This window comes from Haemaphysalis longicornis, unplaced genomic scaffold (assembly GCF_048455015.1).
Source record: "Haemaphysalis longicornis isolate Haplotype H1 unplaced genomic scaffold, Haemaphysalis longicornis Haplotype H1 scaffold_5, whole genome shotgun sequence".
Lineage (NCBI taxonomy): Eukaryota > Metazoa > Arthropoda > Arachnida > Ixodida > Ixodidae > Haemaphysalis > Haemaphysalis longicornis.
The window spans coordinates 136,370,722-136,442,810 of NW_027526385.1; the positions used below are offsets into that span (position 1 = coordinate 136,370,722).

At 45.6% G+C, this 72,089-nt stretch overlaps 1 protein-coding gene across 1 annotated transcript; it reads left to right on the plus strand.

Moving 5' to 3' along the window:
* The first annotated feature begins 25,777 nt into the window (after positions 1–25,777).
* LOC144138713 (juvenile hormone acid O-methyltransferase-like) lies at positions 25,778–35,591 on the plus strand. Its single transcript, XM_077671122.1, has 5 exons — positions 25,778–25,950; positions 27,422–27,619; positions 30,709–31,054; positions 32,257–32,416; positions 35,352–35,591. The coding sequence occupies exons 2-5, from the start codon at positions 27,423–27,425 to the stop codon at positions 35,519–35,521; spliced, it is 873 nt and encodes a 290-aa protein (XP_077527248.1). The 5' UTR covers positions 25,778–25,950; position 27,422; the 3' UTR covers positions 35,522–35,591.
* Positions 35,592–72,089: the final 36,498 nt, after the last annotated feature.

Genomic DNA, 72,089 nt, shown 5'->3' on the forward strand with positions numbered 1-72,089 from the left:
TGGCCACGATTGCTTACGTTTTACCCGAAGGATAGGCACCTCAGGAGCTCCCGCATGGTCGCTTTGGTAAAGCAGTACCGCGACAGGAAATGTCCCCCTTTGACGTGCTCGAGGGGATTCAGCACTTCATCGGGAAGCGGAAATCTATTAACCTTCATGAAATGCCTCGCCAATGAGGAGTACAACCCTCAATACTCCGGCGCGTCTTTACCTCTAAGGTTATCGCTCAGACCCATCCTATACAAACCACCGCTCTTCGTACGCAAATGTTGAGCACGGTCCAGATGCCTAAATGTCCTCTCGTTATCCTCACCTTCCTCCTCCCAACTGGAAGGTGTGGATGGTAATAACGGCCCCTATGGAGCAGCTGGCGATGGTTAGTCTGACAGAAGTGTACGAATAAGTCTTCGAATGAGCGCAAATAAACCCCAGTATTCGGAATTTCTTGTGCACTCGAGCCCCCCGCGGAGGAGACCCTAGAAAACACATGTTCGCATGTAAACGCATTGCGGCATCCTCCAGTTATCTGTTTGAAGGCAGCCCGTGGAGTGGAAGACATACTCGAAATACGGCCAATAGATTTTCTAACTCTTTCTGTATGCTCCAGAAACTCGGTGAAAGTAGTTAGTGAGCAGAGCCGGCTCTTACAGAAAAAAGCCTAGGCAGCAATCTTGAAAGTACTACTAAAGGACTGGTTCAAGGTAGCATTTGGAGTGGCTGCTCCAAATCGTCGACTGTCTCCTCCGTTGGAGTAGACCCTGTAGTGCAGCTTTGGTTACTAAAACAAAACTCTGTTTCAAAGGATTCCCCAAATGGAGGCTCGAGTAATGGAAGGATTCAGAATACGGGGTTAACGTCGAAAGTAAGGAGGTTTTAAGTATTGTATACTTTACCTAACTTCCAATATTTTACCTGTACCTTCCACTTTGTAACATTGTAACAACAGTTTTTCCCCTTCTGTTTCATTGACGAAATATCCAAGCTTTTTAGGTCAATATCACAAAGTACATGATAATTTCCCTGAAACTCCCGAACCAGAGCCATAACAAAAGGATGCGCTATTGCGACAAATTTGCAGATGTGAGAGAAACTGTTGTATATTGGCCCTTTCTTCACTTAGTCACTGACAGGTGCGCACGCACTGGAGGTGAGTTTGTAAGAATTACTGCTGCCGAACCCATTGTTGTATGCGGCGGTCAAGCTTCATTTTCTTGAACCATTTTTTGTTTCAATAACATACTAAAGTTCAATAGCTTACAGAGAAGCAGGATTTACAGAAAAGACAACTGCACTAAGAGGCGTCATTTTCCCGACTTTGGAACAACCAATCATATATTAACACGCCCAGCAACAAGTACTCCTGAAACCTATATTAAGACGCACGCTCTGAATCATGTAGATCAAATTAAAAATGCGGTATGGGCCATCAGGAAAGCGCGAATGTTATCGCAGAGAGCATGCCAAACAGTTGTTTTGTAAGATTCCACCATGCGGACCTATACCGGATGATAAAAAACATTTAATTTGAAAAACGTCTACTCAAACCGTTACGTGGCTACAGTTGAGGCGTTTTGACGTATTTCCGACGTTTACTCAGGCTCCAACGCTGAAACGAGGCAGTACTCCCATCTTTTCTGTTCCGGTGTAACCAGTCCCACTTTGATCGTCCGCCTGTATGATGTAACCAAGTGCAGTCCACAAGTTGAATTTATCACAAACACGATGCTAACCCTTCGAATGAATTACACCATTTTTAGGGCGCAGTGTAATTTTGTTGTCACCAATTGAAAGAAAAGAATAAAAATTCAGTGACTCAATTAGGGAAGCGTATTTCACAGCTGACAGGCTAGGCATGTGACATCTGTAGCTAGGCGAACCTTCAAGTAATGACTACACAGACAAGCCGCAGGTAATTGAAATATGTTTCCAAGAATGCTTTGGTCCTTAGAGTTGGCCAAATTGTTCCGCAAGAAATTTGAACATGTAAAAAACAACAAGTATTCCGTAAGTTCGATTACCTTTTCAAATAAAAACATGCCCGTTACATCCACACCTGTCCTACGGCGATACAAATTTGGGTTGCATGAAGACGTTCCTACCTAAATGCCTACGTCTGAGTTTCACGCGAGAGCATGCGTGTCAGCGTATTTATTGCCTTTCCCAAAGGATAGGCTCTCTTTATTTAGGACGATAGCCATTCTTGCGCTACCTGAACGCAGAAATGCTTGTCGGACTGTACGTATTCTATATGTATGTATGTCTGATTGTTCTTCACTCAATTCAATCGGCCAGCCAAAAATTGAACCAATGTTTTACCAAGGTGTGCAGGCAACACCATTCCAAATATGAATAAACCATTCACATGTGTGATACAAGTTGATTTTTTGCAGTGTTCGAGGCAGGATGTCAGTACACAATCGCAAGGAACAACGCTCTTTCAACAGGGTATTCCCGTTGCCTTTGTATTCATGGCGGGAAATACAAAAAAAGCTCATTAAAACAAGGCCAAGTTATAAATCTTTCACGAGATAGCGAGCGAGCAGTAACACTGGAAGGAAGAAGAAATAAATTGAGAAGATTGCCGTTGGTATAGCCACCAAGGAGCGAGAAAAGAAGGAATGCTGCCAGGTTGGCAATAGGGGAAGAGGGAAGCCAAAACGTTGCACATTTGGGACAAAAAATGTAGCACATTTTTGTTTCTCCCTCGTGTGAAGAAAAGGCAGCAAATTCAGCAACGTTTTGTTTTTTTCATCGAACTACCCTGCGTTGTAGTACTAGTAAGCACTATAGTTGGAAAGAACCTGGGCTGCGTTTTTGGTTTGACTGATTAGAAGTGTAACAAACCGGAAACTAATAGCAGTGCTGTCTCATTAAACGTAGCAAGATCGGTTATAACTGAATGAAGTGGGGCTTTTTTAGATGTTGCTTCTGGTGCTATTGCAGTACTGCGACAAAATTGCGGTCGTACGATCCACGAGATATAGGCTTCAAGAGATAAAACAGGATTTAAAGAAAACGCAGTGAGCAGCAAATCGTTTTTGTGGCTTTACGATTTGCCTGTAAAAGAAGAAATGTCGCTTTTCTATTCCCCAGGAAGGGTTTGAAAGCCCTCGTAGTTTGCCAATACCGTTTATAAGAATTATCGGCGTTCCAAAGGGAACTCAATTCTTTATAATAATTTCGAACTAATACAGAAAGCCAAATGCTATAAAGCATCGACGCGGTTTTCTGATATGGCATTGTAAAAAGAAAAGACGAAAGAAGAACGTGAGCTCCGAATTATGTGCTTTTGGCAAGTTGGAGTCGCGACCAGTGAATTTGCACGGCAGAACATTTTTTGCTATTTTTATTTGAAGAAAACTGAATCATTCACAGCTTCTCATTTTTGTTTGTGCGTAATTTTATAGATAATCCCTGGATTCCTGTTCAATGAAGTAGAAAATTTTAATTTCGGTTCCACGTTTATTCGTACCATCCACTTCCAATTGTGGCTCCCCACAATGTTCCGACCTTCGCTTTGATAAAATCCTCCACTTGTTCATGCAGCTTGGCAGAGCTTTTGTGTGACATATAGATGAGCCTGGCACAACAGCTGTGGGATGAGGACGCAGTGCGTACATAGTGCGGGAGACAACAAGCTTGCGGTTTAGGCCAGGGAAGCCACATGTCTGAGCGCCAGCTGTTTTAATGCACATGGAAAGCGCGCTAGTTCAGCACATGCATCCGGTAGTGTTGGCTCGTGCGGCTAACAAGAGCAGTAATAACGGTCATCGGGCGTTCTTGCGGAGTGCTCCTAAAAGCACGACCGAGCTCTACCCATGACTGATAGTTGTTTCTGACCCAGCAATTCAATCTTTAATGTAGATAAGAAAAAGAGTTGGTAAATGGAAATAACTGCTCTACGACATCTCCAGAGGTCTATTCTAATCTAAAAGGAGGACATCTAATCTAAAAGGATGACGTATTTTAATTTATAAAATCCTTGACATAAAATATTGCCACGAACCAAAGACGAGGCAGTTGTCTTCATGGAAAATAATTTTATTGGAACGAACTTGTGCTTCCCTTACAGCTCAGAATACACCGGCGCCGAAGCAGGAGTCAACAAAGTGACGTGGACTGGCGGGCGTCGGCTATTCGAATAACGCGGCGTCTTCTCTACTTGCTTTTGTCTTTCGTTGCGAGTGTTTCTCGAACCGTCGATTAACACCAAGGACATTGTAGGTAAAAGAAGATTATTCCAGGCCAGAGACGTTAGGGCGAAACAATCTCCGTATCCGAATGAGTGAACCTGTGGGGCATAAAAATAAAGAATGGAACATGCGCTTCGCTTGAGACACAATAACACAGCCAGAGAAGTTGGACAGTAAAAACAAACTGTTTTGTCAAGCGAAGCTTGTTTTGCTGTAATTTCACGCACTCATGTTCCGGCTCATTCAGCTTGGAATGAAACAAGTACAAAGGTAAGGGTTACCTTGTTTATATCGAGTTGGAAGCCTACAAAATGCATTTTTTTCAAGGACGTTTGCGCGAGCCAGATTGTCGATTTGTTACAGCCGAATTTTACCACTACTGTTATAACGAATATCGGATATAACGAGCTCATTCGCTGTCCATATACTACTACGTTGTAACGAGGTTCCACTGTATTTCATTGATGATATCAAAAGGTGTACTCGACAGAATCCTTTGCTAAACCCGGCATGTTCGCGGTGTTATTGAGAACCTAGGCTGTCGCTAGCGAAATAATAATTATAGGCAGTAAATAATATTGTTTTAGGAAATGCATGACGAAGAAAAACAATAAGGGAGGCACAAACACAGAGACGAACGGAAGTAGAAAATGACGCGAAATGAACAAACGGGAAGCAACAACGCTGCTTGAAGCACTAACATTGATTCCCCTGTTTTCTCAAAGCGGCAGACTCATCGAAGGTGCCTTTTAAGCAATCAAACGTTTCCTGAAGAAGAGGGGTGATGCCTACTATGCGCTATTGGCATGCAGGATTAGTACGCTGAGAAACAACTTTTTTGCACGAAATGACAGGCACGTGGAGAGAGGATGAGTGTTGCAGCGCAGGCGACTCGAAGAAAAAAGAAAAAGAGATGGCTCTTTAGAGAACACAGCAAGCGTGCTCGCTTCCGTGCGGCTATCGTCGGCTTCATACGCACCGTGTGCAGATTACAGTAGCCTTGCCATTGCTTAGCGTAGCATCTTCTGTACAAGTTGATGGCTTGGGGTACTTCACAGCGGTTACCTTTTTATTGCCAAGATAACGACAAAAAAAGGGCGACTACCCTGCAATTTTATAGAAAAGCATTTTTTCCGTGGACTGGAGACCTTCAGCGCCCAGTCGACCAGCTGCCCTGATGCGAATGTGGGTGCACCCAATACGTCTCGTAACTTCAGAAAACTTGGCCATTCGACAGAAGTCCCCACAGACATCCCAAAGTTCATCCCCCGTGACAGGAAACATCGCGCCATTTCGAAATTCGTGCTCGGGTACAACCTTTGTCACACACCTGACAACACAGCTGACTGTCGGCTGCGACACGTTGACGAGGCCTCCCGTCACAACTTCAAAGGCCCCGGCACCATAAAATCGCAGCGTGACCAGCAGCTGCAACGCAGCGGCCACTGTGTGGCCACGAATGCTGTTGTTTTACCCGAATGGTAGGCACCTCTGCAGCTCCTGCACCATCGCCTTTGTAAAGAGGTACCGCTACAGAAAATGTCCCTCGTTGACATGCTTGAGAGGGTTCAGCCAGGCCCCTTATGCGCTGACATGGCGCTTTCATCCTGGACCGTAAATCCTCTAAACCTTCATGGAATGGCGCGTCAAGGCGCAGTACAACCCTGATTACTCCAGAAAATCTCTACCTCTGCGGTTATCGCTCAGACTCATCCTATCCAAACTACCGCTCTACGCAAGCAAATGTTGAGCACATCCTTCTCTTCGGTCCAGCTGCGCAGATGTCTCCTCGTAATTCTAACCCTCATCCTCCCAACTGGAAGGTGTGGATGGCATCAATGGCCCCTATGGACCAGCTGGCCATGGTTCTTTTGACGGTGGAGTACGAATATGTCTTAGTCGAAGCGTAAATAAACCCCAGTATTCTGAATTTCTTGTGCACTCAAGCCCCCCGCGGAGGAGATCCTAGAAAGCAATTTTCGCGTGTAAACGCATTGCGGCATGCTCCACTCAGCTGTACGAAGGGAGTACATGGAGTGGAGGACATACTCCGAATAAGGCCAAAAGGCTTTCTCGCTCTCTCTGTGACTCCACGAACTCGGCCAAAGAGGTCAGTGAGCAGAGCCAGCTCTAACCGAGCGTAGCTTAGGCAGCCATCTTGGAAGTAGTACTAAAGGGCCGTTCCAAGGTAGCACGGGCAATACCTTGAAGTGGCTCCCCCAACGTGCCGAGTGGCTCTTCGTTTGGAGTATACCCTTGAGTGGAGCTTAGGTTATTAAAACAAAACTGGCTTTCAAAGGTCTGCTCGAATGGAGGCTCGAGAAACGGAGGGATTCAGAAAAGGGTTTAATGTCGAAAATATGGAGGGTTGAAATATAACCTGTGCCTTCCACTCTCTAACCACAGTTTTTCTCTTCTGTTTCATTTTATTTATTTATTTATTTATTTATTTATTTTTATTTATTTATTTATTTATTTATTTATTTATTTATTTATTTATTTATTTATTTATTTATTTATTTATTTATTTATACATACTGCAACCCGTAAGGGCTACGGCAGGAGTGGGGAACAGGCCGGTACAAAACAAACATGGTGTAATACTTTGCGAAGGAAAGTAAAATACAAAGTGGCAAGACATGCCTTCACATGGTGGCATAATGAAGACATGGTGGCAAGGAACAGAACACAGCAAACATACTGTGCAAAACTGTGCATACTGTGCATACTGTGCATACTGTGCACAAAAAAAACTGTCAAAGGGTATTTATGAATAACAAGAATTCGTTTAAGGGCAAAGAACGTATGTCACCGGATAAGTTATTCCAAAGTTCAACAGTTCGTGGAAAGAAGCTAAATTTAAACGTGTTAGTACGGGCGTAGAATGGTGTCATATTCAAAGGATGGTAGTGGCGTGTTGAAGAAGGTCTGGAACATGTTAAGTACAGATCTTTTGAAAGTTTGCACGTCGAAAAAATTATAGAATGTAATAACTTGAGAGACTCAATGTTCCTTCGCGATGAAAGTAGAGATAGGTTGAAAGACGGTAATCCTGACGTAGGTGAAAAAGCAGAGTCATATCGCCTGAAGATGAATCTAATGGCCTTTTTCTGTACCGATGCTATTTGTTTTACTTCGCACTGGTTGTAGGGGTTCCATACAGGTGACGCGTATTCGAGCACTGGGCGGATAAGGGTCTTGTACACAGTTAGTTTTGTATCGCTAGGGGCCGCAGATAGTGTACGCCGGAGGTAACCAAGTTTTTTTTAGGGCTTTAGAAGTAATGTAATCAATATGGAGGGACCAGGACAGGTTAGGAGTAAAAAGCACGCCAAGGTATTTATATTGGTAAACTCTCAGCAGGGACAGTCTATTAAATGAGTAGTTGAAATCTGAAAGAACTAATTTATCAGTAACAACCTATCAACCTATCAACCTATCAACCAATCATTGACAACCTATCCCAGCTTTTTAGGTAAATACCCCTAAGTACACTATATCTTCGCTCAAAACCTCGAGCCGGAACCATAAGACAGGAATGCGCTAGTGTGACAAATTTGCAGATGCAGGAGAAACTGTTGCACATTGCCCCTTTCTTCACTGAACGGCTGGAAGTCAAACATGCACTGGGGATGAGTTTGTAAGAATTACTTCCGCCCAACCCAATTGTATTTGTAGTCAAGCTCCATTTTCTTGAACCATTTTTTGTGTTTCCATAGCTTGCAAAAGTACAAATATTTCAAGAGAAAAAAAGTTACAAAAAATATACCTGCGCCAAGCAGCACTGTTCCTCCGATGTTGAAACGGTAAATTCTATATTAAGATGCACGCTCTGAACCACGTCAATAAAACTAAAAATACAGCATGTGTCCCCAGGAAAGAGCGAATGTTATCGCGGAGAGCATCCCGAACAGTTGTTTTGCAAGATTTCACTTGGCTGAGCTATACCGGATGATAAAAAAACCATTTAATTGAACAAACGTCTACTCAAACCGCTACGTGGTTACAGTTGAGGGGTTTTGACTTATCTCCGACGTTTACTCAGGCTCCAACGCAGAACGAGGCAGCACTCCCATCTCTTCTGTTCCGGTGTAACAAGAGTCCCACTTTAATCGTCCGCCTGTGTGATGTCCCCAAGCGCTGTCCACAAACTGAATTTATCCCAAACATGCTGGTAACCCTTCGAATGAATGACACCATTTTAGGGCACAGAGTAATTTTTTGTCACCAATTGAAAGAAAAGAATAAAAATTCATTGAATATATTAGGGAAGCGTATTTTGCATTTGACAGGTTCAGATGGTGACATCTGTAGCTAGGCGAACCTTCGAGCAATGAGTACACAGAGAAGCCGCAGGCAATTGAAATATGTTTCCAGGAATGTTTTGATCATTAGAGTGGGCCAAATTATTCCGCAAGCAATTTGAACACGTAACAAAACAACCAATATTCCGCAATTTCCATGACCTTTTCAAATAAAAAAATCATGCACTCTGTTTCCACACCTGTTCTACGGCGATACAAATTTGGGTTGCATGAAGACGTTCCTACCTAAATGCCTACGTCTGAGTTTCACGCGAGAGCATGCGTGTCAGCGTATTTATTGCCTTTCCCAAAGGATAGGCTCTCTTTATTTAGGACGATAGCCATTCTTGCGCTACCTGGACGCAGAAATGCTTGTCGGACTGTACGTATTCTATATGTATGTATGTCTGATTGTTCTTCACTCAATTCAATCGGCCAGCCAAAAATTGAACCAATGTTTTACCAAGGTGTGCAGGCAACACCATTCCAAATATGAATAAACCATTCACATGTGTGATACAAGATGATTTTTTGCAGTGTTCGAGGCAGGATGTCAGTACGCAATCGCAAGGAACAACGCTCTTTTAAGAGGGAATTCACGTTGCCTTTGTATTCATGGCGGGAAATACAAAAAAAGCTCATTAAAACAAGGCCAAGTTCTAAATCTTTCACGAGATAGCGAGCGAGCAGTAACACTGGAAGGAAGAAGAAATAAATTGAGAAGATTGCCGTTGGTATAGCCATCAAGGAGCGAGAAAAGAAGGAATGCTGCCACTGTGGCAATAGGGGAAGAGGGAAGCCAAAACGTTGCACATTTGGGACAAAAAATGTAGCACATTTTTGTTTCTCCCTCGTGTGAAGAAAAGGCAGCAAATTCAGCAACGTTTTGTTTTTTTCATCGAACTACCCTGCGTTGTAGTACTAGTAAGCACTATAGTTGGAAAGAACCTGGGCTGCGTTTTTGGTTTGACTGATTAGAAGTGTAACAAACCGGAAACTAATAGCAGTGCTGTCTCATTAAACGTAGCAAGATCGGTTATAACTGAATGAAGTGGGGCTTTTTTAGATGTTGCTTCTGGTGCTATTGCAGTACTGCGACAAAATTGCGGTCGTACGATCCACGAGATATAGGCTTCAAGAGTTAAAACAGGATTTAAAGAAAACGCAGTGAACAGCAAATCGTTTTTGTGGCTTTACGATTTGCCTGTAAAAGAAGAAATGTCGCTTTTCTATTCCCCAGGAAGGGTTTGAAAGCCCTCGTAGTTTGCCAATACCGTTTATAAGAATTACCGGCGTTCCAAAGGGAACTCAATTCTTTATAATAATTTCGAACTAATACAGAAAGCCAAATGCTATAAAGCATCGACGCGGTTTTCTGATATGGCATTGTAAAAAGAAAAGACGAAAGAAGAACGTGAGCTCCGAATTATGTGCTTTTGGCAAGTTGGAGTCGCGACCAGTGAATTTGCACGGCAGAACATTTTTTGCTATTTTTATTTGAAGAAAACTGAATCATTCACAGCTTCTCATTTTTGTTTGTGCGTAATTTTATAGATAATCCCTGGATTCCTGTTCAATGAAGTAGAAAATTTTAATTTCGGTTCCACGTTTATTCGTACCATCCACTTCCATTTGTGGCTCCCCACAATGTTCCGACCTTCGCTTTGATAAAATCCTCCACTTGTTCATGCAGCTTGGCAGAGCTTTTGTGTGACATATAGATGAGCCTGGCACAACAGCTGTGGGATGAGGACGCAGTGCGTACATAGTGCGGGAGACAACAAGCTTGCGGTTTAGGCCAGGGAAGCCACATGTCTGAGCGCCAGCTGTTTTAATGCACATGGAAAGCGCGCTAGTTCAGCACATGCATCCGGTAGTGTTGGCTCGTGCGGCTAACAAGAGCAGTAATAACGGTCATCGGGCGTTCTTGCGGAGTGCTCCTAAAAGCACGACCGAGCTCTACCCATGACTGATAGTTGTTTCTGACCCAGCAATTCAATCTTTAATGTAGATAAGAAAAAGAGTTGGTAAACGGAAATAACTGCTCTACGACATCTCCAGAGGTCTATTCTAATCTAAAAGGAGGACATCTAATCTAAAAGGATGACGTATTTTAATTTATAAAATCCTTGACATAAAATATTGCCACGAACCAAAGACGAGGCAGTTGTCTTCATGGAAAATAATTTTATTGGAGCGAACTTGTGCTTCCCTTACAGCTCAGAATACACCGGCGCCGAAGCAGGAGTCAACAAAGTGACGTGGACTGGCGGGCGTCGGCTATTCGAATAACGCGGCGTCTTCTCTACATGCTTTTGTCTTTCGTTGCGAGTGTTTCTCGAACCGTCGATTAACACCAAGGACATTGTAGGTAAAAGAAGATTATTCCAGGCCAGAGACGTTAGGGCGAAACAATCTCCTTATCCGAAGGAGTGAACCTGTGGGGCATAAAAATAACGCTGTGTCTAAAGGTACGTCGGACGTACCCGCAAAATTTCTTAAAGATACGTCGGACGTACAGGGCCCAGAGTGGCTCGAAAGCGGCGTTGCTCGAAACTAGCGTGGTTATCTCGAACCATCGACGGCAAAACCATCACGCATTTGATGTATATAAGCCAAGAATCTAAATGCCTAACCTGACGCAGAATGTATTTTTTCTCTCGTGTTCTGTAGTTGGACCAAGGGGCGGTTAGAGCCTTCGCTGAGATCAGAGATCGAATGCGGACCACTACGGGTTCTCGCAAGAGGGAAACAAAATCATGTGCGACACGAGTATCTTTCCTTTTTTCCCCCTCATATGTTTCTGTTTAAAGCAATAACCACATTGACGCGAAATCACGCGTTGCGCGAGCGTCGGCGTCGTTCGGCGTCAACGCGCGGGCCCGCAGGAGACCGGCGAAGTCGCGCGCCCGTCGCTACGTCGGCGGGCGTTGCTGGATACGTATGCCATCCTCTTGAAGTCGTTTATGAGCAGTTATTGTCGCTTCTTGAACTGCAATTATCAAGACTTTAGCTTTAGCAAAAAAAAATCACTTGGCTATGTATGTTGGCGGGCAAATATTGAAATGCTGCGAAATGTATCTCGAGCCATCACGGTCAAATCAGAACAAAATAAGATAGAATGATAAACGAAGACACACCTCGCACAACTGCTTTAGTTGCTACTTGATTTAACCTTCATGTTGCGTACCGACTGCACGTTCATGAATTCAAATTGTAAGCAAAACAAATTTCAGCGCTGCCTTGATACTGAGGTTACCGTCGACGGTCATTTGTAGGTTGAAAAGCAGGGTACTCTGGCACCCTGTCTGCGCCTTGTAAAAAAAAACTGATCAAACCCTCGCGGAAAAAAAATACCGTCTTTGCTAGGATTCGAACCACGGACTTCCAAAATAGAAGCCCGGCTCTCAACCGCTCGACCACGCGAGGAGACGAGGAGCCGTAAAGAATTCGGTGTACCAACTGAGGCTGCCCGCTAATAGTGTCGGGTGTGCTTTCTTTTGGTTGTATTTGAGAGATTTGAGCAATGGTAACGCTTGCTTCTTGCGCACCGATCTTGGAGCCGAGGACAATAATGCTAGTGCTACAAGCGATGTAACCACAGCTCCCTTATTTGAGTCAAAAAAAGCTATCGCACATCCCCGGTCTCCCCTGCGCAAGCCACGGGAGCTACAAATGGAATGGAATGCGCCAGAATTCTGGCGTTGATAACGCTTGCTCGTCACGCACCGATCTTGCTGACAAACCACATTATGCTAATACTGGATGCGATGTAACCAGAGCTCGCTCATTTAACTCACACAAAGCGATCGCAGATCCCCGATCTCCCCGATGAAAGCCGAACAAGCCACAAATGGATGAGCGATTGCGAACAGAAATAGCTTGCAATTTGTCGCAAGGCAACCGATTACCGTAAGTTGAAAAGAAATTGATTGTTTTCTGCTGAAAGGAACGACCCCAAACCACGCGAAGACGGACGCTGCCGCTCGCTTTCCGATGCTCTCTCGCGCTGCGTCGACGCCGATATCTGGCGAGCATAGACATCGGCGTCGCTCGAGTTTCAGCCAACGTTTCAGCTCGCGTCGCCATGCATTTCTGGCGAGGCAACGTCGACGCGAGAAAACGCTGAACGTACGCTGCATGTTTGGGAAGAGTGAAACCGAATACACCGACGTACTTAAAAAAGTTTCGCAAATACGTCCGAAGTATCTTTAAAAAATCTTGCGGGTACGTCCGACGTATCTTTAAGAAATTTTGCGGGTACGTCCGACGTATCTTTAAGAAATGCTGTGGGTACGTCCGACGTACCTTTAGACACAGCGTAAAAATAAAGAATGGAACATGCGCTTCGCTTGGGACACAATAACACAGCCGGAGAAGTTGGACAGTAAAAACAAACTATAAATAAACAAACCCAACATTTATAAAAACCTTCTGGCAATATTTATAAAAACCTTCTCATAAAAACCTTGACAATTTCAATTTGCCATTTCCTTTGAATTAGAAGACGCATTTTTTTGAGTAATTTTTCACTTCCGGATGTGTCAAGTGAAATAAAAATTTTATTTCAAAATCTAAAACCTTATCCGATGTGGTTCCTACATTTTTCAGAGTTTTAATTCTGTAATTCGTTTCTTTCAAAGATCACGTATAATATTCTCCTGCGAAGCAAGTCGTGTTACCTTATGATCTCTCGCAGAGAAGCGCAATTCGAGTCGGTGCGTTTAGTTCACTCAACGTGTGTAATGGTTCAGCTGAAGTTAGCCGCATGCTTCTTCTCACAGTATTGCCTCAATGTGGTTTAACTGACCCCGCGAATTCGCAGCGAATGTGTACAAGCCCGCAGCTAAGCATACCATCTTTCTTTCTACTGCTCGGTGCTGTAGGAGATTTTGGAACGGATACCAGACGTATTGCATGCCTATTTCACTGAAATGTGTAAAACCAGGAGTGAGTGAGTGAGTGATTGATTGAGTGCTTTAGTGATATAGAAAGTGGAAGGGAAGTGGACTGGGGATATTTCGAACTCATTTGGGAGTTCACCAGCATACAACCCAGTTCGGTGGATGGGGAGAAGGGGAATGAAAGGGGATAAGTGAGAAAAAATTGGGAGACAGAAAGAGGGAAAGAGAGAAAGAAAGTGATAAGGAGTGCTTATGGCTGGCCGGCGGGCATTAGGCTACAGCCGTTGTATGAGGTTGGTATCATCGAGGAAGGCCAGGAGATTAGCATGGGTCACGCACATTTGTGAGAAAATATCTAGGCATCAGAATAGGGGCTTACCGCTCTTTTCAAGGCTTCTATTTATGGTGTGCATTTTGTGGTTGAACTGGCGGTTGCGGTTCGGCCCCAATCTATAAACGGATCGGAGCCTAGCGATGCACAAACCTTATAGAAAGGCAAAAAAGATGTTTCTCTTTCTCTCTATCTCTACGCCATAGCGATCAGGCCGGGGGTCTTCTTTCTAGTCGCAAGGACACGCACTGATGATGGCTGTTGCAAGTCCGCTGCGGAGTACGCACGCGTGGATTGGGTGATGGTTGTTCAATTCCCGTTGTGTAAATTAATGATTTATTGCACCTACCCACGGACCAAGTGTACAGTCATTCGTTATGGAGTCATTTTAGTTATAATATACATAATAAACGTATGTCATAAAGGCCAGATCTTGCAAGCTGCGAACACTAGATTTGTGTTATACTCCTGAATTACCCATTTATGTATCTTGTATCAATTTTACCATCCTCAGCTTTTTCAACACGAAACTGTTTCCAGTGTACTACACATAGCAAGAACAGCGTTTTGCGTTTTTACGAACGCACAATTTGACTTGTTATTCTCAGCAAAAAGCAGGGAACAAATTAACGTTATATATTCCAAATTGAGACACCTTTGCCGTTTCGATGCCAACATTTAGACTCACGACACTATTAATTATTTTGCAAAAACATTCACGGAATGCCTCAACAACTATTCTTTTATAATATTACCTGCAGCTTCATGTAAAGGTTCACATCGTCACTAGTTTGACCAAATACAAAACAAATGTCCAGTGTTCCCAGTAGCGAACACGAGTCATTTAATTTCCTTCCAGTAACGTAAGCTGTATCTTATGTCTCTCTATCGCCCTCCTTTTACGCCTAGCGTAGATTCAAGAGCTTTTAATTCATGGTTTAAACCCTACTGCCTAGTGCGCCCAGTTATACGCCTTATACGATGCAGTCACAACTAAAATCAGCCTGCCCAGGGCACGAACTGCGTTGTATTCAACATAATTTAAATTAATTTCGCTTGTGATGTGCCTAATCTTGCAGGACACCGAAACCGCTACTTTAGCCGTTTTCTTCCTTCGCCGCACGGATTATTAGTACTGACAGGCTTCACGGTGATAACAACTACCAACACAAGACAATCTTCATCGGAAGCTAATGTAACCAGTCATCCGTCTTACTCTTTCGATTCCGTAATAACATGCAGTTTGTACCCCAAAATCACCTATAACGGTCATGCCTGCATTTAGAGCGTGTAATAACAAAAAAGTTTTTAAATGAATTATAATTAAACACTAAAAAAGCTAGTTGGTAAATATTTAGCAGCATTTGCACACTGAAAACTCATTTAGACTGCCGTAGGCTCTGTTAAAGTGAAATGCTGCGACGTTTACTAAAGCTTTTGGTTATAGATATTTCCCAGTTATGTGAATTGATTTACCCTTTCGAGAGAATACGTTATCAGGGCTCGATTTCTCTGTGATGGACATTTCGCCTAGGATGGTATGACGAACGAATATCAAGATAGCTGAATAGCCTTCGGCAAACGTTCCGATTTTAGTTCTCAGACATGAAGCAACTATGGCAATTTACAGTTCGGGAGGCACTTCCACGCATGATGATCATGGTTCAAATATATCAGACACAAGCCGAGACTAAGCGACAGCTGAATTGTATCTTATTCAAGCTCTATTGTAAAAGGACATGAAGAGATTCAGAATGGTTGATCAATATTCAGCTACTGGTTAGTTCTGCAAGCTTGCCGGATGGAAGCAAATTCTGGCGTACACATTACAGATCCAATAAAAAGAAACAACCGCAAAAACTGCGGAAGGGATGTCTCTGAGCTAAATCAGTCTTTCATTATCATTACGTTATCCTTTTAAATTAGAATAGACCTCTGGAGATGTGGCAGATCAGTTTTTTCCGTGTAACAACGCTTTTTTTCTATTTATCTACGTAAAAGACTGAATTGCCGGATCAGAAACAACTTTAAATCATGGGTAGAGCTGGCTCGTGCTTTTAGTAGCACTCCACAAAAACGCCCGATGGCCGCTATAACGGCTGTTAAACGCACGATCCAGCCCTAACGGATTTATCTGCTGAACTAGGGAGCTTTCCAGGTGCATCAAAACAGATGGCGCTCGGATATGTGGCTTCACTATCCAAAACCACTAGCTAATCAGCAGCTCTATGCACGCAGTGCGCCCTCATAACACAGCTGTAATGTCAGGCTCATATATATTTAACGCGAAAGCTCTGCCAAGCTGAGATAACCACTGGAGGATTTTATCCAGGCGAAGTTTGGAACCACGCAGTAAGTTCGGAACATTGCGCGGAGCCACAAATGGAAGTAGATGTTCCGAATAAATGTGGAGCAGAAATTGAAAATTTGTAAATTGTTGAATAAGAATCCAAGGATTATCTATAAAATTACGCACAAACAAATATGAGAAGGTGGGAATGATTCAGTTTTCTTCAAATAAAAATAAAAAATTGTTCTGCCGTGCACATTCACTGGTCGTGACTCAAACTTGCCAAATGCACATGATTCGGAGCTCACATTCTTCTTTCCTCTTTTTTTTCTACAATGCCATTGGAGAAAACCGCGTCGATGCTCTATAGTATTTTGCTTTCCGTGTTAGTTCGAAAATTTTATAAAGAATTCTGTTCTCTTTGAAACGCCGATAATTCTGATAAACGGTATTGGGAATCGACACGTGTTTTCAACCCCTTCCTGAACTCCCAAATGAACTCCCTGAACTCCCAAATGAACTCCTTTGAACTCCCAAATGAGTTCAAAATATCCCCAGTCCACTTCCCTTCCACTTTCTATATCACTAAAGCACTCAATCAATCATTCACTCACTCACTCCTGGTTTTACACATTTCAGCGAAATAGGCATGCAATACGTCTGGTATCCGTTCCGAAATCTCCTACAGCACCGAGCAGTAGAAAGAAAGATGGAATGCTTAGCTGCGGGCTTGTACACATTCGCTGCGAATGCACGTGGTCAGTTAAACCACCTTGTGTCAATACTGTGCGCAGAAGCATACAGCTAACTTCAGCTAAACCATTACTCACGTTGAGTGCACTAAACGCAACGACTCGAATTACGCTTCTGTGCGAGAGATCATAAGGTAACACGACTTGCTTCGCATGAGAATATTATACGTGATCTTTGAAAGAGACGTATTATAGAATTAAAACTCTAAAAAATGTAGGAACCACATCGAATAAGGGTTTAGATTTTGAAATAAAATTTTTATTTCACTTGACACATCCGGAAGTGAAAAATTACTAAAAAAATGCGTCTTCTAATTCAAAGGAAATGGCAAAATAAAATTGTCAAGGTTTTTATGAGAAGGTTTTTATAAATATTGCCAGAAGGTTTTTATAAACATTAGGTTTGTTTATTTATAGTTTGTTTTTACTGTCCAGATTTGTCCGGCTGTGTTATTGTGTCCGAAGCGAAGCGCATGTTCCATTCTTTATTTTTATGGCACACAGGTTCACTCATTCGGATAAGGAGAGCGTTTCGCCCTAACGTCACTGGCCTGGAATAATCTTCTTTTATCTACAATGTCCTTGGTGTAAATCGACGGTTCGAGAAACACTCGCAACGAAAGAGAAAAGCCTACAGATTAAGACGCCGCGTTATTCAAATAGCCGACGCCCGCCAGTCCACGTCACTTTGTTGACTGCTGCTTCGGCGCCTGTGTATTCTGAGCTGTAAGGGAAGCACAAGTTCGCTCCAATAAAATTATTTTCCATGAAGACAACTGCGTCGTCTTTGGTTCGTGGCAATATTTTATGTCAAGGATTTTAAAAATTAAATTACGTCATCCTTTTAGATTAGACGTCCTCCTTTTAGATTAGAATAGACCTCTGGAGATGTCGTAGAGCAGTTATTTCTGTTTACCAACTCTTTTTCTTATCTACATAAAAGACTGAATTGCTGGGTCAGAAACAACTATCAGTCATGGGTAGAGCTCGGTCGTGCTTTTAGGAGCACTCCGCAAGAGCGCCCAATGACCGTTATTACTGCTCTTGATAGACGCACGAGCCAACACTACCGGATGCATGTGCTGAACTAGCGCGCTTTCCAGGCGCATCGAAACAGCTGGCGCTCAGATACGTGGTTTCCCTAGAATAAACCGCTAGCTTATCTGCAGCACTATGCACGCAGTGCGCCCTCATCCCACAGCTGTGACGTCAGGTTCATCTATATGGAACGCAAAAACTCTGCCAAGCTGCATGAACAAGTGGAGAATTTTATCAAGGCGAATGTCCGAACATTGAGGGGAGCCACACATGGAAGTGGATGGTACAAATAAACGTGGAACAGAAATTAAAATTTTGTACATCATTGAATAGGAATCCAAGGATAATCTATAAAATTGCGTAGAAAAATGAGAAGCTGTAAATGATTCATTTTTCTTCAAATAAAATTGCAAAAAATGTTCGCGACTCCAACTTGGTCGCGACTCCAACTTGCCAAAAGCACATAATTCGGAGCTCAGGTTCTTCTTTCGTCTTTTCTTTTTACAATGCCATATCAGAAAACCGCGTCGATGCTTTATAGCATTTGGCTTTCTGTATTAGTTCGAAATTATTCTAAAGAATTGAGTTCTCTTTGAAACGCAGATAATTCTTACAAACGGTATTAGGAAACTACGAGGGCTTTCAAACCCTTCCTGGAGAATAGAAAAGCGAATTTCATCTTTTACAGGCAAATTGTAAAGCCACAAAAACGATTCACTGCTCACTGCATTTTCTTTAGATCCTCTTCTAACTCTTGAAGCCTATATTTCGTGGATCGTACGACCGCAACTTTATCGCATTACGGCAATAGCACCAGAAGCAACATCTGAAAAAGCCCCACTTTGTACAGACCTAAACGATCTTGCTACGTTTAATGAGACAGCAGTGCTACTACTTTCGGGTTTGTTACACTTCTAATCAGTCAAACCAAAAACGCAGACCAGTCTCTTTCCAAGTATAGTGCTTACATGTACTGCAACGCAGGATAGTTCGATGAAAAAAACAAAACATTGCTGAATTTGCTGCCTTTTCTTCACACGAGGGAGAAACAAAATATTGCTACATTTTTGGCCCCAAATGTGCAACGTTTTGGCTTCCCTCTTCCCCTATTGCCACCCTGGTAGCATTCCTTCTTTCTCGCTCCTTGATGGCTATACCAACGGCAATCTTCTCAATTTATTTCCTCTTCCTTCCAGTGTTACTGCTCGCTCGCTATGTCGTGGAAGATTTAGAACTTGCCGTTGTTTTAATGAGCTTTTTTGTATTTCCCGCCATAAAGACAAAGGCAACGTGAATTCTCTATTAAAAGAGCGTTGTTCCTTGCGATTGTGTACTGACATTCTGCCTCGAACACTGCAAAAAATCAACTTGTATCACACATGTGAACGGTTTAATCATATTTGGAATGGTGTTGCCTACACACCTTCCTGAAATATTGGTTCAATTTTTGGCTGGCCGATTTAATTGAGGGACACACCGGCAGACCTACACACACACAGAATACTGACAGACAGACAAACATTTCCGTGTTTAGGTAGCCCAAGAAGGGTATCGTTCTAAATAAAAAAAGACATATCCTTGGGAAATGGCAATAAATCCCCTGACACGCGTTCTATCGCGTGCAACTCAGACGTAGCCATTTAGGTAATGACGTCTTCATAGAAGCCAACTTTGTATCGCCGTAGAATAGGCGTGGAAACACAGTGCATGTTATTTTTTTTGAAAAGGTCATGGAAATTGTGGAATATTGGTTGTTTTGTTACCTGTTCAAATTTCTTGCGGAATAATTTGGCCCACTCGTATGACTGAAGTATTTCTGGAAACATATTTCAATGCCCTCCGGCTTGTTTTCTCGGTACTCATTGCTCGAAGGTTCGCCTAGCTACAGATGTCACCATCTGAACCTGTCAAGTGCAAAATACGCTTCCCGAATATATTCAATAAATTTTTATTCTTTTTTTTCAATTGGTGACAAAAGATTACTCTGTGCCCTGAAAATGGTGTCATTCATTCCAAGGGTTACCAGCACGTTTGTGATAAATTCAGCTTGTGACAGCGCTTGGTGACATCATACAGCCGGATGATTAAAGTGGGACTGGTTACACCGTAATGGAAGAGATGTGAGGGCTGCTTCGTTTCAGCGTTGGAGCCTGAGTAAACGTCGGAGATAAGTCAAAACCCCTCAACTGTAACCAAGTAGTGGTTTGAGTAGACGTTTATCCAATTAAATGGTTTGTTCTATCATCCGGTATAGCTCAGCCAAATGAAATCTTGAGACACAACTGTTCGGGATGCTCTCCGCGATAACATTCGCTCTTTCCTGGAGACACATGCTGTATTTTTAGTTTTATTGACATGGTTCAGAGCGTGCATCTTAATATAGAATTTACCGTTTCAACATCGGAGGAACAGTGCTGCTTGGCGCAGCTGTATTTTTTGTAACTCCTTTTCTCTTGAAATATTTGTACTTTTGCAAGCTATTGAAACACAAAAATGGTTCAAGAAAATGGAGCTTGACTACAAAAACTATTGGGTTGGGCGGAAGTAATTCTTACAAACTCATCCCCAGTGCATGTTTGACTTTCAGCCGTTCAGTGAAGAAAAGGCCAATATACAACACTTTCTCCGACATCTGCAAATTTGTCACAATAGCGCATTTTTTGTTATGGCAACGGTTCGGGAGTTTCAGGGAAGTTATAGTGTACTTAGCGATATTTACCCGAAAAGCCGGGATTGGTTGTCAATGAAACAGAAGAGAAAAAGTGTGGTTAGAAAGTGGAAGGCACAGGTTATATTTCAACCCTCCATACTTTCGACATTAAACCCTTTTCTGAACCCCTCCTTTTCTCGAGCCTCCATTCGAGCAGACCTTTGAAAGCTAGTTTTGTTTTGATAACCTAAGCTCCACTCAAGGGTCTACTCCAAACAAAGAGCCACTCGGCGCTTTGGGGGAGCCACTTCAAGCTATTGTCCGTGCTACCTTGGAACGGCTCTTTAGTACTACTTCCAAGATGGCTGCCTAAGCTCCGCTCGATTAGAGCTGGCTCTGCTCACTGACCTCTTTTGCTGAGTTCGTGGAGTGACAGAGAGAGCGAGAAAGCTTTTTGGCCATATTTGGAGCATGTCCTCCACTCTATGTACTCCCTTCATACAGCTGAGTGGAGCATGCCGCAATGCGTTTACATGCGAAAATTGCTTTCTAGGATCTCCTCCGCGGGGGGCTCGAGTGCACAAGAAATTCAGAATACTGGGGTTTATTTACGCTCCGACTAAGACATATTTGTACTCCAGCGTCAAAAGAACCATGGCCAGCTGGTCCACAGGGGCCATTGATGCCATCCACACCTTCCATTTGGGAGGATGAGGGTTAGGATAACGAGGAGACATCTGCGCAGCTGGACCGAAGTGAAGGATGTGCTCAACATTTGCTTACGTAGAGCGGTAGTTTGGAAAGGATGCGTCTGAGCGATAACCGCAGAGGTAGAGACGTGCTGGAGTAATGAGGGTTGTACTACGCATTGACGAGCCATTCCATGAAGGTTTAGAGGATTTACGGTCCCGGATGAAAGCGCCATGTCAGCGCATAAGGGGCCTGGCTGAACCCTCTCAAGCATGTCAACGAGGGACATTTCCTGTCGCGGTACCTCTTTACCAAGGCGACGGTGCAGGATCTGCAGAGGGGCCTACCATTCGGGTACAACAACAGCAATCGTGGCCACACAGTGGCCGCTGCCTTGCAGCTGCTGGTCACGCTGCGATTTCATGGTGCCGGGACGTTTGAAGTTGTGACGGGAGACCTCGGCAACGTGTCGCAGCCGACAGTCAGCTGTGTTGTCAGGCGTGTGACAAAGGTTATACCCGAGCATGAATTTCGAAATGTCGCGATGTTTCCTGTGACGGCGGATGATCTCCGGGATGTCTGTGGGAACTTCTTTCGCGTGGCCAAGTTTCCTGAAGTGACGAGACGTATTGGGTGCACCCACATTCGCATCAGGTCAGCCGGCCTACTGGGCGCTGAAGGTCTTCAGTCCACGGAAAAAATGCTTTTCTATAAAATTGCAGGGTAGTCGCCCTTTTTTTTGTCGTTATCCTGGCAATAAGAAGGTAACCACTGTGAAGTACCACAAGCCATCAACTTGTACAGAAGATGCTACGCTAAACAATGGCAAGGCTACTGTAATCTGCACACGGTGCGTATGAAGCCGACGATAGCCGCACGGAAGCGAGCACGCTTGCTGTGTTCTCTAAAGAGCCATCTCTTTTTCTTTTTTCTTCGAGTCGCCTGCGCTGCAACACTCATCCTCTCTCCACGTGCCTGTCATTTCGTGCAAAAAAGTTGTTTCTCAGCGTACTAATCCTGCATGCCAATAGCGCATAGTAGGCATCACCCCTCTTCTTCAGGAAACGTTTGATTGCTTAAAAGGCACCTTCGATGAGTCTGCCGCTTTGAGAAAACAGGGGAATCAATGTTAGTGCTTCAAGCAGCGTTGTTGCTTCCCGTTTGTTCATTTCGTGTCATTTTTTTCTTCCGTTTGTCTTTGTGTTTGTGCCTCCCTTCTTTTTTTTCTTCGTCATGCATTTACTAGAACAATATTATTTACTGCCTATAATTATTATTTGGCTAGCGACAGCCTAGGTTCTCAATAACACCGCGAACATGCCGGGTTCAGCAAAGTATTCTGTCGAGTACACCATTTTGATTTCATCAATCAAATACAGTGGAACCTCGTTACAACGAAGTAGTATATCGACAGCGAATGAGTTCGTTATATGTGATATTCGTTATAACAGTAGTGGTAAAATTCGGCTGCAATAAATCGACAATCTTGCTCGCGCAAACGTCCTTGACAAAAAAAATGCATTTTTTGGGCTTCGAACCCGATATAAACAAGGTAACCCTTACCTTTGTCCTTGTTGCATTCCAAGCTGAATGAGCCCGAACATGAATGCGTGAAATTACAGCAGAACAAGCTTGGCTTGACAAAACAGGCCTGCGTCCCTATTTATTTAATGAAGGTTGTGATCTTCGCCTGTTGGATACTCACACCACTGAGCAGGATTTCGTTTTCCACAGTGTCCACGAACAAAAGGGACTTTATACTTTGCCGTTTTGGATGTCTGAGGGTTTTTCGAAGCAGCTTCTCAGCCTCCTGGTCAAATATTTCTTCGTTATATCAATATCGCGCACGGCTTACGGTTTCAGCTTCGTTACAAAAGAATACGTGCCATTAAATAAAGCGTGACCAACAAAATATCGTATTTATTTCGCTACAGCCGATATTTCGCCATATCAGTGCTAGTTATAACGAGGTTCAACTGCAATAGAGAAATTCTGGGAGTATAATAAATCCCCTTACATGACATTCTTTTCTCCGGGATAATCACCTAGTGATGTTTCAGGTGTTGCCCTGTGAGAACTAGATTTGGCCCGTATGAAGCTCTCCGGGCTAAGACGGGGTCGTGCTTTAGACGCTCATTACGTTTGCATAGAAGACACGGCACCTAGCAAGGCTGTAATTCTCTTTCTCTAAACTTACCGCTTTTTCTTGTAAGCCATACCTCGGATATGTATCGCTAATTTGAACACGCCAATGTGGCATAAATTTCAGGAATTTTCTACGAAAAAAGTACGGTTAAAAATCCAAAATTATATCAGAAGATCAGCACATGACAAATAATAATTTACCGCTGGGTCATGTTGTCTCTTACATCGCCCAAGTTATAAAAGGGTTACCACATTGGCGGAGATACCTGCGGTGTTGTACGAGACCTTTTTAACAACGGAGATATCTGGTAGTTCACGTTTGCTTTTAACTTTATACCAGACCATTGTAGCTTGGGTTTGCGGCGCACCTTTTGCGTGTTTATTGGATAGTTTCCAAGAAGTTTCGACGTCACACCGTAAGTATTAGGGAGAATTTAGCGCAAGGAAAGTAGCTTCGTGGGTAGAGCCACGTAAGCACAGGCGCTACTGCCTTTGATGGGTATCGAAATGACATTACAATTACGCAATTCAGGCTCTTGTACGCAAATTTTACATTGGTGGGAAAGCTTTGTGTGTCAATCGAGCTCGTCTGCCCTTGTGGGTTTCAGTAACAAGGTGTAATCTGAAGTGCTGTATGGTCTTTTCTTAGGCCTTGCCAACATTGAAACGTATGGCTGCCCGTACAGGCAGTAAGGAAAAATACCCTCCCTCCCCCCAAAAAACGGGCGGAATATAGGGCATTCGCTCCGGACATTTGGTAGACAGTCGTTTGATGTGTTATACCTCTTGTTATTTTATTGTGAACAAAAATAATTTTAAAGCTTTAAGTTCTTATTTACTTAGCAAATCTGAATATAAATCTGAAGGCACATGCCCATTGGTTTAGGGGTCTTGTTATAGGCAACCCGGCGATTTATGAAATAACCTTATTTTTTCAGTAATTATAATTCCTAGCATAACCTAGCATGTCGTCCGTGGAGTTGGTCATGCTCATTCGCGAGAGACAGTTTTGACTACAACGTCGAGAGGCCTTAGGCCTATGACCAATGACACCAATTATATTTCCGGGAAATGAACTGCTTACGTCAGTAGCGGATGGTAGTGGACGCAAACCTCCGTTGCCGGCCAAGCATCCCGTGTTTGCGACCCGATCTCTTTTGTGGCCTATTTTTACTCCTCTTTAACAGCCGCTTTGAAGCTTAACAACGGGTAGGCTTCACTCTTCTTCTTTTGATCGGGGTCGCTCTTTTTATGGTGATAAAATTTGGTTTGAAACTACAAGCGAGAAACCAGTCTTTTTTTCCTGCCTCAGAGTCCGCATCACTAGCTACTCCAGATTAAAAACGTTCAAAGCACCCAAATTTTCTCCCTTAAAGTACATACAGTCAAGCTGATTTTTGCGCAATAAGGGTTTTGTATAATATTGACGAAAAATAAATTTACAGCTAGGAGGAAACTGAAATGTGAGTTGCATTGAACCTGTAAGTGGCGTAGTTGGTTTGAACCTATAAATCAGGCAAGCAACAAACATCGTATTCAAAGAAGGCGGAAAGGTGGAGGCTCATAAAGTGAGTTAAATTTCTAGAGTAACCACGCGTATAGCCTCGCAACCACACTGGGAGTTTGAAGGTAACATAGGTAGTCAGTGCCTCACATTTAAAAAAATTGCTGAAACAAAAGGCTGCTAAAACCCTAGGCTGCTGAAACCCAGTACATCATGTGCCTTCACTGGGCGGATTTTTGGAATCGGGGGATGTATATTTTTGAATAACGACCGCAATCTTCGAGGCAGTATTTTTGAAAACGAGCTCTTTTTTCAGGTCGAAAAGAGTTTTTGGCAGCGTGGCCCGTCACTTTGATCTTGTAAAGGTTGTTCATTCTGACTAATAATTTTTGCCTCACAATAAATTGTATCTTAGAAACACCATAAAAGAGGACAAATACCTTTTTTTTCTTTTTCGATTTCACATTCACCGACTTCTCCAACCTGGACGATGAATATTTTCTGAGTAAACTTTTTGCGTAGTAACTATACCTAACAGTGAACAAGTTTCTGGAGTGCCTGGTTGGTCTCTCGAAACTGCCTCACACGACCAAGTTATTGGGTATTTTGTAAACTACATGAACAAAGGTTCTTTCACTCCACACTGCAAAACTAAAAGAACTGCGTTCGAATACATGCCTACCAGGTGATGGAATAAATAATTTTATGTTAGTAAACATTTTTGTGAAGACTAACCTGGGCGTGTTGAAAAAAAGGCCGAAATGAATGAGGACGGAGCAAATATTTTTTTTTTCGAATGTGTTTCAAACCATGGCAAAATGAAGAAGCAAACATCCTGCACGGCAGAGCAGGACGGAAAATGAGGCAATCGTGCTGTTTTTTGAGCTGGGACAAAATAATGGGCTTGTCGGTTTCTCTTCTTTTTTTGGATGCAATCGAGTTGATCAGCCACACACGTGTGGATATCGAGGCCGCGTTGCTACATACGCGCAAGAGCGAGTTAGCCGTGGCCTATTTCCTATCCAGACTACACGCCACCTAGGCACTTGCTCTACCTGTGCATGCAGCAAACCCTTTTACCTGGTGAAGCAGCGGTTATTCAGAGCTCGTGTGACTGAAGTGGACAAGTGATTGGCGACGACGAATAAGGTTCGATTTTCTAATCCTACCGAAGTGGCCTTCGCAGCAACTAATTGTTCAAGGAAAACCCTATTTCACTGCGCCTTTTAAAACTTGGTGTTGTTTCTATTTGCGCACTTTCCTTCGGCGTCCACACGATGACTTGCAACAGAGACTAGTTTTTAAAATAACCATATAAATCTGTAGGTCGTATAAGAGAAATTTTTTAAAATCTAATCGAGCGCCCAGTGGCATCTCTGGCTACAGAAAACTTGTGCGTATAGGGTGGGGGTGAGGCCATGGGGAAAAACAATGGTCAGTATAAATTTGCTCTTGAAATCTGGGGCTCTTCATCACAAGCGAAAAAATTAGACTATGCAACGGGACGGAGACTCCTTATTCGTTTGCCACGTCGTGATCTGACATTTTTTGCGAGTCCAGATGCGGCTACGGAGAAATCCGAGAGATTGCAGCCTCAGCGACACCGCGATTCTTCGTATCACTTGTTTCCCATGAACAAAGCAGCCAGTAAAATGCCGCATGTAGTTGCTGTCAGCAATGGTATTTACTCCAATGTAAATATGCAACAGAACGGAGTACAGGAAAATTGTGAATCCTCACCAGCAAGATGACTCAGCTGTGATGTGATGGCTGCTCACGACATTTTGAATTTAAAATTGCTGATTGGTAGCTTTAAAACCTGACGGTTCCGAAAGTGTGCTCAAAGCAAAAGTTGAGGTGCAGCAAATTGATCAAGCCTCACAGATCAGTCTGAACGCATTTCATAGTGAGCCAAAATGCCGCACATTGTTCAAATTATCTAAAACGTTTTCCTCTGCACTCTTACACTATGCCTTTTCACTGTATGAATAGCCCAATCTTAGGGAAGGAAAAAATGAACTGTACGGAATTTAAAAGCCGCATTGTGCCTTAAATGTAAATCTTTGCGGGAAGCGAAACCAGCAGTCTCAGCGGTGATTGTTGCTTTCAAAAGTGGAAAGCTTATTGTGGAAATTTACATTGTCGCAGCAATTCTCAACCAGAACATATAATATAAAGGGCTGGCACCATATATTGGAAAGCGCTTTTACAACTGTACATTACTGAAGCCCTGACGGCAACAAGAAGCCGGAGATTGCATGTTTCTGGGCATTCACACAGCTCTGAGGTATACGCTATTGGGGTAACAATTACCTTCCGATTTTCAGGGCATTTCAGTACTTCTAATTGTTGCAACTGGCGGTTTTGCACAAAGAACTGGGATGAAATTTTTTTGTACTTTGTTGAAGGTATGATGTTGCTAAAAACGAAGTGGCGTGATATAACTTTCTTCGGAACTGAAACAATTCCTGCCAATTTGTTGTATTTTATTCGATTAACAAACGCCCCTGCAAAGTTGTTTTGAGCTGTTAAAATTATCATTAGTGCTTGCAACTTTGTTAAACATGTTGTATGGGGATGATTTTTTTCAAGTAAGTTTTTACAATACTTTCTTCCCCAGCATGTCTGTCCTTGAAAGAAATGGAACAACAGGCCCAGGGTTTGAGCGAGCTGATTTCTACGATGCCATTGTGGACGGTTACGCTGCAGAAAGCGTGGCCATCTTGGACGGGTTTCGCGAGGCTTTCTGGCGTTGCGAGAACGAGGAGCAGCAACAGTACATCGACGTTGGCTGTGGACCTGGAAGCTTCACGCAGAAGTAGGTGTTTTTTGCGGAGGAAAAAACCGGCGAATAGTGCTAACGAAAAATTTATATTGTAGCTAAGGGTCACAATCAGCGATAGCGTGGGAGTCAGGCGATTTCTTTTTTCCTTTTTTTTCTATGTTCTTAGCGTCTCGGAAAGTAAGCAAAGCCTAAGCCTGAAAAGTTCATATCAGCCTTTCTGTTAGCACCAGAGTTAGCACAAAATGTCGAGAATATTTTTTCTACTAATATAACATTTTATTTCAGGCACGTTCAGGTGTCAAACGCCAGACCTATCTGTTGATTTCGGTATGTCATACTAATGTGTAAACGTTGGTTTACAAGGTTTTTTACTAACAGCCACTTATTTGGGAGGATCATGGTTCGTGGCAAATTACGTTTTTACTTGTTTCTTACTAACTCTTCAACCCACTGATGTTCTGATTCCTTGCGGAATAAAAATACTGCCCGTACAACAGGTCAAAAAGAACTCACAAAATTTCTGCCTAATGAAAGCATAATTGGGATAGGGTCATTTTTAAAAATACACCATTCCCTTAGTTGAATTACATTCAATTATCACGCGCTCTCATCACTCGCGTGCCATTTTCGGTACAGCGCGCAGCGTTCCTGAAACCCCGGCCCTCTTTTGAGAGGTAATGTTATTTGCCATTAAACTGTTATACTTATTCACTAAACGCACGAAGTTATTTACTAAACCTACTTCGCACGCGTATACAGTGGTTTGACTAAAAAATAGTAGTAGAATTTGTTCCCGGAGTCTCGAAAGTACACGCCGTTTTCTTAACAACACGTATCCGGTAGGTGTGCATTTCTTGAGAGCAGGCGGAAATTCGGAGGCGGGCACAACTCCACAGAGCACCAAGATGTTAGAGCTAGAAATGAATAACTCAATGTGTTTCACCCGTTGGTATACTCGTCCACCCCGGCGCTGCCGCATGGTACCGCTATTTGCTCATTTCTTTGGTTGATAGTTATCCATAAAACGTACTAATATATAACTTCTCATGCACATATAGTCGTTTGATCGCACCAACGCGTCTTTCAATTTTGTCCGGGATAGTTTTTATAAAAGACCAGCTTCCGCCCTTTTCTTTACGCACACCACACCGAAAGAAGCTCTTGTATTCACAGTAGGCCGGAATACCTAATTCGGGAACGCCTCAAGGGGGAAATGAAAAAAAAAAATTCGCCGCTTATCTGCCCCTTTCGTTGAAAATTTCGGAGAAAGACGATAGTCGACTGGCGCTCCTGGAAATATAATGCTTCCCTTCTCTTTCCCGCTAACCTCTCATGCTGTTCCTCTCCCGTCTCGTTCATCCCGAGATAACAGGCTAGAGGTTTGCTCAAGTCAATTTATATTTACCATGTTTCACTGCTCCAAGTTGGGTGCCTCGATACCAGCGTTGACGAACGGCGCCGACGCGCGGGAATCGAGGAACCCTATTACAACGTTTATAGAACCACATTGTCCTACTCCACGAGCGTTCCAAGCGGAACGTGGAACCTATCTTGTGGAACCTCTTGTTGCTGTTGCCGTTGAAGTGTTTTCAATGCCGCCAGGTAGCGCGGGCAACAGTAAGAGACGGCTTTCTGCAGTCGATGTAGTATTTCATTTCTTATCGCAAAAACAAACAAAGCATCCGTGGATTTTTAAATAAAGGAACACTGCGAATATCACTCATGTATTGGTTTGCTGCCTTATATTTGCGTAATGTCTTGTTCTTGTTCAACAATATTGACAAGCATGAACATTAACACCGGACTTGAACATTTAGATTTGGCTGTGGGTATATAAGACTATTGCTCAGTTTCTGTTTCACTTTGGCCGTCTGGCTGAATCGAGTGACAGACAGACAGGCAGACAGACAGTATTATTATTCAGTATTATTATGCCCTTCACAATGTTGGCTTACCCATGCATTGCCTGGTACTACGAATGATTTTGTATAATTGCGAAGCCCTGCTATTTAAAACTTACGGTCATATTCCTCAGCGATTTCGAAGCCGGAGTTCAATTACGATTTATTTTAGGTGCTTTGTTTGTCAAGAAATGTAAAAGTTTAACGCAATGTCCTTTCAACGCTCCCGCCTATTGCTCAAACCTGGTAGACGAGCATTTAGATCTCTGTGCGAAGATAGAGTGCAGTGACTGAGTATTGGTTCATATGCCTCAAAAATCAATGGGAATAAAATGCAATCAGCCTCCTTCTTTTTCTTTGCATACCAAGATTTCCCCTTCAAAAGTCCAAGGGTGCCGACGTGATTATGAAGATTAAAAATACTTTCTAAACAGAAGAGGAGCCCATCGTCTATCTTAGCGATAGCCAACAACGCTGTAATGTCTTCACAATAAGCAATTACGCGCGAATCGCGAATGTCACCACGAAAATTAAGCACGAAAATGCGCTTTCTGGTTTTTTTATTGTGATTGTGCTCTTGCTTCGCTTTTTTTGTTGCTTTAGATGCAGCGGAAGTTCATTTTTTTGGCGGCTAGAGCGAGAACAAGACACAACAACTCCCAGTAGTTGTCGTGTAATTCTTTGTCAAAAGTTACGGCCCACGCATTTAAATGGAATAATTACCATGGATGTGGGACCTGATAGAACAACTTGCTAAAGTTTAAACAATGCACAATGCAAGATTTCGTCCTCAAACATTAGTTGTGCGAAAATACTTTACAATGCGCTGAATAATTCTGGATTAACAATTTCCCAAAGAACGGTGATGTGCCTGAAAGCTGCACCTAAAATGATACTGTGTCGTAGAAAGGATGTGTACAATCATATTTTATTTATTCTTGCAGTGAAACACCCTCGGTATTTTAATAGTCTAGTGTTTTCCAACAAAGAAATTTATGACTGTGCTTAAACAATAAAGCCCACTTTCATGTGGGTACCTCGTTGGTGTCGCGTATACAGCTCTCTGCCCAACCACCATTTTCGTGCTCGATAACGCGGAAGAGACATCCAGTCTTGCCCTATTTTGTATATAAAAACACGGGGAACACAGGAATATGTTTCTATAAACGTCAAGAAAAAACCGTATAGTTCTGAAAGCCAGCCGCTGTTTCCGCCTTGCAGATACCTGCTGCCGCGTTGCCTGCCATGTCGAAGACTGGTGGCCGTAGACAAGCGAGAGGCTATGCTAAAGCTTGCAGCTGAGAAGTACCCGCACCCAAAAATCCACCACAAGCAGCTGGACATCCTAGGCGACGTAGACAAGTTCGTGCGTGTGGAGGGCCAGTTCCAGAGGGTCTACTCATTTCTGATGCTGCAGTGGGTCAGAGACCAGCGCCAGGCCATGGGGAACTTCGAGGAGCTCCTGCTCCCCGGTGGAGAATGTCTTCTGATGTTTGAACGTAACCTGCACTTCTTTGATCTCTTTGTGGCAATGATGAACTCACCGCGCTGGGCCAAGTACGCTCACGTAAGTGGTCCGTGTCATTTGCGATTGCTGCCTGGGGCGATTTGTTTTGTCGTCTTGTGGCTGTGTATTGGCCTATTGAATGCATTGGCTAAGTTGAAGAAAGCGCATACCCAGATATCACCCTCAAGAAAGGGCCAGAGATGCGAAAAATATTTCACTTCTGACTAAAAAGATAGCGGCTGCGACGCCAATAGAACCCGGAAACGCGCGAGGATAGGCAAGTTAGAAAACAAGTACTCTGCACCAACAGTATTTGCGACACAACGTTCTAGGCTATTATCTGCAAAACAAATGTGCAAGAGGTTAACTAAAACCGCGAAGGAATCCCTCTGCCCTCATAGCTTATTATTGCGTGCGTTATAAAATCCTACACAAAGTTGCGCGATACTGGTTTCCACCTAAAGCACAAAAGCATGGCACTGTGCACATGATTTGTCGCTTCCTCGCGTGCGCTTGACAGCTTTCTTTGTTTACAGTTTCTTTGTACATGGTCTGTTCTCGCGCTCTGAGTATCATGGAATTCAATAGATTCTCCATGTCCACTTAAGTGGGTAGTTTCTAGGACGGAAACATTTTTAATAAAAGCACCAATGTTAATACGGGAGTGGCGTCTTCCTCCCACGCATCCATGCACCACCTTGGCTATATAAAACCGCTCTTTCAACTAGCGTGAGTGGCCAAGGGCAGAAATAATGGGAGAACAGCGACACCCACAGCATGCGGCCGAGGATAGGAGAACAGAATATTAGCTATAGTAAAGTATGTTATGATGAGAGTGGCACCATTGCCGGTGCTTTGGGGCTTCATAGTGGCATATTAAATGGCTCAATCGCTATCATGTTTTCATCTTATAATTACGATGCTGAGAGATCATATGAGTACTTTGATGCACGAAAATTTCGACTTGATCTTTTGGTGTAATAGTGAAAAGCTACGCCCACTGTTGTTTGCCTTTTTTTCAAAAGGAAAGTATTTAAACTGGCAGGCTGTGCTCTACTTAAGAAAAATATACTGTTTCAAAGTTTAAAATAATTGTCAGGAAACCCAGAAGCTTTTCCTGAATGAAATTTCAACCAGAAATATTTTACCGAGACCTTTGTGGGGACTCCAACTACACAGTGCAAAATTATGTTTAATACTCAAAAATATGGTTACATAATAAAGGCAAACGGTTATTTTTTAAATATACCTTCCATAAACAGGTGGTGAAAGATTTGATACCTCCAACGAGAACTATTACGGATGTGGTCGCCTTGAGGAAGTATACAAGCGATCTGGTGAAATCGACAAATCTGGTTCCACTCGCGACTGAAGTTTTCTCTTTTCCGGCTCTAAAGCTTTGGGAGAAAGAAAAAATGATCGGTGAGTAAACCAGCCAAGTGTTAGTTTAGAAACACACGTCTGAGACAATACTTGCTGTCATCCTTGGTGAGGTTTAAAAGATTCATCTTTTGTGTACGACCATAGTTGTTGGGTCAGATTGTTCAAATGTAGGAGCATAAATCATCTATTTGTTTTGAGTTTTTACTCTCGTTCTAATTAATAGACTTTCGTTTTTATGCAATGCACATTCTTAGGTACAATCTTTGTGCGTCATTTACCTGCAAGCTTATTTTACTCGATGTCTGTCGTTTCTTAAAAAATCTGCCCTATTTTTGCTATCATGTGAGCACATGGCAAGCAGTAGTAAAGGGCACAAGATCTCTTTTGAAGTCAGTTATTCTGTTAGGAAAAAATATAATTTCAGCAAGAAAAAAAAACGAGGGATGCCACCCGTAGAGAAGGGAGATAAAGTGAGAGCTGGCCTCAGGAACGACTATGAAAATGAATCCGCTTAATAGTTGACAGAAAATACCTTATGCGCACTTTCGTTTCGTCTAGTCGGCCTTTCCGCTAGGGCATAGTCTTTTACAATTTGTTGCAAGCCTATAAGGTGTGACATGTCGTGACATTCTTGGCTGCTATTGGTGAGGCTGGAGTCAGATGCCGAGAATTCGGTGTGTCTGCCACGCAGCGCACGTACCCTGAAAATAGAATGAACTCGTAGGCTGCTTTTCACCGGTGGGGATGACCGCTTCAACTTAAGTGCTGTAGTGCATCTTATTTATAAACATAGAATGTTTTTATGTGATATTTATTGCTTTTTTATAATTTAATATTTTGTTGTCATAGGAGATCAGAAAGGGTGGTAGACAGGAAGATACCCTCTCCCCAAAACTATTTAACACGTGTCTGGAGGGGGTGTTTAGAAATCTTGACTTGGAAAACTTAGTCAAGGGTAAACGGGGAAATACTTGAGCTATTTGAAATTGTCGGGCGACATAGTCATGCTGAGTGAGTCTTCAGAACACCTGAGAACAGTGCTTCGGGAATCAGTATCAGTAAGCACGGCAGTGGGGATAAAAATAAATATAAACAAATCTAACGAAGCATGCCAAATACGTCCTTTCAGCTTAGGAAACAAAACGCTTGAAGAAGTAATATAATGTCAATACTTTGGACAGATGGTTAGTGCTGACCCAGCTACGAGAGAGAAAACATGCGCACAATACGGATGGGCTGTGGAGCACTCGGCAAGCACTCCCAAAAAATGAATAGTAAGCTACCTTTGTCCCCACGTCGACTCAAGGGGCCATAGAATGAATAATGTTAGTTGTAACAATCAGAGGCAGGAAACGAGCCTCCTGGATCAGCGAAAAAACGAGGGAAGAAGACATCATAGTTGAAATAAAGAAAAGGAAATGGACTTGGGCTGGCCAGATAGTGAGACTAACCGACAACCGTTGGACAATTAGGGTAACGGAGTGGATACGAAGAGATGTGTCCGGAAAAAATGGAAGGGCATTATTCCGATGGATGGATGAAATAAATAAATTCGTGGGTAAACTGTAGACTTGAGCGGCGCAGGAGAGAAGCGATTGGAGGTAAATGGTAGAGGCCTTCCTGCAGTGAACATGAATAGGCTGATGATTATGATGATGATGATAACGATGAACATTAGCGCTGATTGTTTGCTTAGGATAATATTTTTGCAATTAGAGCTTGTCGCTTTTCCCTCAACGGTGTTATATCTCTAGCCTTGTTTTGTAGGAGGCTGTTACCGAAAGGACGTACAGCAGGACTTGAAAACCGATGTCACATTTGCGTCACCGTATACAATTTTAAGAAGAGATATATGCAAGGGGAACGCTCCAGACTACAATAAACCTTGATCAGTGACATGGCGAGCTTTTAGTTTTTAGCGATATTGATAACTGGGATAAAATGCTAAGAAAAAACTTTCCTTAGGCCAAATATGCGGTACAAATTCAACATCACACACGAAAAAACTCTCCCGCTATTGTCAAAATAAGCTAAAATGTTACGTGAAAGACAAAATGTTTAGTTTTTATGTCGCAACAAAGCTGCTTTAAAATGACCACAGTTACATTAACCTTAAAGATAATAATTTTGGTAACCTCCGTTGTGGTGTGCGTATAAGAATATTTGCTGACGATATTGCTAAGAAAAAACATACGAACCTATTGCAGCCAAGCAACGTCAAGCATAAAGTGACAAGAAGTCGTTTGAAAATCCGGTTATCTTTTATCTCGACATTACTCTGGACGTCTGAATGATTTATTTCACCTTCTTGAATTTAGTAGTGCCGCTTTTGTTAGCAATTGCACGTGCAAACGTAACGCGCCATAGTGAAGCGCGGCGAATATACGTCTACACAAACTCATATTAGATGAATACTCTGATGGTCATATTCTGTGAAATAGACGAAGATGTAGCAAAAACTTCTATTTGGGGTTTTAAGCGCAGACGTCGTTGATGCTATCTTAGACGCCCACAAAAACAACAGAAATACAGTTTGAGCGCTTTTTTTATTCAGCGACGAGCAACTTCAGCAAAATGTGCAACTCAACATTACGAGAAACATCGTCAAAGTGACATGTCCTTCTCTTGTTGACCGGAGCTTGCTATTGGCGGCGAGCCTTACCAAGTGGAGACAACCGTTCTCGTGAGAACATTGGAGAGAAGGTTGCAATAATGAGATCGTCAACAATATTTAATCTTACCATTGATACTTTAAAGATGGGCGAAATAATTTAATTACATTACCTTAATCGCAGGTGGCTATAAAGACAATTTTTTACTTTTTCTTCGCGGGTTGGAAGCGTTGTGTTAGTATAACGTTTGACCATTGTAGGACATATAAAGTACTCCAGGACATAAAGCGTTCTCGGTCATGAAACGTGGTCACCAATTGTTGTTAATATGATATTGAACTTGTTATACATTTTTTTTTCAGAATCCTTTTTGTCATTCAACCCGGTGTACGCCTTGCTGGACGACCATGAAAAAGTCGAACTGGCCCAGTTTACGAGAGAGTTCACTGAAAATCTCTTTGTGAACGATATGGGGAAGGAAGACACTAAGCGGATGATACTTGTTATCCACGCGTACAAGCTACTGAAATAAGATTTATAGTACCACGATGCTCCGTAATAGCATGGATATTCTCTTGAATAAAATAAATTCTGTGCCGTTAGTTGGTGTATGTTCTTGGTATCACGCATTGTTGCAGGTGCAAGGGCAATCGTCGCCTCTGAGCGAAGCTTGAAAGATGGCTTTATTTTTCATATCTGGACATGAATACATGAGCCACCTACTTTAGGCCTATTCTAAAATTAGACCCGCTGTTTTTCGCACGTACCTCGGGCCGTTATCCTGCCTTTTTAATGCCATTTTAGCGCCTGAAGCCGCGACAATTAAAGCACAAAGGATGTCCGGCTGTTTGTGTCGTTAGGTATTAATTCAGTATGCGTTGGCCTGTAGGTATAAGATGTATAGTGACCGCCCCATTTGTCCCAAAATCCTGGTTTCTTGGAGACAAAGACGCAAGGAATCGTGAGATTTAAAACAACATAGACACAAAACGCAAATTCTCATTGACGATAAAAATCCGTCAAATGAAACAAAATTAGAGCAATTTTTATCATTTCGTTGTCTTTTTAATTGGGGAAGGTCCATTAGGTATACGCCAAAAGACGTTTAATGCTTGTTTTCATACCTCAAACCAGGTTCCAAATTCAACGGGAGGTTACGGAGGCTATGTGACTCGCTAAATTTGCGCGCTAACCAAAGTTAGCAGCAGAAAGCCCTACCGATGCATGATGCTGCTTTTAGATGCGAAGCATCTCATGCTCGGGGCTGTGTTTCACTCCCTCGTTGTCGTTGTGGTTGTCCGCCGTCCGCACTCTACTGCGCATGCGCATCTCTTCAGCCTCGTCAGCGTTTGGGCTGACGTCAGCACAGTTCGATATAACAAGAAATAGTTAGGCGGCGCCCGGTTTCGATCCCACGACTCTCTGGCCGCAACGGGAGCTACGTGGCGCTCTTCCCACTGCGCTACAAACCTAGACGGGAGCATGTGCTACGAACGCGCCTTATGTCCTTCACTCATTCAAACTACGTCAAGGAGCTACTGATACAACGAAGGCAGGCGAAGCTGAACGTCAACGGATACGACGAACTAAAAACTAATGGGAACTTCAGTCGACCCCATGGCTGCTTCGCTACTGCTCAGGGTTCCCCTACGGGAATATGGTGTAATTTTGTTTTCTTTAGAGCTGCCGGGAAGGGCGTAGAATGTTTGAGTTTAATGAGCAGGTTACCTGAAGTGGGTTAAGAAGGGCACGCTTCGTGTTTAGGTGGCGAGGCTAAGTTGTCTGGAATGTCCCGGTGTAATTCGGGGGGCGTTTCGCGCGGATGGAGGAGAGAAGGGGGAAGTGCGAGGGAGATGAACATAAAGACCCTGGTTACTCTCCCTGCATTTTCTGTTCTTGACAACTTTAGAAGTGGAAGAAATGTCTAGCAGTTGCTTCACGTGCTGCCATTGACGTTACCATGAGTTGAAAATGCCACTTGTCTGCTTGCGAATAACACATGTGCGAACTTACCTATGGTACAGTGTGCTAGGAAGTATATTAGCTCGAGGAGTAGGGGTACTGGCACCTTGTCACTGACGTAGGCGACACGCGATCGAACTTGCCAAGCTGGAGTTAGGACAAATTGAAATGCGCTCAGCTAGGACGGTTGTGTTATCATATCATGACTCGAAGTCATCTCGCATTGTTGGCACAGATCAGTCTCACGGTAGGCGACAGTAACCAGAACGCCGTCACTGGCACGGCGCACCCGCCCGCAATATTTGCTTCAGTCTATGCGCTTGTGTGGCATTTCCGTCAACTGAAATGAATTATTTGAAACAGGCAGTTAGAAATTGATGGCGGCTCAGCTTTTTCCAGGGGTAGTTGACACACCGTTAAGACAGCTGAAACAAAAAAGCGCCATCTCTACCAACGTGAAATCTGTGGAGGGGCGAAGCATGCAGTGTATAAGTCTATTCAAAGATTGTAAGTCTCTCTCTTGCCACGTGGCGCCCGCTGATATACGCGACATCCTAATTACGACGACGAAGGAGAAGTAAAATCTGAAACTGGGAACTTCAAAATTTAAAGTTAAAGTGTGTATGGTGCGAAATAGAAGCACGCAAACCAACGTGAACGAAAAACGAGTGTCCAGGTGCTGTTTTAGTATGCCTTACACATTCTAGCGGGAGGCCTTGGAAAACGAATGTGTGGGTGTTTCTCTACCGTGACAACATGAGAATAGGACGATGAATGATGGCGACGACATGAGACGCCCGCAGCCCGATCCCCGAAGGTGCTTCGCCCCTTATATCTCACCGGTGTAAGAGCCGTGGGTTGCACTGGGAGAAATTCACAATACTGAATTTACCGGATCTACCCCCAGGCGTATTTGAACCCTTCAGACCACCCACGCAAAAACACCGGGCCATCTCTGCTAATGTGAAACCTGGGGAGGGGTGAGGCATGCAGTGTAAAAGTGAATTCAAAGATCGTAAGTCTCTCTCTGACCACACGGCACGCGCTGATATATGTGACATCCCAATAATGAAGACGGAGAAGTGACATTCGAAACAGAGAACTGCAAATGTTAAAGTTAAAGCGAGTAAGGAGCGAAAAAGAAGTCCACAAGCAAGCGCAAACAAAAAACGAGTGTCGAGGAGTGTTCTTCAAAGACGCGTTTTTTCCCATGGAGGTGACACGCCCTAGCGCGAGCAGTATGAAAATCAGTGCCCCATTGTTTTAGTACCGTGACAACATGAGAATACAATGAAGAGCGACGACGACGACATGAGACGGCGACAGCTCGAAGTTTACTGCGACTCAAAACAATAAACGTTATTTTATGTCGAAGTACGCTTCACATACTGCTTTATATCTGTTGGACGACATTAAAATTTTACCGGGCAACTAGCGAGGTGATTACTGAAGGAAACAAAAACGTTGCAAACGCCAAATATTGGATTAGAACAATTGCTTTAATTGTCGCTCAGCGTTTTACCAGCCATAGTTTAGCAACAAGGTGCTGACTATAGGACGGTTAGTATGTGCAACCGTGCAACCACGTGGTGTGCACAGCACCCTATGTTTACCCGCAGATTGCTGTACTTGCGTGCACTATAAGTCTAGGACCTGCTCGTGCACATATGCGAATATTGGCCATGTTGGCAATATGTGCCTCGCAGCAAAACGGGCATCTTTTCCTACTAGTCGCTGATTTCAGTCTTGCAAAACGGGGAGTAGCGAGAAACGCTATAAGTGCGGCGCTCACGAGGTCTTGACCGGAGAAATCGCAGGCTAGCTTACTGCAGTTCGTTCAAAAAAGTCAAGGGCGGGCTATCCACCAGAAATGGTGACATCTGTAGCGGGAAGCATTGTGAAGGAATCAAATAGTGCCCACCGGTCAGGTGACGGCCAAACGAAGGAAGGTCCTGTGGTGACTGTGACGTACGTGCAGTAGGCGTACGACTGCCTCAAAAAAGTTCGTGTGAATTTAGCAGTTGTAGTATCAGGATGGTATTGCTGCGAAGTCATTGAGTGCGAAATAGCGCCAACAAGTATTGCTTGTCATTCGAAAGCATGTTTATGGTATTTGTGGTGTGGTTAAAATGTTAGGCTGTGGGTGTAACGAGTTCTCTATCTAAATCTTGAGGATGATCGTGATGGGCGATAAAAAGACATTTCATGAAAACAACAAACAAACTCAACCATGGTAAGAGTGGGGAGTGGTCGTGGTGTTCCCGCAACTGAGATAAATTTGAAGGCGGTGCTGAAGGTCAAAAAGCCGTACAATAAGCTCGCATGGGTATCAAAACATTCGATAAGTTTCGCGGGTTGAGCTACGGAGGTGGTCTACAGGATTCCCCAGTAGTGCAACAGGTGTTACGTTGGCTAAACCGGTATCTGTGAGTGCGCATGGGTGAGTACGCAGGCGAGGGGGGGGGGAGGGGGGTCTGGCAATATCGCTGACTATTGCCGTCATTGCGGGGGCACAGCGTTTTCATGCAGGTGCGCTTCTTGTTTTGCTTCTGAGCTCAAAAAGACAAAGAGGTATTTGAGGCCTTCGTGATGACAGGCAGAGGAGGCGGTTCCGTCAGTGCACCGTCGTTGGTGCTTTCAGCAAAAGACAAACTTTTTCGTCGAGGGCGCGTGATGATTATGAACGATGGATCATGACCGTGCAGGCGTGCCAAGAGGATATTTCTTGATTTTGTTTAACGCGCCGACGCAATGCAGGCGGTATGGTGCAACGTAGTGGAGGGCTCCGAAATAATTCTGACGACTTGGGGATCTTTAACGTGCCCCAAAATCTCGTACACACGGGCCTTTTTGCTCGTCGCCTTCATGAGAAAAGCGGCCGCCGCTGCCGGGAATCGAACACGCAACCTTGTGCTCAGCAGCGCAACGGCTTAGCCATAGAGCCATTGGGCGGGTAAAAAGCATACTTCTGTGGTACGGACTCGTGATGTCCCTGTTTTTGGTTGTAAAGTGACAATGAGGGCAAGTATGATGAATTAAGTTTTTTTCTTTTGTTTGAGCGAACGTATGCTTTACCGTTTACTTGTCTTGTTTAATGTACAGCGATGCCACTGTTAAAGGTAACACTGGGCGCGTGGCCACCTCCAGGGACCGCCATGACGGACGCCGCGGGTATCTTGCGGCGCATCCGCAATCAGTGTAGGGGCGAAGATAGCTGCGCGTCGTCTGATACGGTTCCTTCTACTTCGCTGCGCGCTCTTGTACGGAAGCACTCCAGCCATGACGCTCTGTTGAAGTATTCAAACTGAGTTATCCAGGCACGTATTCACGATGCACACAAAAGTTTGAAATGTTTTATAATTAATCATCTAATAACCGGAAACATGGGATTACTAGCCCAACTTTGTTGGGCGTATTATTTGTTACTTTCCAAGGACCAAAATGCTGAATGCGAACTTCTTTAACGAAAATGATCCTCCGGAAGTGGAAGGCTTATTGAAAATTTTCGGAGTGCAGCAATGCGTCCTCTGATAACTCAATTGAAATACGTTTTGTTGCAGCACCGTGGGTACCTAGTGTTTGTACTTTCTCAGCGCGTACCGAAGTGGCATGCCAAGGAGCACGGCCACGCACTTCGTGTTACCTATAACGGCGTCTCGCCTGTACAGCCATGAGCTTACGTTTACGGATCAGGGGAGCGGTGGACAAAACTAAATGCTGCATGGTCTGGTTGCTTGGCGCCTCCTATCAAGACAGTGCACAGCGCAGGCGCGGCCTATCAGAATAGGGCACATGCCATTATCGGTCGCACCTTTGAGATTGCCTGACGCAAGGATGATTTGGCGATACGGGACCGTCGCTTGCCTTTTGCCGGATGCTTGCTGATCCGCACACGTTATGTGGAAACTGAGTGCTTGCGTAATAGGCACGTTAACATCTCACTGCAGTTAACATCTCACGTCCAGTTAGACTGTGCAATGTGGCTAGTGGTGTTACGGTGTTGTAAGCCAGCCTTTGTGGATGCTTTTCTTACAGTGGCCACAAATTTTTAATTACGACAGCGACGTTGGTCATTTGTGTCCTTTTTTATATGTCAAAGAGGCCTTGAACAGCGAGATTTGTTGATATTCTACAAAATATCGCTCAGAAAGCCAGGTAAACCGCATTCCATAAAACAAAACAAAAAGAAAGCAAATTAACCTGCTCAGCTACAGGTATAATACAGTGCTTCTATCCAACTTTCGCGTAAATAATAACGCACCAGGTTCCCTATTAACTGCTCCATGTTGTCGACTGGAGAGTGTATTTGCACTAACATTCGATCTTTAAGGTTCGATGGAAACAGCAATGATGAAACTTTAGCGTCGTTTTCTGTAATTTATTACTGGCCGACGTCGCGAGTCGCAGCAACGGAAAAACAAACGCGTCAAATCTGAAGACGAATAATTGTTCCTGACCAGTATTGCGTGCTATGGCCGCAGCTTCGGCGCCGGGTTGTGTAACGGTGAATAAAATGTATGCGCGTAAAAGTAAGGTCGATATTTAGTATATCGACCTTTTTCAAAACATCTCAGCCGCATTGTGATATGAGGTTGTCGAAAAAAATGACGCTGTTTTTTAATATACCCCTATACCACTTAGCCGTCAGTATAGCACCGGCTTCAGATAGTATTTTTCACTATGGGAGAAATAAGAAAAATCCAGCGAGTCGCGAAACGACGTGCAGGTTGCTCAAAATGGTCGTGTTTTGCCTGATTGGGCGGGTATTGTTCAATTAGTCTATTTATTTATTTTTTTAATTTTTCGGTTCAGTTTAGGGATTAATAGCTGGCTGTTTTAGGCATACGGTTATGCGGAGTAAAACTCGTCTTGGGCGAGCTGATTAGTGCAGGGACTTAAAACATGCGCTACCTAAATACGGAGCAAGGAAAGCAACAGTACAGGGGCCAACTTAAAACTGCTTCGTTCGATCCAAAAGTTCGGCTGAAACAGTCTTGACGATAAATATGCATAAGCGCATACATAATAAGCCATTGCTGTCGCACAGCATCACCGGTGATTGTCGAAAACAATATTTATTCTTCAAAAGTAACAAGGGGTATTCCTGAACCGAGGCTTGTTGGAACATATGTGAAATACGTTCCGGTAACTTTATGCGTCGTTCAGGCGCACTGCGCAGAATAGATGTTTTAGGGCGCAGCCTTTTGGTGCCCGTACGTGGGCTGAGGGGCGTTGCCGTCGGTGTCATCGAGCGAAATATGTCAAGTCCGAAGAATGAAAGAAAGCAGAGGAGGAGGCTGCCGAGAAATCGGGAGGGGAGGGTGGTTCGTCGTGGGGGCGCGAGACGCTTCTCCGAAAGAAGGAGGGCGGTGTGCTGTGCCCGCACGACACGCTGGACTGCGCGACGCTTGCCGAAACCGTGAGAGAGCGTGCGTGGGACGGTGTTGTAGAATTCCTGTATATCGCGTAGCCAAGGAAGCTATATACAGGAACTCTAGGTGATGTGCGCTCGCTTCTTATTAGAGAGTTTTAGAATAACGTACGCAACCATACGCAAACAGTTAGCGAACGCTATTTGCGTCGTTCTCACGGCGCATGCGCCGAACTTTAAGCCGCTTCTGCGTTTAGCGGACGGACGCTGTTTCAGCGAAATAGCGTGCGTACGTGAGGCCGCTTGCGTTTACAACACGGCGGCAAGTAGCCCGGCAAGCATCCACGATGCCGCTTTTCTGTCGACAGTAATTTGCTCCCGATGAACCAAGTTTTTTGCCCCTGTGTTTTTAAATACGTCGAGTGCTTAGCACATCGCCCCTCGCGCAGCTCCGTATCGTCGTGACATCGCTGACTGCCCGAACGAAGCTTTGTAGCCAGGCCAGCGACCAAAGCGGTGTTCGTGTGGGTTTGTTGTGGGCGCGTTCGCGATGAAATGCGACGTTGTGTTTCTGCGGGTGGACAGTGCTTCCCATGCTCTGGATTATCTTTCTCGAGCGACGTACGACTCAACCTCGCATCGGGTATGTACAGTGTGCGTGGCTAAAAGCCTTTTAGGCTTGAGCGCCAGAGTTAAGTGACTTGCTGTTCCACCCCGCAAACCGCGCGCGAGGTGAGTGCCGAATTTACGACGGGCAGGAGGAGGCAACCGATCGCCGGTAGATTGCAGTTCAGACTTGCAACGCATGTCGTGACGTTGTGTTCGTTCGAAACGCCTCTCTGTATTGTGTTGAAGTTGTATAAAATGTATGCGTCAAACCCGGGGATTCGGTTCAGGGCATTCTGTGCGATTGCACGAAAGAACTTCCGCGGGACTTCAATGGTGTCTTTATGGAATTTATTCACGTAAGAGAATATTCATGCCGTGCTGTGGCCATGTTGCAGTCAATACTAATGGGAAAGCGCTTTTTTACAATTGTTTGGATAGTCATAAAATCTATAAGCACACCGGCTCTCGCTCGCAGATCAGGCGGCGAGTCATTTCGCAAAACATTAAACAGATGGCACCGTATGCATTAGCGTGCCGCAACGCAAAACTGATGAGACGCTTTACTACAACTCCGCTCGCGGTGTTTACGTAGCGGGATGCAAAAATTTAGCGTTTAGCGTACGCAAAGGCAACAAATGCTGTACTAAAACTCTCTATTAAGACGCAGCACGCAGTCCCTTTCTAAGACGGACTTGGCTCCGCCGACGCAGAGGCTCACCACAGCTGACGTCGAGAGAACCCACGAGTGAGTGCTGCTTTATTGCACTGCAGCCACCAGGAGTGAGTGCTGAACTGCGAGTGACGCAACCGGTCGTGCGCTTCGTCAGCCGCTGCAGCTAAACGAGCTGCCAGAGCGGAGGCTCAGCACCACTGACACCAAAACCCTGAGTGAGGTCTGAACAATGAGCGAGGCAACCGAAGCATATGCTTCGTCAACCACTGCGAATACAAGTTTTTTGTAACCATACAAATAGGTCTGCCTCAACAAATTCTTTGCCCCAACATATTTTGCCCAGTCAAAACAGCTAAACACTGCGCCAAAATATCGCTATAGGGAGTATCGTAATACCCAGCAAAGTTTTTTTGTTTCATATTTGCAAAAGGACCCACGCTTATTTTTTGCGATGTTTGTGGCAAATGTATGCGTATGCGCGAGTCCTGTCGTCCGCCTTGCCCGTTTTTACGTAGTTACTTTTGGCGCTCAATAGCAATAACGCCAGCTCCAACGCCGCATCCTGGTCCGTTACCAAGAGGGCAGAAGACTGCACTCCTTGGTAAGAAAACATGCGAAGGGTCCAAACAAAGGCATTCACCCGCTTTCCACGGCAAGGTATGACCACGGCGACAATGTTTTACGGATGAAGCGCTTTATCACGCAGAGGGCACTCGTTATTACGTTCCTCGATAAAATACGCACATCGAGGTGTACAAGGCCTCAGCTTACTGCCATTCAAGCAGTAATATTATTTTTTTTGTCGTGAACAGCGTGCGTCTTCCGTCTCGAGCGACGTGAATCAGCGGCCGAGGTGAAAGCGGCATCGACGCTAGGAGTGGTTCCTCATTCTGCCGCAAGGGGTCGACTCTCCACGAACTCGGGGCGAATCGGGTGGTGCAAATATTGTAAAACAAATATAATCAGTACACCATAAAAAGCCCGAAGAAAAGACCTACGTCTGTAGGGCAATTTGTTTCGAGGTAGTTACTAAAGTACTTTTCCCGTTGGAACCACGTGATTAAGAACAGGTAATAAATAGGCGACGAGTCCGACACAGCAAAATCCCGCTAAGAATGCCAGCGCAGCAGCATTGCCGCAAATAAGGCGAGTCCCAACGTTTCCAGAGATAGGGCGGTTTATTGCAGTGTTCCTCTAACGTGCTTAGTTTCCCTTGAGCGGACTTAACAAAGCAAGCGCAGTCGCGAATAAGCAGGTGATAGTAGCATGCAAGCAATAGTAATTGGGCCCGCCTGCACAGTGCCCGGGACTCGACAGCAGGCGCCGCGCAATCAGGTGGCGCGGCGGTTAGTCTTGACTACCACTGCCGTGGTCCGTAAACTTACGCTCACGACTTTACATGTATGCGCGTTTTTTTTTTGCTCGAACCGGCTTGAAGTCTTGCATGTGCTGTGTTCTTTTATTTTATCTTGGTGCTTTGTAGTGTACGCTGGAACCATTACTTCCTTCGTTAGCAACCACCTTCCCAACTTTTCCCTTTATTGATCATTGTTTCCAAAATTTGAAGGCCGAATCCATCTCAATAAAACATGTAACCAACAAAACGCTTCGGCGTACCACGACCACGGAGATACCTAGATCAGGTTGAACACGGCGGCACACAAAAATATCCAGTGTAGGCATTGTTATACGAAATGCTGGAACCGGTACATTTAGGCCATCAATGAAATCAATAGTGTGGTCGACGGAAACGGCGAAGGTCCCCAAAAGGAAAACTTTACGTTTTCCTTCGATGGAGTGGGACAATTTTTGACGGATAAAACATTCCTTTTGGGTAATTAAACCGCTCGTATAAATTCTTTGAAATGCTGGTCTTGTAAAATTACTTTTCTGACCAGCCTCCTAACTCATGCTTACTAAGGGGGCACCCTCTGAGAATAAACTGTAAGAAATAAATATCTGTATTCTCGTGGTAACGTGTGTGACAACGACCCAAGGGTTTTTTAGCGAATAAAATATAATGGAGGAAGCATGTGTTTCAAAATACACTCGAAGAAACACACGGGTTCATGACGCAGGAAACGAAGTCATGTGCATTGTTGAGCGTAAGCAAATTGAGTGCCGCGGCGTTTGCACTTTAGCAAAGATTGCTTTCTGTTCCAGAGACCTTAACAGGATAGAGACCATTGCGGATGAAACGGGATTAGTGCAGGGCAGCAAGGAGTGGGTTACAATCTTTCCCGGTCAAACGATATGGCTGAAGAATTCGGTAATTATCGTAAGGGTATTTCTCACCACAAATCGAACGAAACTACCAATTTGGCAACTCTTACAGCTCGTACCCCTGCCAGTTAACCTATGTGTTTCTTACATACATTGAAGCTCAACTTTACCCACTGTAAGGTCCACTTATAAGATCAGCGGCCAGGCGCCCGGGCTGCGCGTGAGAACCCGGCACTCTGTCTGGGGGCTCAGCACGGTGGACTCTACGCCGCAGCCGTCGCCAATTCATCGCGGCGCGCACGGAAGACGGATTTTCTGGCCCCCCGAATACCACCGGGATAATCCCCCATTGAGAAAGCAGACGGCGCCGCCGGATTCTGAGGAGCGTCGACGTGACGCGCGGAGGTAGTGGAATTACCGGCGTCGAAGCGCGCGCCGCGCGAGACACCATTGTAAACGCGCCCCGGGCGGCACAGTGCACTGTCGCCGCCTTTCGCTCTTACCCCGCGGGGTGAGGTGAGGTGACTGTGAGAGGGAAAGAGGTTCCCAGCCTGCACCACATATGTATCGCAGGGAGAGAAAGGGAACGGGAGGGGGTAGAAATATGGGTTGAGCTAGTGGTACAAAGGTGGTTGGGGCAGGAAAAGGAAGGGGTAATGGGGAAGAGAAGATAGATCAGCGCACCTGCTCGTCCGCGAGCGTGCCATTGACCCGAAGATGGCGGCGCCTCATTGAATATTCCGTAGAGCGCTGAGTGACAGCTGTCTACGTGAATTTGGGCACTCCCTTACGCGTGTACGAACGCTACAGGGGCGTTCCCGAGAGAGGGTGATCTCGAGGTGTTATAAGGCCAAACCTGGCCGTTGGAAATCGTTCTTGTCTGAGCGCCAAGCAGGGCAGTTCCCAGCAGGACAAGGAGTCTCGACCGTTGAAGCTAGGTTGGGATTTGTGAGCCCCCTAGGTTAGAGGTTAATATCGCGTCAGAGGGTTAGGATACGGCGCCATACCGGGCAACCAGACGGATCTTGCGGCGAGACAGAGTCTCGGCCATCGTTTCTCGAGCGGTTTGTGTACGCTCCGAGGACAGGAGAGTTAGACGAAGTTGAGAAGCTAAAGTGATTTGTGCGCACTTGGAGCTAGCGTCTAGCTGCAGTTTGAAGTTTTTCTTTTTATTACTCATGTACCCAGTTATCCTACTGTAAATAGCTGTATATAAACTCTCCGTTTCACTTAATCAACCCCAACGCCTCGAGTTCTTCAATTCGACCACCATCTCCAAGAACTTCAACACCATCGCCTTGCCAGCCTCCTGCCAGATCAATTGGAGCGCAGGCTATTGGGCTCCTGATCAACACCGGACTTCGGGGAAACGAATCACAACTATCTATACTTGCGCCGCCGACAGGATTTGGCAGAAGAAATCACCAGGCCACAACCACGGGCAGCAGGCAGACGCAAGCCCGCCTTCATCGGCGGCAGCCGAGCTCCGCGCGGAGTGGAGCGGCAGAGCCAAGCCAGCGCACGGGGCCAACGACGTGGCAGCCGACCACCGAAGGTGCCGGTGAGTGGGATTTCTTGCGCTTCGTTGTGGCGGTGTAGGCTGAGTCTGGGCTTGCATGGCAGTCACGCGGAGCATGCTGGCGAACATGGTCGAAGGAGACGGAAATGGTCAGACAAATGGGGCGCCACCTCAAGGAGGAACGGCGGCAGGAGGGGTGGTCCAAGCGGAGTCGGAGGCAATAATTCTTAGACGAATGGAGTTAGAGTTTCAAGAGCGAAAGGAGGGAAGAGCGCGAGAGGCGGCGGAGCGAGAGAGAAAAGAATCGCGCGAAGCGGAGGAGAGGAAGAAAAAATAAGCGCGCGAAGCGGAGGAGAGGGAGAGAAGAGAGGCGCGAGAATCAAAAGAACGCATACAACTTCGGCTCGAATCTGAAGAGCGGTTGCGAAGGTATGAGTTGGAGCTGGAGCGGAGAAGGCAGACGCCCTTGCGCTCGGACACCCACGAGCCGAAACAATGGGGCACAGACCCAGCTAGGTTATAGCGACAGCGAAGTTGAATGGTTCCCTCCAGTGTTTGGAAGTTGAATATTGCGATGACAAAGCAAGCAGCCGTGACTCCCTCAACGAGGCTAGCATTTCCGCCGATGTCGAACGCGTGGAGATGGACATTGGGATGAGGAGTGACGAGGTAAGCGCGTCCGGTGATACCGTAGAGCGGTGTAATGAGGCGATGCTTGAACATGACGAGCAGCCTCGCTGGCAAAGTTCGGGGATGGAGCTGCAGCGCATAAAGGAGAACCCTTCGAGCAGGCCCAGTTATGCACTGACAGCAAAGTTGAATGGGGGCAGCCCGTTTTTCAATTTGAAGCCGCGCGAGAACGAGATAAGCGGCCGTGGCTGCGCACGGGAAGCGAGCGGCTCAGCCGGGAACAGCTGCACGGAAAGGGAAGCAGGCACGCTGAGCATCCCAGCGAGCGCGTCCGGTATGGGAGCAGAGTCAAGGGGTAGCCCCGTTGTCGTGGGTGTAGGGCCGCCAGCTGCTTTTGCACCGGACACTGCGCTAATGCATGCTGAACTTGCTGGCACGGGCAGTACCCAAATTCTAATCGGTGGGCCGGAGGAGACTGGAGTCGCGCAGCAAAGTCTCGGGGCCCGCCGCGTTCCATATTCCGCTCAAAAGTTGCACGAGAAAGTGAACTCCGTGTCGGGCGTTCACGAGCTCGCCCAGAAGCGAACGCAGAGAGAAGACGTGGAAGCATGTGACGAGACGGGGCGAAAAAGAGACGGAGTTCACGATCAGGCTGAGGGAAAGCACGAGTTAAGGGTGGATAAGGGAGCTGAGAATGCAGACTGGGTTGAACATGCAGAAAACATAGGAGAAAGTGAGAAAGAATGCGAGAAGGCGTAGGACAATGAGCTGAGAGTATTTGACGAGGGTAGGAACGATACGGAGATGTCGTGTGGGTTAGGTAGTCTTGATGGTGAGAGTGTGCCCGAGGAGGCTGATGGAAAACACCAAAACGCATGCGGGGAGACTGTGGAACAAAGAATGAAAGCTCCCGAGGAGGTTAGGAAGGAGAGAGAAAAACCATGTGAGGAGGCAGCTACAGTTGAAAAAGAGGAACGAGGCGCAATCGGCCATCTCGCGAAACCGGTGTCTGAGATAGAGCTTCGAAGCTTTATACCCCTGTCAAACGTGCCTATTTAAGTGCACTTACGCCGAGTGCACTCGGGCTTCCCGAGTGACATTTTGGCTGCGCGCTGCTAAACGACGAAATGAAGTGCCCTTAGTCGTGGTGTCAGTGACGATAGCCGGCGTACATACTACGCAAAATTACTTGAAATTCCCCCTCTTTATAACGTGAGAAATAATGTAATCATTTCATTGTGTTTGCATTGTTCAAAATCACAATCGGCGCCTCGCACAAGTCCACGAAAAACGGAGTCGGGGCGGCGACTGAACACGGGCACCGGTGCAGATGTCGTCACTTTTATTCACTGCGCAGCGAATAACAGCAGCATTATCGTTTCGGGGAAACTATCTGAAAGCGTGGAATATAACAGAGAAGGTTGAAGCGGGTACACAATCACAGGGCCACAAGAAACCACCTACGAGAACGCCGCAGAGAACGGCTGCCATGGAGCAAAACCCCACCAGGCGGCGCTGGCATGTCGTTAAGAGAGAGGTTATTTTCTTGTTTTTCGTTGCTGCTTCTCTTTTTGTAAAATTAAATGAGCAATATATCGACAATTAACTTTTAAAGTTACTCATTATCATCTAAATGCTCGCGGTGTTAGGTTATTTTTCCCGATTTTCGGACATCTGCTCACGAGATTACTCACTTGGTGAGCTGGCCCCGGTAAAGTGTGTTTGGGGAACACACTCAACTTAAAGTACGTTCCTTGTAAATTGTCATTCGTGTTTGCCATTTAGCTGCTCCCGAATGACATTTTAGCCGAGTGCACTCTGTGGAAGTGCACTTTAATAGGCACGTTTGGCAGGGGTATTAGTGTCGGTTGCGGCCATTACCGAGATTTAGTCGGGAGCCGTGCTGGAGGGGCTGACGCACTAAGTTCTGCGACCTGGCGGTGTGTCACAGGCCCCAGTTCTAAGTTGTGCCAGGATGAGTGCGTGCTGGGACAGCTGAAAAACTGTCTTGGTCAGTCCGCTGCTCAGAATGCACATAGCGTGCACGAGCGGTTTTTGGTAATAACAGATGTTTCTGAGGTTGTTGCGGTGGGGCAGTCTGTACGTAAGGGAAAGAATGATCTTGAGAAGGTCGTCGCGTTCGCGGGCCGACATTCCGCTCCAGCATCAACCCTTCACTCACGCTGCCAGCACGCGGCATTGCCGTACGTTAGGGCATTCGAGAGGCATGGCCGCGTGGCCTATGGGGCAGGAAACGGTGTCGCATTTTGTGATACCACTCCGTCTCCCCCGAAGTTGTGTTTGCCTCATGGGGCTAAATTGTTGAGGCTTGCGTTGACATTGCAACGCTACACGGTCCGGATCCTCTGCAGAGGGGTTGAAAATACACGAATGCACTACCCTGTTTTCGGAATGTTGCTTGGGGAGGCCATTATTGAATTGCCTCCCAGCCTTAAAGGGCCCCTGAGATGGGGTTTTTTGGGGGGTCGATGGTATCGGAGCACAACGGCTATTTTTTGAACTAATCGTGACGTGTTAGTGCGCTCTTGATTTAATCAATTTTTTACGAGCGTAAAAACATCAGAAAGCTACAAAACCCATCTTTTGTTTGTGTGTGCGTTTACACAGTCGCACGCATTTGTTTTATACCGGAGTGTAAAGCACTTGCACACCGGGCCACACCGGGCTTGACGCTTCCGTTCTCGGCGGAAGGATACAGTGAGCGCAGGAGCAACGACGCTTGCAGCGTGACGCCGTGATCGCTCAGCGCTCTGTGTCTGCATGGTGTAAGAGTATCATCAGTTTTCTTTGCATTTGCTTTCTTGAACGCTGTACCCGGAAGGATTCTTTGCACCATCTGTGTTTCGAGCGTAGCCTTGACGTTGTTTCAGTTATGAGGTGGTAACGAGCGGCGCGCCAAGGGAGCGCCGCGCCGACGACGGACGCGGAGCTCCGCACGCAGCGCTTGGACGACGCCGGGCACTGCTCGTGATCACGAGGCGCACGCTCAAGTGCGCTCACGCGGGCTGAATAAATCAGTTCAAGCCCAAACGCTGTCGCAGCTGATTCTCTGCGTCGGTCGCGACAAGGGAAAGAGCATGCGCATCCCGTAACGACAACCCCTGCCAAAGAGTTTCATTTCATTGCTTCCCATCAAGTCATGATCGCAGGAAAGTGTGGTTTGCTGTACCGGCCTTCTGAATGAACCTGTTGCCTAGATTCCTTAGCGCGCTTTACCGTTTACCGTGTTAAATGAAGCAAGAGTAGCGGTTTGCCGCTGCAAACAAAAGGATTGCACTCTGCGGTATCTGCATTCCGGCTCTGCCAAGTAGCGACATCTGGCGAATTTGTCTCAAAGCAAATGACACAAAATTAAGTTTGTTGTCCAGAGTGGCCCAGAGCTGTTCGCTTACGCTTGAAATAGCTTGAATCTTGGACGTTTCAGATTGAACTCTCACAATACAATAATTTTCTTTTAAAAGAGCCGTATACTTCTGCTGTAGAGCTTAAAAAATAGAAAACATGACGTTGACGCCGCCATCTAGTGGGAACAATTAGGACCAAGTATTGCATTAACAAGAATTCACGCCTCCGCGAAATATTTCGATATAAAATGAGTAAGATATATTGTAATGATTCCACAGTTACCTATATTACCTTGCCCAACACGATTTTAAAAGCATAAAAGAGCTATGCTAGTTCATATTAAGGCATCTGAACCATTGGAAGCGTGGGAGCCTGGAGTAGGGACGAAGATTTTGCTCGCTCATTCTGAAAAAAATTGTCATTTATCGTGGTCCTGATCATCATTTAGCAAGAATGTAGTAAACAACATCAACTAAGATTGCTTGCATGAAGTGCCGAGCGCAGCGCATTTGCTGTGCCGTAAAGTTCCGGAAGAACGCCCACCCAAATTTGAGTACAGTGATATCAAGTGAAAAATACGAGATGGGCGAACTTTCGGGTCAGGTGCGAAAAACTACGACAAGGTGGCCGCACCGCCAACCAAAACTGCGGAGATGTCAAGAAAAAATTCGAGACTGGCAAACTTCCGGGTCAAGCGCGGAAAGGGCGAATAAGTGACCGCATCTACACATGAAGAGATGATTCGGGTTTGTTTTGTGCACTCATCGGCGCTAAAGCCATCGATTTTAAGGGGTGGGCGCGTCTTTCAGTAATTGAATATCTCCCCCGTAAAAGGAGGTGGGCGATGTTTCGGGGGAGGGCGTTCTCTGGGAACTTTACGGTAATCTAATCAAGACGCGAGCGTACATTTCGCCGGCGCAGGGAGCTCGCTGTTACAGTCGCTAGAAATTCTAGCCGGTGTATCGTTATGTAGCGACGGTAAAAATAAGTTACCGTTCACGGAAACTCTCGCGCATGCAAGGTGGACTTCCGCAATCACCAGTACCCCCTGCTCAAAGTCCGTAAGGACTGAAAAGGTAGCTTAAAAAAAAAAGGCGTCGTCGTCTCATGTGCGATCCACTCGCTGAAGTAACCATGGTAACGGCGACGCTGTAAACCAACGACCGCCGCCGTCAAAAATCGCGGACATTCCGGCGGCCAACCATGAAATGAGTGCTTCGCCTCGGACGAGGTCGGACTATGTCGTCATCGCCAGCCACCGAACCAACAAATAGTTCTGTCTCGTCGGGGTAATAACTTTTGTTAGCGTGAGCGAATATGCTTAATATTTTTGAACTTGTTTCTACAAGAACTATAGAGTAGTTTTCTGACACAAACAAAAACACTTTGAAATCCATCTCAGGGCCCCTTTAATACCGCCACGACGGACGTGAACGTTCCCGTTCACCCGTCCTTTTTCGTTGGTGGTATGTGTGTGTGTGTGTGCCGGGGTTGTGCGTGACGAAATGCCTTGGGTGCTCGATCCGTGCACCGAATTGATCGATCCGTGCACTGAACTGAACTTTCTGTGTACCGCAAGTGAGCGAAAGCACCGCTGAACATTCTTGAAGGAACGTTATTAGGCTACGCCGTCAAGGAGGACATTTGCGTGCGTGCGCTTAGTGACAATGCAAACTTTCATAACGTTTTATTTTCGTTGACTGCAAAATTGCCCGTGTTGTTTGCCTGTTCTTATTCCTTTTGTTGTTATTGTCGAGTGCCGGGATGTTTGTGCGTGTTTGCAGTTATAGCGCGCGTCAGTGTTATAGGTTGAGTTGTCTCGTTGTTCGTGGCGTTGTCTCATTGTTCGTGACAAGACCCAATTTCTTTTTACTCGCACTTAGCGTCGTTAGCATTTTTTGGTGTTTTTCCGGTTTGCTAGAGTATACCGTCCCTGTGGAACGGCTAGTGAATAGGTTGTCTTTGTAGGTTTGGTGAGACTGGGTTCGGATCAGCTGCAGAAATGGAAGGGGGCTCATTTGTGGTTATACCTAGCTCTTTTCAAGTGTTTTTTTTGTTTGTTTGTTCCGCTGTTATTGCTGAAGGAGAGATGAAACGAGTGGCCCTTTTAAATTCTTTTCGGATTGACTTAACCAAGAGGTCCAGTAACCCTCTTAAAGGGGGGGGGGGAGTTGTAAGGTCCACTTATGAGATCAGTTGCCAGGCGCCCGGGCTGCGCGTGAGAACCCGCCACTCCGTCTGGGGGCTCAGCACGGTGGACTCTACGCCGCAGCCGTCGCCAATCCATTACGGCGCCCACGGGAGACGGATTGTCTGGCCCACCGAATACCACGGGGATAATCCCCCATTGAGAAAGCAGACGGTGCCGCCGGATTCCGAGAAGCGTCGATGTGACGCGCGGAGGTGGTGGAATTACCGGCGTCGAAGCGCGCGCCACGCGAGACACCATTGTTAACGCGCCCCGGGCAGCACAGTGCACTGTCGCCGCCTTTCGCTCTCACCCCGCGGGGTCGCGCGCACCTGCTCGTTCGCGAGCGTGCCGTTGAAGCATTGGCGCGAATACAAGCGCGAACGGAGGCAAAAAACAACGGAAAGCTGCTAGCGCCGCCGTTACCGCCTTAAGTTCAGCTATTCGAGTAGCAGAGAATCAATCTCGAATGAACAGCAATTTTCCTTCTTGGAACTGGGCATGAGCCGGTATCACTTCTTCAGAGGGCTTTCAGGAGGTATTTTCGACCGAGTCTGTCACTTCTAAGCACCCGGACATGAGCGGTTGTCGGTTTATGCGTGCGCAGGTTTGTAGTGGAGAAAAATGGGAGGGAGAAGAGAGGCGTGCACGCGCAGCTATAGGTTTCATACCCGTACTGACGGATGGCATTTTCATTCTGCTGGTGCGAGGTTTAACCGCGGAGCTGAACGGCCAAACACGACCAGTCCGGAGTCCTTAGTGGTAGAGCAGATTGGGTTTGTGTGTTACACAAGCAGTAAGATGTTTACGACGCGCGGGGGCACAGGCAGGACAAATGTTTGTCTACAAGAAAAAAACTTGGATCCTTCAGAGGTTCATTGAGCTAACTGGCTAGGAAATATGCTCCGTCGCAAATTACAACAAACGTGCTTTGTTTCGTGCACTGGCTGGGCTGCGTCCAGCTTTGCAGGTCATCCTTCTTCATAGAGCAGAAGGGCACTAATTTGTCTTCAAGTATAAACCAACTCGCTCAGCAGCAAGTTTTGTTGAACTGTAACTGGCGGTCGGTGCACCGGTTCACCACAAAGGCGACGTTTTCATAGGCGCGCTCAGAAAACTTTCCAAACTCTTCCAACAACTTATTATTTGAAGTAATGGTAAAATAATAAAATAAGCTTCTCTAATGAGCCGCATAAACGCTATCCCTAGATTCCTCTCTAGTGTATATGTAAGAAACTCTATGCCCGACTCCACGATCGTTTCATGCGCCATTTAGTGGAACCTTTCGTTACTGTTGCCGTTTGACATCTCAAAACGCTGTAGGAGGGCAGCGAGGAAGCGATTTTGTATTTTTCTGGAAGTATTTTTAATATATCTAGCACAATGTATTTTTAATAATGGAACACTTCAGCTGTGCCTTATGCATTGATGTTTAGCCTCTGACACGCTTAATGTTTTGTTTTGGCTCAACAATGTTGATAAGTATGAGCATTTCCCTAAGACTTGCATATTTGCAAATAACTGTGGCGATATAAACGTATCGTTGAAAATATGCCTTCACTTTGGCCGGGCGGCTCAATCGAAAGACAGACCGACAGACCAAAATTTCGCGTTTAAGTAGCCCAAGAAATACTATCGTCCTTGAAACTAATTGATTTCCCTATTACCGGTTGGCTGACCGAAAAGCTCTGTCAAGGTCTCTGAAAAGACGGCGCGTGCGTGAAACCGGGCTTCAATTGTGTCAAAACGGTTAGCCGAAAATCGTAAAAAAAGGATGCTTCGGGATAAAACAACACACGCATCGGTCATGAAGAAGGACTACCATAGAATACCTTGATCTCATAAAACACCTATTTGTATATATACAGGTCACTCGTAGATGCGTTTATTTAGGGCACTCAAAATGGTCGCATGGGGCGTTCTTCGTTTGCAATTTGGGTCTCTGAAGTTTTGCGATCAATTGGACGCAATTTCAGCGGCCGATGGAAGCACTTCTAGCAAAGGTTTAAGAGCAGTTTTGATGCAGTTTTGGTGTTAGAAAGCTTTGGCGTTTCTCGAAACTTCTTTTAGGAAGGGATAGTTAAATTTCTTAGTCCATGAGATACCCTGTGAATATAAGGAACCGCCGCAATAAAGGTATATTTAAAACCAAAGATAAAATAAAATTAAAGAAGGAAGGACCTGTAATAGAACAACCCTACTTGGAATCAGGAAGTTGAGGCGCAGTCGCAACACCACAAGGGAAGACAACCTGCCTTGAAAGGTTAGTCTTAAAATTCAAGTGTCGTTGGCCACACTCTAGCCATGGCTGGAGCGCTCAGCTGGAGTGCCGTTGAAGGGCATCCAAGACACTGCGTTCTTACTAGGGCTAAAGCCTGAAAGGAGTATTGACACCCCATTAAGAATCCTAAATATGATATACATGGCTTGGGGGGTTTGTAGATATGCCTAGCAGCAACGTTTGCAGCCAGCCGCTTCGAGAAACACATCAAGTGCTCATTGTAAATGGACCGGTGGCGAGCTACCTCATGATTGCCAGCGCGAGGGAAATCGCCATTAGCGTGACAAATAAAATTCCGCATCCTTGGAGGCGGCCGGTTCTGCGTTATGTCGGGGAGCCCTTTCCGGAAGCAGAAACACTCCCCTGTGCTGCGATTGGTGGTTGTCTGGTTGGGTCAGGACGGGTCTCAACAGCATTATCTACTTAGGCAAAACGGGAAAATATTACGCTATGGTTCAAAAACCAATGGAAGGCCAAAATTATGAACTGAAAATAACACAAACATGTCTGCATAAAGTATCAACCCGTAAATAACGTTTAATTACCCGAATTTACAAATTACTTTTAAAATTTCTCTAGCCCATGTTGCCGCCGCACGCTCAGGCTGGCCGATGCAGACCACGTGAGAACACCGAAGACGATAAAGTAAACGCGCATTACGGCAAGAGGTTTTGATTGAGGGCCCAAACTGCAGTTTTTCGGCGGCAATAGTGTGACGCAATAACGTTCGGCATTTACAAAAGATGCCCTATGTGCTGCAGGATAACGACGCCTAACTGGCTGGCGGAAATGCATTGTAACTATTTCTATGCTGACTGGTGATAGGGTTTTGCTCGATGTTCAATATGACTTGACAGAGACGTATTGTTTACAGCAGAAAAACAAAAAAAGAAGTAAAACATGACGCCAGTACTCTTTGAAGTGCCTGATGCTGCGAACAACTGTCTTTGTTCTTACCTGGTCAAGAAAATTGCCGCGGCGTTATCAAGTAAACATACAACAAATGTGTACTAAAATGGGATCCTAGGATAATCTAGCGATTGCAGGATAGTCTCAAATTTGCAGACACCTAAAAGTACGGACTCCTGACTCTGGCAAGGGCGAGAAAACTTCTCCATCTTGTTCAGACTTAAGCAGGTACTTTTGGCCTTCTTCACATCCATAGATTAGCTTAGGTGCCGTTCATAAGTACTCTGCCTCTCAAAGCATTTCATACCATGCTTGTGTTCCCGCAGCGTCCGCTGGTCGACAAACAGCTTCAGTTATTCATTGATTAAGCCAAATAAATCATTCATAAGGAGCATTGGACCGAGTTCTGGTTTACCTATTTTACAACTTTGAGTCGACGACCAAATGGTCGGTGAAAATTATGGACGTATTATTTGATCAAAACGATGTTTTCTTTTACACAACCTCGAAGGTGGTTGGCATAGACGAGGCAAACAGAAAAGTTTGAATTCTACACAGCAGCAACATATCTGTGGCAGCATAACCGCAGATGATTCCGTCTATTCGCTGGATGCAGATGGGCGACGACCGAAAACATAAAGTTCTTGTCCCGCTTTTATTCACGTAGACTGTCGTCTGTTTACTAGGCAACGCTATTTGAGAAGATGTTAGGCTCAGCTAACCTGTGACGGAAGCCGAATGCCTACGGCAACTGAGCAGGCGTGCATGTCGATTGGCACCATTTCCTATGTGCTGTCCGTATTGAATTTTAATAGAGTGGATAAGCCTTCGCAAACCATCACCAACCAAATCTTGCTTGAACTCAGGAGTTGAAATTCTCTCTGAGCACCATTCGTACTCGCGAGATGCCTCTGTTGGTGAGCTTCGTCAAGATCGCTGACAGAAAGAGTCGTTCCAACTATAATCGTGTCTTGAATGTACAACTAACAAGGAAGAATTCGCTCAAGAACGGACAACGGCTGCAGGACTGCTATTTGCAAGCGTGAAATGTGCTCTGCGATGGCCCTTGAAATAAAGAATTCGACCGTATACACGTCTGTAATTTGTACACGTAGTAGTTTGCCAGATTTCGGTTGCGGCCTTCTGGTGTCGCGGCTATAAGAGTGCGGTCTTGGACCACGCTACGGCGTTCTAAAGTTCGTTCTCACCAGTCGGTGACCACCTCAAAATTGCGATATCGTTGCTTCTCTTCTTTAGAATTAAGTGTTTTTACGCAAGGTGGCAGGCGTGTGGTTTAAGGCGATAACTACACCTGGAGAATTACTAATTGCTTGGAAACTTTTCAGTGCTGGTATGAACTATACAATTTGGACACCAACGAAATATGCCCTTGTTTTCTATACATCACGGGCTTTCACATAACTTTTAATTTTTGCGCAGCAATGCAGTGTTACCAGTTTATTATCCCGCGGGCTCACTGTTGTTTAGTTCTGCTCTATAGCGACGGTTCTGTGTTTTTTTTTTGGCAGATAATTGTGAAGTTGTTTAGGTGACAACTGATTGCCTGCGCCTTGAGATAGAAGGTCAGGTTTATTGTTCCACTGCTAGCTACAGCAATGCCGCAACACGCCGTTATATTGTCCTCTTCGTTTGGGCCTTCGAAGAAGTCATACAGCTTGGAAGGCGAATTGCGGGAGTGTTTTTATTCCTATTTTCAGAAAAGCACGCCTCCATTGTATTCAATACTTTTTGCGGTAATTTTTTATATCGATTGTGCACTATTTTCGCTGCTAGCTCATTTTTTGCGCTTAGACTGCTGTTCCACTTTTACGTGCACGATTTTGGAAAGCCCATTTCCAACCAACCTTCCTTATCGACGCCCTAATGCAGCTACGTGCGTTGTTGCTGTGCTTCTTTTTGATACTCTGGGTATTGGTTTTTGGAAAGGGCCCTCCCAACTGGCTATTTCTTGCCGGTGCATGCACTGAGCTGCTTTCACTGATGTGCAGCTGGTTTGGGAATATTGCTGGGGTATTCCTCACGTTCTCACCTGCGAAACCTGGGTTCGCAGTTTAGACTGGGTTTTAATGCTTTGTGCAGGATTTATACATTGGTATCAGTTGCTTTCTTTTTAAACGAGAGTTGTTTCCGTGGAATTGATATTTGCTCTCATTGCCCTGTTAACGTCATTTTAAAAATGCATTGCTTGCTTGCTACTGCAGCTTTCTTTTAAAGGTTGCCAAAGTTCGCGCTTCACAGCTTTTTGAAATCATAGCAAAAACGATTACTCTATGTTGTATTGGTAATTGCGGATTTTCTAATTGCTGACTGCGCGATGCTAAGGTTTTCCGATGTTGTAACTTTGGGTGATATAGTTTATTCTTACGTTGCCTTAGCGACACTCTGGTATTAACATTGTTTGGTTTTGTCGAATGCCGAAATAATGTCGGCGTGCAATGTTGATTTCAGGTGCTCTGCACGGTTTCGTGAAACGCGTTTGCTTCATGCTTGGCGTAGTGATCGTGGCGTTCATTCGGTCCAAATTATTATCGCACGGCCTATAGCATGCGCTTCTTCTCACGAATCGCCTTGTTTATCTGCGTGAAGGCCTACGCTCGCCTATATAACGTAGGATGCATGCCCCAGAGCATCTCTGTATTTTGTAGTGCCACCGTAATTCCAGCTCATAAACACAAACATGCCTTGTAATAAACAGACTAGCGATGGGGTTGCCGGCATCGGCGTTGAATGAAGCTCTGCCACACTATGCTCATTTTTTTAACAGGACATATTTCCGCTGCACATGTGGGAAGGGGTGCTTTTAGTACTGCCTGCTGTCTCTTTTACGACTAAATTCCCAACTAACAGTGCATATATGACATTCTCCGGGAAAGCACTTTGCGCAAACTCCCTGGATGCACGTCTTTTTTGCTGCGAATGCTTCTTGAGTGCACAGAGTATTGTTGGGTTTATGTTGTGGTAGGGTGCCCCCGATGTATTATAGGGACCCTGAAGCAAGCTTTTTACAGTGCGCAAACACCGGCGCGACGTTTACATTACGCTGCCAGGAATACCTGAGCCAAGTATTACACGTCAACGTGAAGCGGTTAGCTTGCAAATCTCTGTGAAAGACGCTGGAATATGAAATCCTCTCTCTCTAATTCAGTCATTAAGCACTGCTTTAATTGCGTACTATTGGCCGTTGCGAGTCAACGTCACGTTTTGTTTCTCGCACTTCCTGCGATGATACGCCGTCGTCGGTACCGGGCACTAACCTCTTCTTTGCTTGCAACTGTACGTACAATTATGGCATTTTTTGTGTGTTACGAGTGGGCGGGGAGCTGGAGAGAAGAACTGAACACTCCACTTTGAGCCAGACAACTCGACAAGAAGAATATATGGCTACAAGAACGGCCCTAAAAACCTGAGAGCGCGCTTCGAGCAGCGAGCAATGCCTCCTTGGTATCGCATCACACTGAAAATCAACTATTTCATGCAGCCGAGAAAAATAGAAAGACCCGGGATAGAGCACGCAGCTCCGCCAAGGATAAGCATCGCTCAAGTCCTGCCAATCGAATAAACAAACGGAACCCGTGAAAAAACAGGTGGGCAAAACCCAAATTCTCCAAAAAATTGGCTCCAATTCCCGCTGTGCAGGTGACTGGAAAAGAAAGCTTCACACCCCACCCACAGCAATTGCCCATGCGACGTCACTTGAATTCACGCACGTGGCTCCAGAAAGAGTGGAACCAGAGACTCTGCCAGCCTTTACCTGGTATTCGCAGGGGCGGCGTTCCCAAAGCGGCAGAGTCGGCCACGGCCGGGCCAGAGAGGCGGGCACCGCCGCTGTAGCCCGGCCGTGACTCGGCAGAAAGAAAACGGAGGGAGCGTGTTTCGAAGGGTGAGACGGCGGAACCTAGCCATCCTGATGTCCTAGCTCGGGGCTACACCACCACGCGACACAAGCGCAGACACGGAAACAATTCGGCATGTGAGCTTAGTGATTCTCATTTATGCCGATTAAAACTAGTTATTTTAGTATGTTTGAGAATTGCGAGAAAGCTGAGAAAATTTTAAATGCACTGTTTATCAGAACCAGTTGCTCCTTTCACCTTTTGTAATATTACTCGTTTGGTGGTCTCTACATTTTGTTTTGTTTTCCCGCCTTGCAAACCAATCCCTAACGTATCTTTGCCGTACGACTACTTAATTCCGTCGCGTCAAGGTTGCCCAGGAGGTGTTGTCGAACAAGTTAATCAAGCCGTTCGGAGGAAGCGCGCAATTGACGCGGAGCTGCGCCAAAACAAGCCCAACAGGACCGTCCCTAATGTAGACGACAAAGCCGTACCGACGACATGCCCGCCGGCGAGCACGCACCTCCGCGCGGGGAACGCTCGGTTAATTCGCCGCGCCATGTACAGTGATGTGCTCCGTGAGGGAAACCCTCTGACCCTCACCCCCCGCTCCGCCGCCGCCTCCGCAGCATTGGGCGTTTATAGTTCCGCACGCCGCGAAATAACTGTTGGCTGATAGAGGTAGAAAAATTTGCTTTAAAACACCGAGCGTCCGCAACTTTGCATACAAGATTATCATCAAGCCCAAGAACGCGATAAGCCTCAAACGCTCTCAAGGGGATATCGTGAGAGGCAATAAAGAGGCCTTAACTGGGCCACTACGTGAATGGCCACTAATGAGAATTCATGTACAGAATATTTTCACGTAGCCAATGACAACGCAGGTTGTTGGATAAATAAAGTTTGGTGGAGCGAAATTGGGCTCGGCTATGAACGTTACATTGGCGAAGGTCTCTCCTCACCGAGTTCGGTCGCCTCCGCCATGCAGTGGTAGCGTGGTGAATGAGCGGCGAGCAGGATAGTTGGCTTGCTGGTTACGACAAAGAGCCCAGAACAAAATTTGATTGGTTTACTGATGGCGAGAGTTGAACAGCGGCAATACCCGAAAAGCACCCCTGCCGGCTTACAGGACTCGAGCAGAGCTACGCTCGTACAGAAGCCCGCAATAATTGTACACGATTACCGGAAAGGGCGGAATTTATACACACAGCCTTAAAAGGTTCCACAAATCTTTAAGGGCTTTGCGCGCGACACGAAGTACAAAAACACAGGAACACCCTCCCTAGATCTCGTCACAGCGGGCGCGCATTGTGTCTGAGAGAGGGAGGGAAGAAGATTTGTCAGTGAGTTGTGTTCGTTCCGAACGACATGTCGCAATATGCCCCCGCCAGAACCAGTGTATTCCGACTTTTGTAGTTGCGGCGGGCATCAATCATCGCCAACAAAGGTATGCCCGACAGACACGTAAGGCTTGTCCTACTTGTTCGAGGGGGACGGGTGTTACCGCACTACACAAAAATTTCTCCGCAGTGCTGCAAACCTTTTTTAAGAGCACAGGCTACCGGTGCGCTCAATCGTAACAGAATCGTAAAGGAAGATTACACAAGGGGCGATGAAACCGCCAGCAGCATGACGTGCATATATCAGCCTCAACGAGACGAAAACCGGGGCGTTTATAATGCGAGCATTTATCGTTCCGCGTGTACATTCTGGAACAGTCGAATTACATCAAGGACAATCATGTTTATTTTATTCTATCGCGGACATAGAAAAACGATCTCCCTATCAAATCGGATAGCGGGCTTGGCATGCAAAAAAGGGACCATAATGCCTGCTCTCCTTCAAAAGCAGATAAGAACGCCTGGCGCGGTCGGACACCAAACACAAACGTAAACAAAACAGAGGCATTCCTCACGGAATTTGCCAACATTAGCCCAAGACATCTGCGAGATTTTGTGTTTTTCTTGTTCAGCGCATACATGAAGACACGATCGCTCAACTCGAGGAACACTTTAATTGGCATTATTAGGATCTACGAATCACACCACCAAGCTGGAAGTGGGCCGAAACCAAATTTTTCCCGAAAAGCAACAAGGCACTCAAGCCACAAAATGTGAGACTGATATCGCTTTCCCCGTGTCCAGAGAATCTGTTCGAAAAGGCAATAAACACGAGGCTCACTAAATTATTGAGAGGAACTCGTTATTGGCAAGCACACAATTGGGATTTAGGCCACACCTGCCCACTCGAGACATTTTGCTGTGGGTGTACAAATACATCCCGGATAAGCCAACCAGGGCCCAGAGGAAGAGTATCCTATACTCGGGGACAACTTTCTGTGGCAATGGAGAGAAAGCTACGGGCAGGGGCGAAGTGGCCGGCCGAACCACGACAATACGGTGCGCAGTTGGAAGTAGTTCTAGAAACATTATTCAATGGGCGTAAGCTATGGAATTCAAAAGCATATATTTCTTTTTTTTAGCCTTGCATTGACAATGACAATAAATTGCCAGAATTTAATCGTCAGTAAGCGGTACTTTCGTTAAATTTTCGGGTTTGTTTGGTTGTGGAAATTACCACTGGTGGCACGAAAACTCCCTTCAGAAAAAAAAGGTGTCTCCGCCGACAGCAGCTACTTTTCTGTCTGATAGCCTGTGACTTAAATCGCCGCAAAGAATTTTCAGAAAGCTGCACAGCCAAAAGCTGTCAAAACAGACCGAGAAAGTTAGCAAGTTGTCGGCAACGCGTACGCCCAAGTGAGACTGACGCAACCAGGACTCTCCGTCGTTTCCGCATTTCGTTCGGTTGGCCAGCTTACCGGCGTCAGCGAGCTTCCGGTCGCACGGCTTAAGAATGAGGTTTTGCGTGTCACCCTGAAGTCCCCAAAGCGCAAAAGGCTTCGTTTTTTGACTGGGAAACCGCCTGCAGTTACAGGAAAGACAAGATTACAGGGGTACGACAGCTTCACCCATGCTGCTCTCCGACGGAAAGTGCATCAGTACTTCATTCGAAACGAGGCGCCAACTGCAGAAAAGATCCTCAGCGATGTGACCAGCGACCCCCACATGGGGCTGCTGAAGCTGAGTCTCAGAATGATGCGTCGGCTTCTGAATGACATTGGATTTGCTTTTCGGAAGCGAAAACGTAACTCTGCGCTTCTGGAAAGAGAGGACCTCATCGTGTGGCGGCGGAAATATCGGTGGACCATTCGAGAAATGCGAAAGCAGGAACGGTACGTGGTTACTGTTTTGATTTGGCGGACAGATAGATAAATTTCAATTATGGCGATTAAAATAAAAATTTCGTCTGTAACATTATTTGGCAGTTGAAATGCAACAAGAAAAAATAACGACAGAAGTTCTCGTACAGCCGAATATTTTATTGTTGAGAGTTACTTATCGACACCGCTCCGCATGCATACTGGCGTTCACTTTATTTTTTTCCTGGCGTTTTTCTGGATCCCTGCGTTTTGTTCGTATTTTGCATGGTATTCTGGTTCAGCAAGTGAAGGGACAACTATGCATCGACATGTTCTAATAATCTATGGATAGCACTCACGGACTGCATTTCGTTAGCCATGTGGGTGGTGCACGTTCTGCGAACTTTTTTATTTTGGTATTTTGCGGTGCCAACAAAAACTAAACATACCTGCCTGCGTAGTAGAATGATGTTAGGTGCAAGCAATAAACGTCTTCTCTTTCTTAGCTAACGCCTCCCCCACCCAAAAAAAAAATCTGACACGTATTCCTTTCATTTTCGCAGGACTATATATTACCTCGACGAGACTTGGGTCAATGCTGGGCACACCAAGGGCACGGTGTGGGAGGACACCACTGTGTCATCCCGTGAAGACGCCTTTCGCAATGGTCTAACTACTGGCCTTCGTTTAGCAAGTGGCAAAGGTGGTCGGCTCATCGTCTTCCATGCTGGAAATGAGAAGGGCTTCGTGGACAGGGCATGTCTCATTTTCCGTGCGTCAAAGAGTGCTTCTACTGACTACCACAGTGAAATGTAATACCCACGCTTTGAGAAGTTGTCCGCAGAACAACGTCTAGCCACGGAGTGATATTGTCATAGACAATGCTCTGTACCACAGTGTTCAGATCGAAAAGCTGCCTCGACGTCGTGGCGCAAGGCTGACATTCAGGCGTGGTTGACTGCAAAAACCATCCCGTGGTGTTATGACCAGTTGAAGCCCGAGCTCCTTCAGCTGGTTAATGAGGAAAAAACACAAGTTTTTTTGGATGCCGGATTGAAGCCCTGGACAGAGTTGCTGGTCATGACATTGTTTGGCTTCCTCCTTACCACTGTGAATTGCACCCTATTGAAATGATGTGGAGCCAGGTAAAGGCGTATATTGCTGCCAACCACACTTCATTCACTCTCGCTGAAGTTGAGCGACTACTCAACGAAGCCATCGCCCTCGTGACTCGCAAAAACTGGGCCCGGGACTGCGCTCATGTGGAGAGTCTTGAGAAAGAGGCCTGGGAGTGGGATAGTGCAATCGACAGCGGAATCGACTACGTCGTGATTCCGCTGGATTCCGACTCGAGCAGCTCCAGTGACTGCAGTGACAGCGAAATGAGCGGTGTAGAGGAACTGTAATGAAACCGGTGTGAGCTGCCTATGTGGTGCTGGTCGTGTGTGGCGAGTGACGAGGTGCTTTGTTTACGGTTCTGGTGACCGGAAGCTTGGAAGTACGCTCTGTTGGTTTATGTGGTGCTGCTATTGTGTGGCAAATTACAGAACCTACAGATCCCCTGTTTACCTTTCCGATGCCCAGCAGCTTGGAAGTACGGTTTGTTGGTTATGTGGTGCTGGCCTTGCGTGGAAAGTGACGAGGTACTTTGTTTTTCTTTCTGGTGGCTATAAGCTTGGAAGTACACTCTGTTGGTTTATGTGGTGCTGCTTGTGTGCAACAACTTACAGGACACCTTGTTTACCTTTCTGGTGCCCAGCAACTTGGGAGGTAGCTGCTCATACGGGGCTGGATTTGTGCACCACCAGGCAATCACTAGGAGTGCTTGTTGTCCGTATGCGAATTAGTCTTCAGATTGTCGGTTGTGTGTGGTAGCTAAGATGCACTTGCTCTACCTCTGTCATGCATAAAATGGAACCTGAGGACGAACGCTTGTAGCAAGCAGTGAGGAGTGGCACGTCACGTATTCTGTTTCACCCAGAAGAAATGCAATGAGAAAATTTGATTACAACCCAATATTTTGTAAACAGCTTTTGCACATATCAGTTACCTGTGCCTGAAATGACAAGACTGGAAGAATTATGTGGCAAGAACTGCGAGATGGTAGTGATGACGTCCAGAAATGCATTCTTGAGTTGTCTACCATTTGTAATTTTTTCAGTCATCTGGAAAAAAATATACTACCATCAGTTGCACAATGTAAGTGAGGTAATCATTTGTACTCACTTGCTCATGTTTTGTTGGTCTTTTCGACTACAGAGGGTAGATTTCTGAAGTAAAAGATTATGTCCGGCTCAAATAATTTCTTTTAATTGCGTATTTACAGGGTGAAATGCAAGGAGGAATACGAATCGTCAATGCCTCACTTTCAAATGTCGAAACGCTGTGGGTTTCCCTGCTACCAGCCTTAGCCTTTGTAAAAATACTAGCTTCCCGAGGCCCTGCGATATGAGCTCGAACACCCGAAAGGTAATGGCACGCTCTCATAGAACAAAATTTACAGAAATGTTCACTGACATGTGGATGGGCAGTGCCACTTTGTAATGTTTGGGTGCAATGTCGGGTACTATAATGTTGTTTTCACATTTATCATGACGAAATTACTGTACAACGTACTAAGTGACTGTGAATAACTGCTAATAGAGCGAGAAATGTTTGTTTGGAAATACGTGGCTGCGTGGCTTTGAGTGTTCAAGGGGGCTTGAAAGATGGGGCCACGGTTTTAAAGGTTTACTCCTGTGACTGGGGTTCGTGTGCATGCTTGTGGTTGTATGACTGCATGGAGTGACTTCCAGATTTTGCCCAGCTGATTATCCACGAAATAAATAAATAAAACAAAACGCTTTCTTTCTTCTGCTCAATTTTTCACGTAGCACACATTATTCCTGCTGACTAATGCTCACGATGTACAGATGTCAAACTGTTTGCAACTGGCGGTGGCAGCCCTGAGTGTCAGCGTTTTACTGCTTGTTCTGGAATTGTGTGTGCGAATCGTTGCTATAGCCACAAGACTGCCCATTTTTGCGAAACTTTGGAGCACTTTAGCGATGGTGGGGTGTCACGTCGCCGCCAAATGAAAATTGGTGAATTGGACGGGCAGGACCATCACTGGTCAAGCCACGTGTCGGGCTTTTAAACAAGGAAGTGCAAGGTGACGCCAACATCATATTTACAGCCATGAATACCAGTCAGCTATTCTTTAATGTAAAGCCAGCCATGGTCCCACAACATTGATGTAATTGTCAAAGAAAGGAGGTTGTTGCAGCAAATTGGTATGTTGATGAGGAGTTAGTGGCTACACGCAACCAACACGAATTCGGTTGCCTGGTTTGGAAGCCAATTAAAATTTTGCTGACAGGCCCAGTTGCGGGGTTCTGGAGACGGCACTTTTTGCGGCAAGTTAGCCAAGAAGTGTGCGAATGATCACACATTAAAAAGAAATGTAAAGGGGACGGCTTAACCACCAATCTGAGAACGGCTCGATATATTGGCGTTTGGCAAAGGTAGCTAATGCAATGTACTTTACGATGTCAGTGACCACATTACGGGCAAAATGTTTAGTGACCAATTGTTTTTAAACTATACGACCAGCGCTAACTGTGCAGGTGTTTACACAGCGTTACGTTTTTCAGCCGTCCAAGTGCTGACACGCCTTTATGCTCTAAACAGGCAACTTAACCAGTGCAGTACGACTGCTATGCTCAGGTATGAAATCTGCGCAACGTAGTATAGCCAGACAAGCTCGAAAGCCTCCACAATGTTCGTCAAAGATATTAGAATAGGAAGGGGTGGGAATTGAGTGCAGGATTCATGGGTTCTGCAGCGCGAGCTTCCCCTATACGCTTTCCGTGCTGAGAATCACCGAAACTTCGCTCGGCCTGCCTAACTCAGCGCGATCCAAATGGGATTTCACTTTGCGCCATAGTGTGCGCGTGCTGCCCTAACGGTATAGCGAGCCTGCGCTATGTAAGCCTCAGCAGGGGTCGCTCAGCGGCTCCCGACAGTTGAACGCATGCAGCACAAGTTTCGAAGCCTTCCAACCCAGTACCGCTGGCTCCGAAGAGTTCCGGGCGTGAGCCTCCAGTCCTTGAGAGTGCTTCGCATGAATCGCAGCTCAATGGGAGTGCATCAGGAATAGCACCGGCCGACCCGCACATCACGCCTAGAGTGCCGGCAAGCAGAATGAGGGGAACGAAAAACATCGTGCCGTCGAATAACGACAATTCGCTCTTGAACAGCGGCATGGCCCCGCCAGTATTTCCGGCCGCTGCTCTTCAGAACGGCGCTCTTCGTTTGCGGCCGCTGTTGCTGAAGGCAGCGCTCTCCGTCGCTCGGTCGTTCCGTCAAACATTATGCGGTGCAGCCCGATGCCGAAGAAACTCAGAGACGCCGCAAGGTGATTCTGCTTAACCGGCGCCATGCTGTCAGGGGGGACAGCATAGAATGCTTGTCCTTTCAGTGAAGCTCCATGGGCGACGCACCGGCGTGAAGTACTCTGCGATAGACTCACTGCGATGAATGTAACGACAAGTTCCGGCTCCACATGCAATTTTCCTCACCTTTGGCTGCTGCATTTTCATGGCATTTCTCCTCCTGAACTTCCTAGTGCTTACTAAGGGTAGCGTCCTGGGCACGTTGGTACTCCATTGTTAAATAAAATGATTGCGCTAATGATTGCGCCGTGTGTGTCTGTCCTCACTCCGTCCGTGTCCCCCTTTTTAGCGCAATCATTTTATTTTCCTTGTGCTGTCTCTTGAAGATGAGTGCATTTGTGTGATCGCCTATCAGGTGTTTTCTTCGTGATTGACCTGCACATCTTGCCGGTGGGGGAGGGTGTTGAGGAGCGACAATGATGATGGCAATAAAGAGGCCGCTGCACGGGAACGGGGACACGGGCGCCTCGCGCTCGGGCAGTTCTGCGTGACTATCCCATCGAACGGGCGACCGACTGTCGGGCTCTTTTCTTACGTCGCGATCCGCGACAGAGCGCTTGGAAAGGGCCGCTGGTGTAGTAGATGCCTATGCTAGAAGCAGGGTTTGTATTGCACATAGTAGAAGTCTTCTCTCCTGATATGCCGAGGAAAGAAACAAGCGGCAACATCGAATTTCACATCGATGGCGAGGTGGTCCTACCACCCAACTATATCATGGTCCTGGTACAACATACTCCACAAGGATAGAAAGTGAGGCTGCACTGAAGAAACTAGGGGCAGCAACAGAACCAGTTCTCAGGATGATCCGAAAAATCAGGAATAAACGCCACCGACTCGGTGAAAGGGAGGCTACGTGGCCTTAGTGGTATCGCGTATTATGAACGGGATGGCGTACCTCCTATTCACGAAATTCGAGGTAGAGAACTGAACATCCAAATTACAAAGGCGTACAGCCTGCCAAATTTTTAATAATACAGGGGGAGCGACGACCGATCGGCATGTCAGCGCCTTATCACGGTGTTCACCGACAAAACAGGTGAGACTACGCGCATGCGCATAAAACTATCTGTTGTGGGAGCGTCGTCTGCTCCGCTGTTCTCCTCAGGGCAACGTACCCCCTGCTTTTCTTACCTTGCAAGGTCGTTTCGTTACCGCCAAAGGTAGCTAAGCATAGTGGGCACAAGTTTTTATTTTATCAGCTTTATTATTCATTACATTATATCGCGTTGTGGCCTAAGGCCGTTTCGGCCATGAAACCGGTCATGTTCTACTTTTATTTATCTTTTCCGTGAAATTCCTCACGCTGGGCGGGGAAAGTGAGACGAACGAAAAATCAAACGCGCATATAATACGCGCATGCGGGTCAAATAACCAAGGTTTCTCGTGAACAAAGTTATTCAGATGCAGTGGCAGTGGTGTACCACTCTCAAGGAAACAGCGTAGCAGACGACACTCACACAGCCGATAGCACTATACGCGTGCGCGTACTCTCGCCTTTTTTGCGGCTGAACACCGTGATAAGGGGCTGACATGCCGATCGGTCGTCGCTCCCGCAATATTATTAAAAATTTGGGAAGCTGTACAAGACAGCCCTGGGGATTCCCAACCCGACATTCACTATCAAATGCCTGGAGCTCACAGTTTAGAACAAAATGGAGCAGCTATGGGAAGCTCAGAAGATAGCACAAATGAGGCAGTTAAACCAAACAACCAAAAGAAAGTGTCTATTGGAGTAGCTACGTCTCACCATGCATGGCGGGCAGCCAGAGCCGCTAGGAGATTTTACCCGAGACATCAGAGTGAAAATTACAATGAGACGGATACATACAGATATGCACCCCGTACATGTTACGGAATGGAGAAGAGCCAGGGGCGAGTATCTGGGAAGACTATTCGGCAGCAACAGGAACACCCTATATGTGGTCGTCGTCGGACCTCCAAAGGGAAAGATGATGGAGGAAAAAACAGCACCAGATTGTATAGTTGTAGATTCCACTACGTGAAAGACGGAAATTGCCACCTGGGGGAAAGAGGTAGCCATCGCGCTGGCCATTGGTTCCAACTTCAGTGCCATAACTTCAACTGATTTTCAAGAGCCCTGCACACACTCCATACAAAGCAACGTCTTAAAACGCACTCACCAAAGTAGTTGCAAACACCCACTGGAGAAAGTTCTCATCGTCTGGAGGCCAGGACACACAGGTCAAAATGGGAACAAGGCCACCGATGCCACAGCCCGAAGTCTTGTTATCCCGGCCCCCTTGTATTAATTCCCCTCCTTGGACATGGTGAACGTAACCTTCACAGAGTATTTAAGCCTACTGTGACTTAGCAGACAAACCTGTCCACCACCGCACAAAAGCCTCACCAAAGAAGAGGAGAACACTCTAAACAGACTATGGACAGACACACGACCCACAACTGGCTAAACTACAGTACTGCCCCCCCCACACTAAATTTGCCGTTTTACCCGCATTGCCTGGAGAGGGCCGGCGCTTACCAAACGGCATGGGCGTGCCAGTACATATCAACTATACACCCAATTACAAACATTACAAACATGTCAAAGAAACCGGGAGAGGCAACCCTCCGTAGCATTGTCTCTGTCTGCCAGCTATGGCTGGTAAACACACCCGCAGTGGCGTTGGAGGCCAGTGGTATACTGGAATTGCGATAGCCACCTTATTTTGTCCTCATTTTTATTTAAAATAAAAATATTTTCAATGAAAGATTGACTGGATGAATGAATGAATGAATGAATCAATCAATCAATGAATGAATGAATGAACGAATCAATCAATCAATCAATCAATCAATCAATCAATCAATCAATCAATCAATCAATCAATCAATCAATCAATCAATCAATCAATCAATCAATCAATCAATCAATCAATCAATCAATCAATCAATCAATCAATCAATCATCCCGCGTAGCTATGGTGATACGTAACCAACTTTTATCAATCTTGCGGGAGGAGATTGCTGCGACTAAAGACGGAAGTGCGTGCTGAATAGTCGGTGGGGAGTGCTGCAGGGTCCTCTAACACTGCGGCGACGTGCGCAACAACGGTGCTCTGGTCAGGAATTTTGTTGCTAAAGTTTCGCTGTGTCAGGCTCCCCACCAAACAAATATTGTTGCTTTTGCTCGAAATGGGGATATTGCAGCTTTCCTAAGAAAATTGAGCAGGTTGTTTTTAGATTCGTTTCCAGAATGCGCAGCTGCGCCCACGCTCCGTTGATGTGAAGATAATAGACACTGGTAATTTTTTTGTAAGTTGTCGTGTGGTAATAGAAATGTCATGCGCTTCTTGTGGAAAAAAAAATGCTACTTCCTCTTGTCTTTATTTAGGCAAAATGCGAGATGTGTGCAGCTTCATGTGGAGATAACAGATACTCATAATTTTTTAGAAAGTTGTCCTGTGGCAACAGAAATTTTATGCGCTTCTTGTGTGAAAAAAATGCTACTTCCTGTGGTCTTTCTTCAGACAAAATGCTAGACGTGTGCAGTGCACGACACCACGGTGCAGGCTTTGATGCCTTTGGGCAGAACGTAGTCTGGCGGTATTTGTTTCGACTGGTTAAACATCTCAAGTACTGGTTATCTGGGCGCGCTTAGTGGCTAATATATTTAAAAGGCGCGCCGAAACAATGAAAATATGCTAAAGTTGAACAACGTCGGTAATTTAGGCGCTCGCTTTGGTAGAAACCATTAGGTGCGCCGCACGAGCTTTTACCCGCCGGGATAACGAAGCAGGGATAGACAGGCGCCCCTACTAGAATAGGGCTTATGGAGGGTAATTTCTAACAGCCATTATTGTTAATTCGTAATAAAGCAGTGACTTACGTGTTAATCAGCTGTGGAAAATTCCACGAGCACGAA

What these genes read in the sequence shown, in the direction of transcription:
- LOC144138713 (XM_077671122.1), top strand. Translation starts at nt 27,423, where the DNA reads ATGTCTGTCCTTGAAAGAAATGGAACAACAGGCCCAGGGTTTGAGCGA. An exon ending in CCTGGAAGCTTCACGCAGAA is followed by an intron (nt 27,620 to 30,708) that starts GTAGGTGTTTTT and finishes TCCGCCTTGCAG; the next exon opens with ATACCTGCTGCCGCGTTGCC. An exon ending in GCTGGGCCAAGTACGCTCAC is followed by an intron (nt 31,055 to 32,256) that starts GTAAGTGGTCCG and finishes TTCCATAAACAG; the next exon opens with GTGGTGAAAGATTTGATACC.